At 39.2% G+C, this 62197-nt stretch overlaps 1 protein-coding gene and 1 long non-coding RNA gene across 4 annotated transcripts; one reads left to right on the forward strand and one right to left on the reverse strand.

Moving 5' to 3' along the window:
• Window positions 1–14911: 14911 nt before the first annotated feature.
• TTC8 (tetratricopeptide repeat domain 8) lies at window positions 14912–51139 on the reverse strand. 2 transcript variants are annotated; one of them, XM_026044694.1, is made up of 15 exons: window positions 51026–51139; window positions 42869–42898; window positions 40037–40157; window positions 36525–36588; window positions 36204–36363; window positions 35449–35538; window positions 32541–32585; window positions 26348–26433; window positions 24816–24903; window positions 21944–22054; window positions 20136–20275; window positions 19114–19288; window positions 18222–18344; window positions 17108–17191; window positions 14912–15438 (listed from the first exon to the last, which is right to left on the reverse strand). In XM_026044694.1, exons 1-15 carry the CDS (start codon window positions 51137–51139, stop codon window positions 15322–15324), a joined length of 1548 nt encoding a protein of 515 aa, XP_025900479.1. In that variant the 3' UTR covers window positions 14912–15321. The 2 variants fall into 2 exon arrangements, with proteins under 2 accessions (XP_025900479.1, XP_025900480.1); XM_026044695.1 differs by lacking the exon at window positions 32541–32585.
• Window positions 51140–51366: 227 nt separating this feature from the next.
• Window positions 51367–60680, forward strand: LOC112951921. Of its 2 annotated transcripts, none has more exons than XR_003250297.1 (3): window positions 51367–51676; window positions 53113–53310; window positions 60543–60680. It is a non-coding gene; the product is annotated as an uncharacterized LOC112951921 (long non-coding RNA). The 2 variants fall into 2 exon arrangements; XR_003250296.1 differs by lacking the exon at window positions 60543–60680 and adding an exon at window positions 53602–53877.
• Window positions 60681–62197: the final 1517 nt, after the last annotated feature.

Here is a 62197-nt window from a genome sequence, read left to right on the forward strand (position 1 = left end):
ATATGAAATGTCGTGGTTCCATACCAGACCGAATTTAAGATAATAGTAACAAAAAGTGCAATTCAGAATTAAATTAATAATAAGAAATCAGAATCCTTTACTGAAAAGTGCTGTCTGGTACTATGCTTATACATGTTTTTAAAGGGAAAGAAAATATCTTCATCCTTTTAGCTGTTAAAAACACCACAGAAGTCAAGGGAGGCAAACACCAGCTTTCCTCGGGGAGGAGGATAGCTTTGCAAATGGCCAGGGGCTGCAAAGAAGGGGCTCTTTTAGGAGGAGTCAAGGATCGAATTGGGCAGAGCCAGGTTTTATCCTGTTTTCTTCATGTCCTTGCAGGAGGCTGCTGGGCTTGGTGTTTCTAAAACTTGGTGTTTCTCAAACTGGTGTTTCTGAGACTTGGTGTTTCCGTGTTAATTCCTCCTGCCCGGCTTTGCCCAGGAGCGAGCGCAGAGGCCGCGCTTGGCAGCGCTGAATCCCAGGGATTATTTTGCCTCTCACAGTGTATGTGTGTCAAAGAGCTGCTGTTACACAGGACTCCTGCACCACGGAGCAAGCTTGTTTATGCCGAAGGAAGCCAAAGGAGCGCTTTGGCTGCCCAAAGGACAGGTCAGGTCTGCGCTGCTGGGTGGGAGCCCGAGTCCGTGTTCACCAGAGAGGGCTGAGAGGGGACTGATCAGTGTCTATAAACACCTGGAAGGAGGGAGACAGGAGGATGGGCCGACCTCTTCTCAGTGATGTACAGTGATAGGACTAGAGTTTCCTCAAACTGAAGGAGTTTGGCTACAAACTGAAGCACCAAAAGTTCCACAGGAACTTAAGGAACAATTTCTTGACAGTGAGGGTGTCAGAGCACTGGAACAGGCTGCCAAAAGAGGTGATGAATCTCCTTCTCTGGAGCTAGTCAAGAGGACAGCGCCTGTGTCCAACAGTGCGGGCCCATGACTGCTCCTGGTGCCCAGCGCACCAGGAAGGCCACCAGCCCCGCAGCTTTCCCTGCTGAAGCTCCTGGTATTCTGCTCCTGCCTGTGCTGAAGTGTATTCACTGCAGGGCTGGATGTCCCTGCGCTTGCCCCACACCTCCATTTCGAACTAGAAATCAGATGCTGTTCAGCTTTGTCCTCCATCAATCCCATAACTGTATTCATGCACACCTAGTGCAAATAACTGCGGTCCTGAGCTCAGACTGAATTTAGATGTGATTTCATGGTTTCATTTCAGAGCAATAATCCTCCTGGTCAGGGAGGAGTGAGGGGTGACCAGCCACTTTCTCCTGACACTGCAAGGTGCTCCTGCACCACGGGGTTATCTGCCCAGCCTGCCACAGGGTCTCCTCCTGCTGCAGATAAAAGCCCTCTGCAGCCCAGATTTCATGTGCTGGTGTTGGCAGACGCTGCTTTGACAGCAGAGGCTTCATCCAGCAGCAATATTGCACCCGCCGGAACCTGTGTGGCAGGGAACAAGAGCAGCACAATGAGGCAATTTATCTCCCCACAGATGTTTGTTTTAGAGCAAGTGCATTGGGCTCCATCCATGTTCCCCTGGCAGTAACGAGCAGGGCACACAGTTCACAGAATCACAGAATCACAGAATGGCCAAGGTTGGAAGGGACCTCTAGGAATCATCTAGTCCAACCCCCCTGCTCCAGCAGGGACACCCAGAGCACGGGGCACAGGGTGGCATCCAGGCGGGTTTGGAAGACCTCCAGTTGTGCTCCAACAGTGCTGCAGTGTTTGCAATGCCCTGTGACATCCGCGGATGAATGGTCCCAAAGAGGGGCACAGGATTATGGATTCCGGAGTGGGAACATGAGCTGGCCCACTGGGTAAATTAATAAGTGCATTTTTTGCATTAGACATGCTAAAACGCTTGGTGATGCTTCCTGCTTAAATTTGACATGTTGACAAAAGCAGGCTGAAGATTTGGTTTCATTTTATTTTATTAAAATTTCACACTTGCAAAGCTTCAAAATCTCCAAGCACTTCCAGTTTTAAGACATTAAATCCCCCCAAGAGAGACAAATATTTGGCCACTGTTTCATAGACAGAGAAACCGAGGTGTACAAAATATCACTGATAACTTTAATGTCTTGGGATCTGTGTGGTAAAGGCTGCTTCACTGGTCATTACACACATGTAGGAAGGTTTAATCATGTTATTCATGTGAAAACCTATCTCTCAGTAGGTTTTTCTCCTCTTGGCACCCAGCTGAGTTTGCCTGGAGGCCACTGAGCAGCGTTGCCAGCTGTGTTAGGAGCCCGGCTTGTGCTCCAGCCCCAAGCCCCTGGTCTGGGAAGTGCGGCTGCAGTTGAGCCTAAGAGCCCCCTGTCCTTCTGCTTGCCTTTCAGGCACTCACACCACGGTCCTCGCTGCACTACTGGAGAATATTTTAAACTCAGGTTTGATCTCAAAACTGGAATGGCTAAATAGCACCTAAAAGTGGCATCCACAATATAAACACATGTTGTGGGAGTGGTGTCGGTTTTCACACGCAGACCACATCCATCCTCTGAAGGAAGCCCTCAGGAAGGACCAAGTGTAGGACCCAACCTCAAATGCTTTTGCTTTGTCTTACTTTTCATTTCCTGCTCCACCAGCTTCTCCATGACCAGTTATTCTTCCGGATTCAGAAAAATTGTGTTCAACCCAAAACTTCAGCCTGTTTTGTCAACATGTCTAATTTAAGCAGGAAGCATCACAAGAGTCTAGAAAATCACTTTCTAACTGATTATAGTTCCCGTCAGAGTTGAGGAGATTTTCTTTGTTCACTTTTCCTCCAAATTCAGTGCTTTGCATGTGGAAGTTTTGTACCCTGTGTTCTGTTTCTGGAGGCCCTAGTTTCCAAGGCTACCTTGATATCCAAGCAATGAGGCATAAGGCTTCCTAAAAGGCTGTTCCCGTAATGAGGTTATGAGGTGCCCTGTCTCTCAGATGTTTGATGGGCAGCTTCTGCTAGGAGAACCAAGCAAGCAAACAAGAAAAAAGAAATCAAAGAAATAGTGTGATATTTTCTGCCATCCTGCTTTTTGTTCTGTAATTTGTGACTGTTTTTCTGTGGGAATCAGGCTTGGCATGCCTGTGCTGTCTATCTCTATGTCTCTTTGCATCCCTTCCAATTTCGGTGACATTTGGCAGAGAGGTAATGGTCTGAAAGAGACAATGTTTTGACAAGTTTCATCAAAACAGGTGATTTTGTGGAGGAGGCTGACTCTAAGTGCATTGACAAGAAAGGAGCCTGGGTGGGACTCTCAGACATTATCAGGCAGCTGAGAATTCAAGTGATAGAAAGTCTTTTTTATATATCCCAATTACAGAAAAAAAATCTGGATTTGGTATGCATTACATGAGTTTTCACTTCTCATATAGTGAAAAAATCTTTGGGAAATTAGGTCTGCCTCGCCCTGATGTTCAGGGATCAACCTGTTCCTGCCTTGTTGATGGATTTCCTCTAGTTCGATGAGTCATGGGGACAAGGACTATTTCTTAATGGGCAACTGTACGTAATGAGCACCAGCCTGAGCTGGGCCAAGGGCTCTTCCATGGCGAAGGATACTGCGCTCTGAGGGGGCTCTTTGCTGTGAACAACAGCCAGATCCGTCCAGGAGGGCGGTCCCTTCCCTTAGATAAGGGAGGTTCTCTCTTCTCTTTTCCATTATTCTTTTCCATTATTAATAAAGTGAATTGTTTATTGCCACAGGAAATGTAAACCAAGATGAGAAAGAAACTCTCTGCAGCAGATTGGGGAGTCTGATTCTTCTGCCTTTTGTTGTATTTAGCTGCACGGGGTGAAGTCAGTGTAGTGGGTTGGCAGTTCTGCCTTGCTCATGCTGCACCCTGCGCACTTGGACATACGGGACTATACAGAGCAAGGGTGGAAGAAGATCTGGGTCGGGTGCCTCTTTACAGGAGGGGTAGGTAGCTTCCATCCCACCGTTCCTGTGGCCAGAAGCTTCCCTTGTCACATCTGTATGTGCTGAGAAATGTTTAGCTGTTGCAGTAGCATCCGCAGCCCCTGCAGCAGCAACCTGCAGATCCCCTCGGATCCGCAGCATCCGAGACCGTGGGTCCAGGCCAGAGATGTCATGGGGAGGTAATGTCTGGTTACCCCTTGGTAAGTCCTCTCTACTGTCGGGGTTTCTGAAGGGAAATCCCTGTCGCTGGCAGGTTGCACAGGGCACGTTGCTGTTTTCCTCCGAGTAAATAATGTAACTGACCTTCCAATACACTCCAGTGCTCTAATCCGTGCTTTGCTTCTGCTATTTTCAGCACATCATCCCTCCACTGCAATTGTGCTCTGGAACAATTTATGAATTTCAGAGTCTTGCTTAGAAAACGATTTCAAAATCATTATCCGGTCGCTCACTGTATTTGTGATAAAATAGCATCCTTCACAGACCCTGCACTGTACTGAGCTTTGATTTTCCTTCTCCCCTCCAACTCCCAACAATGTGTTCCACCATTTCTCTCTCCCTGTTATAAGGTTTGTATTATGTAAGCAAGAAGTATTTAAGGTCTGGATGATATGTTGTTAGAAGCATTGCATAAGGTGCAACAGGATCACAGGAGGGTTGGCTGAGAGGTAAGGAGATGTTAGCATTGCTCTTCCGAGGGATATTTGCTAGTGAAGTTGTATTGAGACACTTAACCCAACATGTAATCTGCAAGACTTTTCTGGGGGCATTTGGAAGTTGGGAGTCTCTGAACTTTTCTTCAGGAGGAAAGAGCAGCAGCTTTTGTTTAGTGGTGTCTTTCTCAGACCCTGGCACTGCTTCCCGTCAGCCCCACGGCTTCTGGGCTCTTGTAGCTGCTTGTGGGCAAAAGCCACAGTGAAACATCCCGACTCCTTCACATTGCCCCTTCAGAGACATCCTGAAGAGCCATGTTGCCCCCGTCATGCTTGCAGAAAACACAGAAAGCACTAGAATATCTAAAATAGCATAGATCTAAGAAATAGAGCATTATTTTTACTTTTATACTTACTTTTACTTTTTTTGCTTTCTCACCTGGAAAAATACTTCCCTTCTGCACAGGTCCATGTCATCCGAGGAAACGTTCACTGCCTCTGTGTTCTGAAGCTCAGGTTGATCCTGCAGTCGCTCCAGCTCGCAGCATCCAGCATTCAGCTGAAGTAACTTTCTCTTTAGCTCTGTCCACATGCCAGGCCCTCCACAGAAATTTGTTACACCACAGAATAAATTCATTGCTGAGAGTTATGACTAATTCCATTACAAAGGCTTAATTATTGAATTTAACAGATTATGTTTACAGAGCAGCTATTTGATACTCTTAATGTCACATCCTATTGCATTTAAACTTGACATCCTATTTCTTTAGGAGAGCAGATGCCACAACTGTGATGCCTGAGATGCAGTGTCTCATTATTGTCGAAGGAGTTTGCAGCTTATTGTCTGCTTCCACAAAGGAATTTGCACCGAGCAGGAAAGCACGGTCAGGTTCAGGGACATGATGAGGAACACAGAGCAGTGTTAAATAAGTCATTCCGTGTGCATTATTAGAAATAACAGTCACACTTCCATAACTCTGCACATATAATGAACTCAAAAGTCATTTACAATTAATTTCACAACAACATGTGGGTGAGGTAACTCTACTGCAGTATTTTTATAAGCAAAGAACAGAGATAGCCAGAGGTGCAGGGAGCTGTTGAAAGCAATTTAGGCTCTCCCTGCCTTGAGCAGCAGCACTCAGTTCCAGGGCTCTCCAGCAGATACGGAAGGTTGGCAGGCAGCAATTCTTTCTACATTTTAAGCCCTTGGTGCTGGGACCATCTTTTGATCCCCGGTTTATCTTGAGTCTGGCCCAGAGAGACAAGCCTTGCCCACGGGGGCCAGGCCAATGCCAGTAATTGCACGTGGGGCAGATGCTGCAGCCCTTCATGTGGAAATCTGGAGCGGCCGAGGAGAGGGCTGGCAGCGCAGCACGGGGAGCTCGCGTGTCATTTATCGTGGCTGAGAAACCGCAGTTCTGCACAGGAACAGGCAACGTAAGAAAAATTCCCCTCCTGGGAAGAGGGCCTGGACCAGGGAGGTGGAAGCCCCTGGGAGCTGGCAGGGCAGCCGGGTCAGCGCCGGTGACAATGGCTGCTCAGCCCACGGGAACCACGTTACAATCCCACCCCAAAGGATTCCCTCACATGGAGCATTCCCAGGAAAGCAATGACCTTTACTAGCACGCCGGCAATGGCACTGCACATAACACCTCGGAGTGTTTTGTCAGCGCTTAAGTCAACTGTGCAGCTCAGATTATTTCTGCTTTTGTAAGCTGCGCTGCAGAGACTGCTGCACGAAACAGGATTTGGGAAGTAGCGTGGCGAGACGCATAGGGAAGTAGCTCAGCACGTCAGCCCAGGTGAGCCCGACTTGTCCTCGTTTCCGCTGTGCTGCTCGCTCTGCAGCTGGCAGATGTTTCTTTCTCCATCTCTCATCCTTATTTTATTCCTCCTCACCAGTTCAGACAAATTTCCCCGTATGGGTGATGCTCTGGCTGCGTTCCCTGCCAGGAAGGGGCAATCCTTCAGTGCAACAACGTGGCTCCACGCTTACATTATCATCTTTGTCTGGATGAAGACACACGCCGTGGTGCTGGGGCTGGCACTTGCCATGCACAGAGGAGAGGGTACCAACACCCTCGAGGCAGAAACCTCCTTTTTGGGTTCATCGGCCTGTTTTCCCACCATACAAAGTAGTATTTATTATCTAGTCATGTTTTAAAGATGTTATGAAATTCTGCATTTAAAACACTTCCCCAGAAAGTGGTGGGCTTTCTTCTTGAAGAGGAGGAAGAATCTGTTCCAATTTAAAGCTCCAAAAATAAAGTTCCTGGAATATTACTGTTGCATCCTTCTCATTTTGCCTTTATTTCAGCTGCTTTAGGGGTTCGCTCTGCCTGTGGAAGCTCCTCCAGCATTAGACCTTGCAAGACCTGGAAGGCCCAGGCGCACCAGAGGAAAAGGTGATTCTGTTGTCCAAGGCCCCTACATTCCCTTGGGATCAGCGAGTTTCCTCAGGTGAACTCTGAACAGCGATACCAGGTAACCTGCTATTGATATAATGATAGGTAATTCTATATCCATATAATATGTATCCATATAATGGTAGGAGTGTTGTCAGGGCTCCAGCTGCTGATGGATGAAAGGCCAAACCCATTCCCAGGAGCGGCTGCGAATTCTGCAGCTGTGAGCTTTAGCTGCACTCAGTGTGCGATTGCCTCCCTCAAAACGCCATCCATTTCCACAGGAAATATTTAGCCAGTGCCTGCCCTGCAGCCCTGTGCTGCTCTACGGGAAAAATAAGACATGGAGAACATTGCGACAAGCTTCTCAACCAGTGAAGAGTAGATCCAACCTCAGTGGAGTTTGTGTGTAAAACAGCATGAAGAGAGGAAATCCATGATGAGTAACGGGCTTATGAATCATTTAGCTGACACAAAACTATTCTAAATCTTGACTAAAATCTTGTGTCCATATGAAAATGGCAGTTCCTGAGCAGCAGTCTGCCACTAGGACAATATCTATTTTTCTAATCTTCATTTCTTGTTCTGTAGTAACAATCTTTTTTACTCTTAAGATACGAGGTCAGAAGGTTTTTGAATCTGCCAGTAATTGTTTTGCTGTTATGCATTACACATTTGCAGAGTAAACAATTGACAATATATTAGAAAATCTGTAAAATAGATATGGCCAGAAAAAAATGAGCATTTTTGTGAATCAATCGAATTAATATAATAGCTCAACAATAGACCTAAGTACAGCTTTGAAATATGATTTGTTGTTATCAAGTGAAAATGCCATTAGAATTGGAGAGAAAGTTATTTTCTGGAATAAAGGAAAAGGTTACCTCAACTTTTGTGTAGCTGCGAGATGACATTCAAAAGAGGTACTTTTGTACCCATCAGGGAGCCGTCCTAGGGCATATGCAGATTTGACATTTTCTTCTTTCCCCTCCATTTGTATCTGCAGCCCAGGGTGAGCAGTTTCCTTCTTATTTGCTGCCTTAAATATCTTTGTCTGGGCAGCCGTTGATTCAGACATGGTGAGTAAACAAAACGAGCAGGGCTTCCTGCACGCTTTAAAGGCAAGTTTATTTGCGGAGCCCCAGCTTTCCATTAGAGATGTCTGCATTAGTGGAGCAGAAAAGGAAGAACACACAGAACCAACAGATCAGGCTGTGATGCACTGGCCATGGGGGACTTCTTGCACATGACTGAAAGACGCCCCATGTAGGTGTTTTTTTTTAAGAGTCAAGGTGTTGAAGTCTCAGCAAAAGTGCTGAGCATCCTCAGCACCTACTGTGGGATTTCCCAGGTCCCAGAAGAGTGATAACAGCGCCTGGCAGGAGGGCAAACACAGAAACTGGGGCCCCTCACAAGGAAAACTTCTTTTTAATGATCTCCTCAGGGCTTCCTGTTCCTCTTTCCTTTTTGTCAGCTAAGAAGGATGTGCGGATGTTGGCGAGGAGCAGGGCTGGATGTTTAGGCAGGTTTGGAAGGACACTGGTGTCATTGTCTCAGTGATGCTCTTGGACACACTTCTGGAAGACCAAAGGGCTTCAAACAGCATCACTCGTGTCACGTGGTTCCTTTCTTTGATATTTGAAATGAGAAACTTGCAGGTCATCCCCGGAGATGGCTGCTGGAGCCACGTTCTCCTCTGCCACCCGCTACGCAGCGTTGCCTCCTCTCTGCCTCTCCCGGCGCAGCCTGGCAGCTTGGCCATCACGCTTCCACTTTCCTCCCAGCTGCCCTCCTGGGAACCTGCCTGGCACCGGGACACGGAGGCTACGAGCGGCTCGGCCCCACTCATCCCAGAGAAAGCACCGGAATGGGTCATCTAAACCAAGAGAAGACACCCCACTTATTTATCGTTACAGATTCTTAGGTTGTTCTGTAGGTTAGATCAAGGGGCTAATTCAAAGGAGGATTTCACAGTGATCAAAATGATTCCTATTTTCAGTTTGCTTTAAAGAAAAAACTTATTTCTGCAAGTCTAACTCTTGAAAGGGAAGGCTGCCTGCCAGCCTGCCCCAGCTGCACAGCCAGGCTGCGAATTCTCAGGAAAGGCTGCAGGCAGCTCCCTTTCCAGCAGCACCTGGGCCTCACAGGTGCTGCCAAGGCAGGTAGCAAGCAGCTCCTGAGCTCTGTGGGGCACCAATGTCTTCTCCACAAGTGTCTTTCAAAGGTAAGAAAAATCTTAAAACTACTTCTGGTTCTGTTTCAGTATCAGGTATTTGAATGTTGCCCTGCTATTAGCTTTGAAATTCACATGCTTACAAAGGCAAGAATCACCCTATTCCCAGAAATGTGGCAAAATAATGCCACATTGCACTGTGTTGTGGGAGCCCTGCAGGCCAGCAGGTTTGTTGTCTGCCACAAGCAACGTGAAGAAAATGTGTGTTACGGTGCCTGCTAGAGTGTCTTAAACCTGTGCTAAAGTGGAGCTCCAGAAGGGGCAGGAATGTGATTTCCTGTGTGCACCTCTTAGGGTCCCATGTAACAGGAGTGTTTGTGTTCCCTGGAGAGGCTTGGAGGGACTTCAGTGGGACAGAGCTGTTTGCTTATGTGTGGTTACAAGCATGTGACTATAATAGAGGTTAATTTTGCAAAAATCTGCTATATTGCAGGGTGGAGAGCTCTGGATATCCAGGGTGCTTCCCAGTACAACCCCAAACTGTTATTTCCAATCCTAGTAACAATGTGTAGTTTTACTCTTCTTTGTTCAGGAGACTGGACGCTTGAGTTAAATTTCATTTGTCCAAAAACATAAGGTACTTGCTCATGGTGTGTGTTACTTTATCTAGTGCCCTTGGCTTATGGTAGTGGAGTCCACCACCATGATATGATATGAGGTTACACTTGCTAATGTGGCATCTGTCACTGGGTACTGCAAAAAAGGAACAACTTTCACTTCCCTTCCAAATCAAGGATCTGTCATGACTCAGGATTTGTTTCAAGCTTAAGTTATGGTCTCACAGAAACAATATCAGTTCCGGTGTTCTTATTTTTTTGGTTATTGAGGTATTGGTGCATCTGAAACTCCTGTAGGATTAGAAGCGTTGTCTGAGTTAGGATTGCTGAGTACATCAGAGCTTTGCTTTAGAGGATGATTAAGTTGTACAGTAGATAACATGAGGCTTGTCACGTAACCTCAGTGGTTTGAATGGTTCTGAGCTGTGGTTTGCAGAAACTTAAAAATAAATCCTTTCACTGAGGATATACAGTAGTGTTAATAAGGTTTATCACAGGTGTGGCTGCAAAGTGTAAATGATTTAGGTTCTTTCAATCATGAGGAGTCCCATTACATTTCTGTTAATATATTATTCTATTTATTTCTATTAATTATCCATATTTTGCAAATACCATCCCTGCAAAATAATGTTTTCCACTTCACCCAGCTTTCCCAGCATTCAGTTCCTAGCCTGAGGAAACTCATGAGGAGCTGCAGGCTTCACTGCCAACAGCTGCGATCTGATCTGAAGACCATGCAGGGTTATTGTGGTCGTCTTGGACATCCTGCACACATGCAACAATGACACCCCTAGATTGCATCTATATGACTTGGGCATTCCTTGTGGTCCTCTGCTTGTTCACAGGATTTAGGTTAAACTAAAAACTTGTGTTCATCCAAGTAGCTACCACTTAATAGCATAGTAAATAAATGCTGGGTAAGGAGAGGGCATTGTAAGCCTCTACCCCGAGGTACTGGAGGGCTGCAGGCAGAAGTAAATCCAGCTTTAAAACCTTCTTCTATTGGGTTATCCACTGGAATATCTGTGGAAGAACACATATTAAAGACTAGGATAAACATATAGATCTGTTTTGGTTCTCCTACTGATTTGAAAACAAACAAAAAACAGTGACCATATATTTGGAACATGTTTTTCTCTGAGCCCCATACAGTTGGCTTATGGTAATTCACAAGACTGAAGAGTAGTTGTAGAATATGTTCACAATACAGCCTATTTTTTTCTGTAATATTTTATAAACAAACAGACCAGAATCTCTAAGGGAAAATCCTGTGACCCTTGGTTAGGATGATGTAAATTTGTTGTATATAAGGATTAGTTAATATTTATAAAGATGCTTGACCTTATCATGGGATACAGACTAGGCAAAATATGCAACTGTAGTAGTAAAAAAAATTGTACTTACTACTGAGGCTAACACTTAAAATCTTGGCAATTGCTTTATGGTTATTTAAACTTCATAAGCTAGAAATGAGGAAAAAATGCTGCTGAGGTCTGCTTGCAGGAACCCAGTTTCCTCGCTCTTAATGAGTTTGCCCTTTCCACAGTGCTTAGCAAGTCTGCATCCCGCTGCTTCCCTCTTTTCTTATGGCTTGGAAACCTATCTTTGAAACAATATATTTAGATTCACAGACAGTATCTGTCAAAAACAAACAGAAGATGGAGAAAACCCAAATCTCTGCATGCGTTGATATATTTAAATACAAAATTATACATAATGCTTTAGGTGTCAAAAAGAGAGGTCTTTATATTAACTTAGTGGTTTGAAGTAAGGTCTTCTTGAAGTAAAGTCTTCTCCTCCTTTTTATTTATTTATTGATTGATGTATTCCATACAAATCTCGTATCTACGTAAGGGTGTAGCTGATAAAGACTTTCCATGGCACTTCTGCAAACTTTACAAGAGAAAAGGAAAGGCTGTGCTGTAAGCAACTGGTGTAACTAGCCCCTCAAAAGGAGAAGCTAAATATGCTTCTAAATATTCCACAAAATTCAGTTATCATTGTAATATGTTGGTCTGATAGCCCCTGCTGCCTCTAATGACATGTCTCCCAGCTGTAATTCACTTGGAAAACACTTCTGTGGCCGGATTCCCAAGGCGTGAGCTGCAGAACCTGTGACTAGGAGGAGGAGCAGGGCCCCTCTCCTACCAGTGCAGCAATTTAACTGTATTTGCAGGGTGACTGCAGAGGTGAGTTTGTCTATGCCTCAACTATCAGGGTCTCTTGGCTTTTGCCTCATTTATCTTGTAAAGCACTCAGAGGAATTCAGTTTTTCGTTATTTATAGAGGAAGGGCCATTTTCCATTCTACATCCACCATCTGCTCACTCATTCCTAGTGATAGCTGGGCTACCAGTAAAATGCTCCTTGGTGGCCAGCAGAGCTCTGCGGTGCCACGGGGGTCTCTAGGTTGTGTAGCTCATTCTTCCTTTAACAGAAAACCACCTATTTGGCCAAAAGCCACTGCCACGGTTGCCCTCTCCACCCTCAGCTGCCGCTGCTGACTGTGATGTGGTCGCTACAGAGGAGAGGCAGGGAGGAGATGAGGCCCATCCAACAGGAGGCCACGCAGCTCTGGTGCCCCTTGCTTCCCTGCAGCAGAGCCTGGTGCTCCGAGTGCCGAAGGTGGGCGCTGAGGAGCTGCTCCATGGGCAAAGGAGAGGGACACCAAGGAACCTGAGGTCACCCCTTAGAGAGAAAAACAGCTTGTGGTAGAGAGTGTTACTAAATATAGAGCCTTCCATGGGCAATGCTGCAATGTGTTCCACATCAAAACGCGATGCTGCTCTGGCAGATGAGCAGCAGCCAAGCACAAACGAGCTCATTAGAGGGTAACTGCCTTGCAGGTTCCGGCTAGCGCTGTATGTGAGCTCAGGCTGAAGGGCACAAAATCCCTCCTTCCGGCCTACAAGCAGGAATAGGGAATGGGACCGTTATCCAGAGTCTCCCACTGACTGAACAGGTACCTTGTAGCAAACTTGTCCTCTTCAATAACTGTGAATTCTGACCAGTTTTAGCCACAGTTTTGTGACTGGTGCTGTGACTTAGACTCTTCCCTGCTGTTCTACAGAATAACCCAAATCCAGGCATAATGCTAACAGTTTAATATCAACTTTGGGATGGATTAAGCCATCAGAAAGAAGACAGTAATAAGGTTGACACGGGGATTCACAGCAGCAAACCTTTCCTGCAGGGATGTAGAAACTTTTAAGAGCTTCTGGCCATCTGTTTTTTTTTAAAATGTATTTCCTCATATTTTATCTTTTACTCCCAAAGCAAAAATTACTCCCACTTTTAAGATGTCGGCTCACCACAGCTGGGGGTAGGCTGCTGGTTAGAGGAAAAAATTATTTGTGTGCTATGGAAATGGTGCTGCCGCTGTAAGGTCACAGTGTCCCAAGGAGATCCCGCCGCCTGACGCGGGGCTGAGGGAAGGGGGGCACGAGGCCCCGGGGCTGCCCATTCATCTGGTCGCCGGAGCTCGCGCTGAACTAACAGGAAACAAAATCGAAAGGTTCTTCCACAACAAACAGGCTGCCTGCTCAGCTGCTGTTCCACGGCGCTGCTGCTCTCGCTGCCGCATGGGGCTTCATTTGCATGTGTGCGAGTCATGAAAAAACATTGTAATACCCTTGCTTTGGGGCGTAAAAGGTCAACAAAACAAATGCTCTCAAAATATGCCACAAAAAATAAATCTGGAACGGCTTGCAGATGCTACGTGTTATGGATTGAAATCTTGTTTAGGTCCCCATGCAGAAATCTGTCCTTTATTTTTTCCACCCCCCGAAAACACACAATCTTACCATGTAAGATTGGTCTCTTACACCTCCTCTTCTCCACACATAGTTCAGTATTGAGAGAGCAATCATGTCAGATCTCTGTTCTAAGCAGTATAGTTTGCTAAAAGGCAAAGCTGTTCAGGTCATTTACTTGACAGGTGATCACAACAAGTGGAATCTTAAGAGAAGCTGCTGAGCTGCCACAAAGTGGATTAAAAACGGAAGCTTTCCCATCAGTTTCTAATTCATGTAGAAATAATCATACTTACTAAGCAATTTTAAAATACGTTGAATTAATAATACGACACTCAAACTCTCAACAGTTGTGCACAGCTGCTCACACAAACACGATCATGCTGTTTGAGAGCTTGCTTTGTTTAGCAGCATCAACTGGAAAGATACAACTGCAGTAGATAAAAGGCTGGAACTTCCTTATAAATTCTGCATTTCTAGCAAAAAATTGTGATTTTTAATTAGCTAATGAAGGTTAACAATGACTTTCAGTCTGTGTGACAAAACTGACAATAATTGTGGAAAAAGTAACACTAAAAATGCTCCATCTACTTAATAACATTGTTTCTGCATTTCACAGCATGTTGTGTCATCTATTCACAAAATGTTGCTAACCCCGTCACCTACAAACTGCTTTGTAAGGCAGCCTGTGGATAAACTTCTCTAAGCTTTCCCTTATCTATCTTTACCATCTACAAGCTTCATAGAAAGATAAGGGTGGAGAAGTTATCAGGAGTAAAGAGAAGAGCAAAACATCATAACCATAAGCATGTGTAGCGCTGCTTCCTAAGCCAAGAAAATCCTTTAAGTATCACATGAGCATGAAATGATTTTAAAGGCCCATTTCAGTATGTGCCATTTTAGAATATCTTAACATCCCACATTTCTTAAAGGCCTTTATAAAAGGTCAGGTTGGGAAATCATGCAAATTTCTGCTAGCTTGAACACTGCGAGTCGTGGTCTAGGCAGCCTTGGATGTTTGTTGTTATAAGCAGTGTTGCTGTAGTGACCCTGATGCATGTAGTTATGTAGCCACCAGGCTATGTGGTGGCCCAGGTGACACCCATCAGTGGTTAGCAGTGACCCCAGCAAGCTCCTGAGCAGCCTTCTCTCTCGCTGACATGAGGACTGCACTTTCCTCTCAGGAGGAAAGCTATTACTGTGCTGTTCAGTATCAATTCTGCTGAGCTTTTCACAGTATTTCAGGCTCTTTGACTCTTCAAGGCAATAGGGATGTAAATTTATATAAACAAAGGAGACAAACTATACAAACTGAAATTTATTTCATTCCCCTGGTACAACAAACAACAGATGAACTACCACTTTGCACATGTATTTTACACACATCTTAAGTACTTCAGTAAGAAAACATGGTATCAAAAGCCACGTATGAAGACCACTTACAAAATATTCTTACTCGATGCTGCTTGACAGATTGTCACACAGGAGTAGCTAAATACATTTTTTTCTGCAGAAAAGTCAGAACAAATCCTTTAAGAAGTTCATTAATATAAAATGGAGACTTACTTGCTAACATACCAGGCAACTACTTAAAGCTGTCCCCGTGGCAGTATCTTGCCACTCGTGCCTTCTCTTGTATGTAGTTCCAACACATGTTCTGGCTAGATTTCTAAAACTGATAATGTTTAAAGTTGATAAAAACTAAATAAGAATCTTTAAACTTTCCTGCTACTCACAGGTTTTGCCACAAGCTATAGTTTTAAATGTATTAGACATCAATTCTGCTTTTACATAATAAAGAATATGTCCTCAAAGCATAGCAAAGTGCTCTCTCAACTGTTTGAGGAGCTGCTGTGTATCAACGTGGCCTGGAAACGCTTCCTCTGACTTCTGAGCAGCTGTGTAACTCCTTTGAAGATCTCCAATCTGCAAAAAACAAACTCACTTAATAGAGCCAAGCACTGCAATACTTCTGTCATGTGTTCTTGAACGCAGCATATTCTTGATGTTCACAAATGTTTAAACATATTAGGTCTTGAGACTGAGTAAGTGAGCCTGGTAGAGTACGGAAGATTTTGAACTTAGTATTATTTTTCCCTCCCCCTTTAAGGAAAGGGGACAAACTGGAAGGGGTGGGGAGAAAAATAGAAGTTGGGTTTGAAGGGAAGGCAGTTCATCAAGTCAGTGACTTTTATGTCTCTACTCACGTTTTTGGAAACTATATAATAAGATATATAAAGCTCAGTGCTTGAAGCAAGAAGAATTAAAAAAAAATAAAAAAAGAAAAGATTTTCAACTCCATATGAGTGTTGTCTTATACAGAGACAAGCTAGAACCAGTCACAGAGAGGAGTCTCACAGAGCTGGTGAGCTGTATGCTGCTTTGCTGTTGCTTTCAGAAGCATGCTTCTACGTGGATCTCTATCCCGGGAGACTATTTTATTTTTTCCTAAATAGCAATCATTTTTGAAAGGGGAAAGTGTACATAACAGTGCATCTCAGAATGTGGATCTAGCAAAAAAAGGACCAAAATGTTTGGGAATTCAGCTCCTAGATGGTTAGAGAAAAAGCTACAGAAGAAGAGCTGGGCAAGGGACTACAGAGCTACAGCGCAGCAAGAATTCTCTGCAGGGGCAGAAAATTGGGGCACTGACCAGAGGGCTTAAACCACGGCCTTACACTCATACACCCACTCAATGAGCGAGCTGCAGAAAGCAACACAGCAAGCTGCATCTGTCTGCTCTACAGCATATGCAGTTTCCCTTTCTGTGTGCAAAAACATGTAACATGCCACTTACAGACTAGAATTTGCTCCTTAATCGGCAGGTCTAAAACACCATTAATTCCAAACTACTTTGTGTTTCACAATGGAGAGGATGTGCTTATCAATTAACGGGCTATTCTCTTCCTGACTCATGTGCTTCAGTATCTGCAGGAACTGGGCTGCCCACACAACATATACCCGTAACAAAACATTTAAGGGACTAGCAAAATAATTTCTTTCTGTAAAACTTTAAAAATCAAGTTTCTCCTTATTAATGGGAATAAGAATGTCAGGAACTCTGTTAATTCAGTGTCTGAGGCACTCCTTATGAAGGAAATTATTAAGCACAAAATTCAGAGATCGAAAAGCTGAACATAGTTTTCTTTTCAGAAAACTAAGATCATGGACTGAATAAGTGATATTCTATCATTACGGATAAATCTATCTATGATCCTACTCTGATAAATCTGATATTCTGATAAATATATCTGATACATGTTATGAAAAATTTGATGATTGTAAGGAGGTAGGTGGAATTGTTAATCTTCTGTACAGTTGGAGAAATACTAAAATTCTACTACAGTTATATAAAATGCTAAATATATAGTTATATATAACTATCTAAGTTGGCTTCGCCTGTTCTCAAAACCAAACATTTTAATAACTACTTTCACTCAAAGCTGCTGGGTATTAAAATGAAAATGTAACTTTAATTTTATCTTGAGTTTAGGTGTTCTGTATTACCTATCTGGAATATTTTAAATAATAATAAAACCCAACCATCCCATCAAAGGCTCAACTTTTGGATCACAAGAGCAGGGTAGTGCATTACCTTCTCTGAAAGTGTTGCAAAATTAAAATGTGGCTCGTACATATGAGGTGCTAAAGATGAAGCAGTCTGTAGCAAAGCTCTTGCCTATGAAAAAAGACAAAAAATCAAAAATGTAGTGAAATATGTGAGGGAGGGTGACAAGAGGCTAAGGCATCCTTCTTCATTCCCTAAAGAAATCACACTGGGTTCTGTGTTAGTCTTTAATATAATAAGTCATCTTTAATATAATATGGGTTATATCTTTAGTACATCTAGGTATAATGCAGTTTAATAGGATTGCAATAACTTGGTCACAAGACTCCTGGTCAAGCTACAAGGGCTGTGTTGCAACCATGTATTTCTAAATATGAAACAGTATATTCATTATCAAAAGAGAATTTCAAGTCCTGCTGTATTTGCCCACTGCCTCTGAAAGGATGTGCATTAATGATTCAGAATCAAAAGCATCCCTGAAAAGCTAAACGAGGTGATTTTCACACTTCAAATTTGCAATGAAAGCCTTTATCTTGTTTTCACACTTCCTAGTAGCTTAAAAAATACCGAGATCAAGGTGAAAATATGTAACTACATAAGGAAAAATACATTAAGTATTATGCCTCTTATTTATTCTCCCTGAAAATTTGTTCCTGTGTGCTGGCAGGAACTGGGCTTGAAATTGCCCAGAGTCCTGCTCAGCACCGTGTCTGGTGAGCAGAATTTTCCTTGCTCTCTTTCCTCAGGGCTGAAGTGAAAACTGAAAAACGGGGAGATGTGGACGTGACTAACCTCCCCAATGACCCGGCATTCTGCTTTGCTCAGCCTAATTTGTTCAGACTCCTGGAGAAATGACAGTAAAATCTTTCCCATGAAAAAGAGACAGAAAAAGCGTTTAGGACTGATGTATATTTTTAAACACCATGAAGGTGTTTTGAAGATCTCTTTTGAAGATGTCAAGCTGACAGCTCCACAGCACCAAACAATCCACTCAGCTGGCACCAGGAATCACTCTCTCTTTTGAGTAGCAAGTTAGTAGTATTAAAAACTACTAAAAAGTTTGGGAACATATCAGATCTTTTACAAAATACCTCTGACTATCTGCAAACTATCTGGGAAGGCAGAGATAATTAATACCAACCTGCTCAATGTGGCCTTTTCTCATTTCCAGCACAGCCAAGTTGTTGTAAGCCTCTGCGTGGTCGTTATTGTTAACTAATGTTAGCTGGAAACACTGGTAAGCCAGATTCAGATCTCCTATCCCCTGAAAGTAAGATCATATTTTAATTTGTCAAAAGATTTGAAACAACACATGTCTGTTTTGTTGTTCTGAGTATCTTTTCATCATATGAACTGCCATGGAATACAACTCTCAGTAAAAACATGCTGACTGGAACCATATGTGCTTTCTTCCCAATTCTTCTCATATCTTTCTTATTAACAGAAAAAAATTCTCTCCAGCACAGACATGATCCTAGCGAGATTCACGTCATCTAATTTAACTTCTAGATGACTCAAGTGTCATCTAAAGATTAAGTTACAGGTCACCTTACAAAGCAACAAGAAACACCCTGAGACATGTCCAAAGGGATTCTATCTCACCTCTCTCTATGCAGATTAAAAAGGACCGTATAATTCTAGACTTTAGAGGGTTAAAAATGATGGGACCAAAACTTTCTGTTTTGAGGAACTGAGTGCTGTTTAAAGCTCTCATTTTATGGCTGACTGATACATGAAAAGTGTCAAATGCTGAAAAATATAGGCACATCAGTTCCAACCGCAGTGCTTTGGAAGTGTAAGTTAATATGTTTATCATAGTTTCAATGCAATCCAGATGAAAAGGTGAGTTTCTCACTCACCTAAATTAAAAAATAATCAGCATCTGAATGGAACTCATATTAGGAAGCTATCAAAAACTGTGAATCTACTCTATATCTGTTTATGTCAATGATTACATCCAAGATATTCTTTTTCCAGTTATGTTTTCATTTAGTAAAATCTTTATTCAGAAAAGTTCTAAGTATTTTTCATACCACAGCCACATGTCCCAAGTTGTACCACACATCCGCGGTTTCCTCCTCATTTTCAGCCAAAGAAAGTGCACGTTCAAATGAAGTTATTGTCATATCATATTGCTGGGCATAGAAGCAACAGAGGCCAAGATTGTTAAAAAGCTGGCAGTTGTAAACACCCATCTGCAGGAGTCGTCTATATTAAGAGAAAACATTTGATAAATCCATTTTTAGTTTTAATTGCACATAGTTTTCTAAATTACACACACAGGTTCTATTCTAAATAATATGTTTTCTGTCATAACAGGTATGCCACGAGGCTGAAGGAAAAAATGGGCCGCTTTGTGCAGCGTGACTTATTATGACCTATTTTCAAACCTAAAGCATAAAAGAGCTCACGTACTGCAGAAATCACTTGGAACTGTTTACATTGACTTCAACTGCTCTCAGACTTGGCAGCATGAGTCAGACTCCTTTGCACTCTAACTTCAGATGAAAACAGCATGGTTTAACACTGCCTTTTTATTGCTTTCATAGGGGGAACCCCAGCACACATTTAAGCAGAGGATTCTGTGGTCACATCACTGCACATGACTTCAAATGGAGCATTTCAAAGATTGTTCCTTTTAAAGGGGCTAAATGGAAACTCCATGAGCCTCTCCAATGCAAGTGATGTTGAAAGAAAGGCCCAGTGTTCTCAGACCGCTTTACACTATGAAAGATTTCTTATTTCTTATTTATTAATAATCTGTTACGATAATCTTCTATGCTGATACTTCTGCATACACTTTGCATGCAGTAATCACAAATTTTTAAAAGAGATTTAAGTTATCACTGGTAGAGAAGATGCTAAGTTAGTATGATCATTACATGGTGATATTTCTACAAATGCTTGCTTATCCTTCCATGTTTATCATCTATTAGTCTTATTTTTCTGTAAGTATATTACTCTTATTTTGTTACCTGCATAACAAAACCCAACCCTTTGCATCACCCTTCTATGTGTCCATCTTCTTACACCCCTTCCCTCCAAGTTTAGATACCTATAAAACCGCAGAGCTATCTCAGGCTGGTCTGAATAAAAATGGTTACTGCCAATACAAGCAATGGCTTCCACGTGAGTGTTGTCCTGTTTTAACACATCTTTGTAGTACTCTGCAGCTGAGGAGATATTGTTCATTTCCTACACAATGGAGGGGAAAAAAAGGATTAATTCTCCTTTGCATCACCATTTTTTATTATGAGACTTGTTAAAATGTCAATCTACAGGAGTGCTTGCTCCTGTACAGTGTATCCTCAACAGTACTTAACTACCTGTGGTTAATTATATATGTTGTGCTATTCTCTGATCAATGCAACATCACCAGTTGGCATCTCCACAAGTGACACAAGTCCATGAGAACGTGGTTATTGATCTTTTTTTTTTTTTCAGGACTAGTTATACCTGTCATAACCTGATACCACTGGTACAGTGAATATTGGTCAACTTGGCATGGACAATGGATGTGTGCTACTTTTGGTACAATGTCTCATAATAAATAGTATTGTGCAATTGATTTTTACTTTCAGTGCTTTGTAAATAAATTCATGAAATGCTTTGTCAATAAATGAGAATGCAATTGCATATGAAGTATTACTGAAAACAGGAATAGTGGATTAATTACCAAAAAATACCAAAATTTTTATTTATTAGCATGTGCCAGTTAAGACAACTGTGTTGTATCAGAACACATGCTTGGATGTACGCTAGCTGGAAGACGAGTAAGTCATCTAAGCAAAGCAGAAAAAAAGGTCTTAGGATGACAGATACCTATATTCTACTTGTGAATTCAGGTAACATGAACAGTCCTATACTGCAGTATAAATCTTTGCTAATGAAGTTATAATCCTGCACTTACGTATCGGCACAAAGCTATATCATGTCAAGTATATGCTGTTCCTTAAGAATTACTTACAGGGTTATGGAATGTTTTGCATGGCTCTGCAAAATAATATCCATATTAAAAACTGCTTAACAATTTAGAAAGAAGGGTCTCAAAATTTATGCAGCTATTTTCTTCCTTACTAAAGGACAAAAAGCCTTTAACATGAAAATGGATTCATTCCTATGGGTTAAATGAGAATGATGAGAACAGGCAAGAACACCAAGTATGCATGTAGATAAAGAAAAAAAAATTTCAAACAAAATATTTGTTTTGGAATAGTATCATTTGGTATTTATTGGTAATAAAATTTGGAATATATTAAATAGAAGTCTGCTGCTTTGCTGCTTGATATGAAAATGCATATTTTTTAAAATGCAAAATATATGGCTACCTACCTAAAGCAAAACCATTACTTTAAAACTGGCCATCTTTAAAATAAAATCTACTTCCTAATCTGTGAAACATTCACATTTCAACTGTTCTTGCCGGCTTAAGAAATTAACAGTGACTTACAGGACTAATGAAGACAGCAGCACTAATAAAGAGATCTGAAGAGTATTTGGCTGTTTGACCCTGTCAATAGGTCATCGGTGACTCAAGCAGTTAAAGTCCAATGAAAAGTATATGTAGACATAGCTACACGGGCAGTTTCTGGATCACTTGCCTTAATGTGGGCTCGTTTCTGTGTGTCTGAACAAGGAAAGGCAGGATCTCCCTGGTGTGATTAAGCAGTTGAACAAGTGAGCCTGCAAGGCTTCCCTGACATGACTTTGGTAGCTTCTTTGTGTTATGTTACCTGGTTTGCATTAGTGATACTGGAAATGAGTGTAGCTCTTTTTTCATGACCTTTTGGGTATATTGAATATTTGGCTCTTTCTCAGGCAGCTAACCTTGACCACACTGCACGTTGTATAGTAGGTACCCACCTCATAGATCCTGGCAATCCCACAGAGAAGAGCCACTTCTCCAGGAAATCGGTCTAATCCTTGCTTGAAAAGGTTTAAAGCTGTTACAGGCTGATCCAAACGCAAATACACCTAAGAAAACAGAATGTGTATATTAGGGTCAAATGTGTGACAGGGCCAGGCTGGCATTGCTGCTGGACAAGTGGAAGGAATGAGTCTGCTCAAGGAATGTCTCTGCTCCCTTTATGCTGCAAACTATTAGCAAACATGGTGAACAACACTGGGAAAATAATTGAGTTAATAAAGAATAAATCTCTGTAATGATGATAAAATAAGCCAAGAAAGATAACTATATTTGCCCTCTTATCATCTAGACATTATCAATTTATATGGACATTATTAATAAACCGAAAAGTATCTTGTTACACAGTAACACCAAAATAACATACTTTGACATTGAGGTGAAGGCAGTATTTCTCAGTCATTTTGCTGCTACCTCTTGCATGTCCTGTATTAAGCTAGGGAAGCAAAGGTTTATTCCTAACTCATTCCATCTGTAAATGTCACTGAATCTAAAATAGACTTCAGATCATTTGATATCATATTTCATTTATAAACTGTGCCATAGCTTCTGATGGATTAAATGTCTGCATTAAATTTTAAACTTTAAATGAATATCTCCATTGTGGCTGTCATGCTCCATTCTCCTTTCTTTAATCACCACTTGAAGCTTTATTTTCTCTTAGCAACAGTTTTTTACACCAAAATCATTCCGCAAAGAGTTTCAGTGCAAAGTACACACATGAAAGAGAATATATGATAGCTGGGTATAACTAATTTGTTAATTAGGAAGAGCTTAAGCTGGTGGTTTTATTTGTAAGTATTACAGATGTGAGTGACTTATCTGAGTTTAATTTATCTTAAATAAGTGCAGTAAGCCAGTGCATGCTGCCATACCTTCAAATAATTCAGCTTTTTTAGAAGTAAGAGAATTTTAATTAACTTTTACCTTCTTTTTTAATTTGTTAGAGCTATGAAGCACAGCCGTCTTCATTCCCTTAAAGGAAAAAAGCAAAAAACGGAGGACAGGAAGCACAACTAGAGCTCTTTTTTATTTTTGTTTGTTTGTTTGCCTACTATGTTTTCTCAGCATGATGGCTCAAGTCTGGTCTATGCTTCAGCTGGAGGTTCACTCCGAAGATACACTCATTACAGATCACCCAAGTGAACACGGAGCCAAGGCAACATGGTCACAAACTCTAATACAGGATTAGTCCCATGCCCAGGCACGCCACGTTTCACGCTGCCTGGTATAAAACATGGGCTCCATGTAGCACAGCTGCTCTGGGGAGACCTGCTCTTGCAGAGTACTGCACCTACAATCGCTTCGCTTTAGATGCTACATGGAAAGTGCCTGTATTTTCCCTTTGGAACCTCTCCTATCTCTGGTCCAAACATGCCTCTTCCAGACTGATCTGATGGGTCTTGGAATACTTCATAAAGTCACAGCATTCCTGACTTGTATAAAAAGATCTTTACTTTTTAAGCTTTCTTTCAGTCTTATTTTCCATAAGTTACATTTCAAAAGAGATGTACTAATGAACATAACTAGAAAATTAACTGATGCCATGGTGTCTAGTTCGCTCAGAACTTGACACAATCCTGTTATTTTTCTATGGTTGTTTAACTCTAGCCTTATTGTTGCAGTATGATCAGTCTGAGCAGTAACTCAGTGCCCTATTCTGTTACCTGCCCACTCACAGTCCAACATAAATCATGTTGTGTGATGCCTTATGCTTGAGCTAGCTGGTCTATGCAGTGGGAGGTAGATGTTCGAACGCTCTTTCTACACAGGTTATTAACGATACAGGGGGATGCACAGCTTCTATCACTGTTTTTATAAATCAAATTACTTATTTTATCACCCTGTATAGCTCAAGTGCTTTGCAGAATTACTCCTGCTAGTGACTGAAATCTAAAATTACTTAGCTAAATGGAGTAAACTAGCTCAAAAACACGGTTGCCCCAAGACAAGTCTTCAGATACCAATGGTAACAATTTAAATACCACATGTAAGAACTCAAGAACTACAAAGGTACAGCAAATATGAGAATATGAGCCAGTACCATAAAATAAACATCTGAATTATTTGCTAGTAATGATGACTTGTTTTGGACAGATTTGTGCCAGTGAGCTTGAAGGGAGCTGACAAACAGCAATTGATTTCATCCTCTTCTAGTACTAAAGGAAGAAAAACGCAGTCTTAGTTTTTCACGTGCCATTTCTTCTCGAATGCCTTAGAAAATGTCTAGAATTTGACATGTACCCTCACAAACATGTAACTCCAGCGCTTGGCTGTGCCAGCTGTTCTTCTACAGCTTTTAATGCCTTTATTTTGTCTTTTATTATTGCCTTTTAATGCCTTTGTTTATTTGAGAGCACTCTCTCTTTCAAGGTCTCCGACTGCTTCCTGTAAGCTCCCCTTATTTTGCTTTTGCTGGTGAAACTGGGTTTCTGAGCTTCCCTCATCCCTTGCCGATTTATTGCATTAGTCTCCTAGGCAACCACAGATAGCTATATCGTTTTCCATCCTGAAACTCCAGTGCTTCTTTAGCTGTATATCCCTCACCAGAGTTGAGTGCAAAGAATACAGTCAAGTAGAAGAAAGAATTTTTTGGGGGGGAAAACTGGAAAATACAAAATATATTTTCAAGCTATATACATTAATTCTGTTTCAGCTGTTAACATAAATTGCCTCAAGTCTATGTGGAGGTCACACACTATAAATCTTCACAGAATACTGACCTGGATGCTCAGCTACTCTGGTATGTGGACTTTTCAGGGATAGGTTGGAATTTCACTTCCGTATAGAATAAGCAAATCAGGAACTTACTTTTGCCAAATACAAGATTGTGTCAATCATGTCCTGTTGCTTGAGGGCTGACTTAAATTGTTTTTCAGCTTCTCGATACAATCCTAACCTAAAGAGATAACAGATAAGATGACATACATTTTCTGTGCTTTTTTAAAAATACACCGATTACACTAGAAAGCAGTGCACACTAAGCCAAACAGGAACTAGTCAAAAGAATACTTGCATTTGTGTGCATGTGAACAAAAAAAACTCTTTTATGTATATTTAGGTTACAAAGATAAGCATTGAAAAACAAGAAGAAAGGCAAATCCATGAAATCCTAAGTCACTGCCCTCTGCATTACAATGCAGTCTTCTCTACCAGAGCTTGGACTCCTCACATGGACTCCCTGAAGACTTGTTCTTAGGGGAATGTATGGCACACAAGCCCTGCAGGAGCCTGTTTCATACATAATGTGTATACATACATTTGTTTTGCAATGCTGCATTACTCTAGAATAAACAGCAGTGATCTGTAAGTGTGAAATAAACTACAGAATGTCTCAAAATGGGAGGCTTGTATCAACAACAGCAAAAATGTACATTTTCCACATCCAAATTGCTTTTTCTTTCCCTTAGCCAAAGAGCACATCTACTTGGTGAGCAAAGAAACAGAGTCAGCAGGTAAATAATGTAATTCTGATGCTGGAAGCACATATGCGTGCTTGGAGGCTTTACTCTCTACAGCACTACTCACAAAATCCTCAAATTGATGAATGGCCTCTAAGTTCAAAAAAAAATCAGCCTTATCTCCTAAAGAACATCAAATAAAGGTTAAGGATAATGAAGAATTTCATTAGCTTAGGCATCCAAAATGTTTCTGACCGTGATACAACAAGGAACATGGAATTTTAAAGGGCTAATTGCTTTGCATTACCAGTCTGCTCATCCAAGTACTGCTTCTACAGCTGCGAAGTCTGCAGATGATGCTCGTGTTTCGTAATAACCAGTGCATTCCTTGTGCTTTACGGCTGCTGCCCTCGCTTCAGAGGGTCACAGTTGTGTGTCACTGGTGTCAGGCACTTGGCTCCTGGGTGCCAGCCCTGAGCCTCGCCTCCATCTTCCAAACTGCTCCGTATTTCTTGGGCAATGCATAACTGGCAGAAATTGTCTAATATAAATTATTATTTCACTAAGTTGAAACCTTCACTAACAGATATTTTCTCAAACTAAAATTGTAATTTTTTGGACAGTTCATTCATTTTAATAATAGTTCTTTGCATTTATTTACTGAATTTTCTGCCAGGAATTTTGAAGCACGTCATCTTTGTTAAAAATGTAAATAGTTCAGTTACTTAAAGGTAGTCATTGCTGCTGTCTTTACCTCAAGTAGTGCACCATAATCTCCTCAGTTGTTAAAGCAGATTTAACTATAAGTACAGTACTTGCCAGCTAAATAGAGAGTGGTATTTCTCAATGTCCAATATTACATAACACACACAGCAGTTGTGGTCCAGCACCCACAGCCACTCATCACAAAATAAAAGAAGAAAAGAAAGGAAAAGAGCTTACCTGTAATAGCACTTCCCAATTTGGACCTTCCACCACCAGTCCTTGAACTGTGCATGCTCAGTGGCAAGGGCTGCCAAATCTAGAGCCTTCCAAAACAAAGCCATCATGTTAACATCTATACTTCTGTGGTAAGCAAAGTAAAGGAAAAATTGAAGTAAACAATGGAAAGATTTTTGTAAAAAGATAAATTTGACGAAAGAGCCTTAGTAAATCTAAGCAGAAAGCACTACTTAACATTTAATATTTTGAATAGTTTATGACATAAGAGCTGTAAGGATGATACGTCCCCATAAAAACACGTAATCCTAATAGTTTCTAGTAAGTCAAAGAGCAAATATGAAATTCATTTGATTAGACTGCCAAGTTGCTTCTTCAGAGTATATATAATATTCACATGAGCTATCATTCTGTTCCAGTTTCCCATCCACCTTCACTTTCAGTTTCCTGAAAACAAGTAAATAAATATAGAATGAACAATTCAGTACAGCCAGTCTGAAATACTGCAAGAATTCTCATTATTAGCATGAGGCTGCATCTCATTCTGGGAGCTCTTTACAAAGCCTATGAGGCAAGTAATTTTTCAATGAATTAAAATAGACAAATATTTTAAGAAACAAACAGCTATTGGAGGTGGTTTCTAAAACCTCTTACATCAGAGATAGCTGAAAAGTAGGTATGAAAGTTAGAGATGTCCTGCATTAAAATGCAAATTTCAGCATTTTGGTCTAAAATTGATGCCTGTTCTGTACAGAAACTTATCAAATAAGCAATTGTTAGTGCTTTTTTTTTTGGGGCCTAATTTAATTTATTCTAGAACATACTAAAACCATGCTACATTTAAGAATTCTATTATAGGGATACCATCATAAATAAAAAGCTTTAAAGTGGTATTTTTCACAACGAAATATTTGCTCCTGCATAAACATTTTGCAGACTATAGAAATTAGAAACTAACCTTCTATTAGGAGCGATATAGAAGTATTCTGAGCACTTTATAGCAGAGGAACCAATAACTCCCAGGATAGTGTCATATGAATGCTCAAAATACCCACAACAGCCTAATTTAGTGACATCTAGCAATAGATTCTATTCATTTTTCTCCTGCTATGAAACAGGCTGCATAAACCTGATATTCAGGTATAGATTTGGCATAGTTCAGCAAAGCCCCTGGAGCTAAGACACCTTAGTTAATTTTGGCTGTGTAGAAAAGAATAATTTCCTTCCAGCAGCAATTTAAGCTATGGACTTGCACTTTCTGACTAAATTGGAAAGAGGGGGTTGTCAATCACAGGTTCTCTGATGGAATACAGGATACTGAGGAGCTCGGAATTCACTAGCTCTTCTAGGCATGTGGAACCCTTGAAGTCCTCAGGCTGCTGGATCCCATGGGCCAAAGCTTATTTTACTTGCCTGATGATGTTTTTTAAGGGCTAAATGCACAATACAACCTCTGGACACTACAGCTGCGATGGGAAGATGTCTGTTTCAAAACAGAAATTATCAGTTTCCCTTCTCCACTTCTCCAATTTCATCTGAAGCTATATAAGCAAACTTGTCTCAATACAGTTCACTGGGAAAATTTTAGAAAATACCCTTTCTGTAGCTCGACTTTCAGCTTCCATTGAGGTATCCTAATTATTTTGATAAGCATTTTAGGCAAGGCTAACAATTTTGGCTCCTGTTGGAGAGTGGAAGTAAGAGTACTTCAGGCTCAGCAGATAATAATGTCTTCAGCTCAGCATCTATTCGTGCAGATTCGTGCAGCTTATTACCCAGCATCAAGAAACAAAGTATAACTTCATTATGAAATTAGTTTCTGAAATTAAGTATTTCCTGTTACTACTTTTTCCTATTAAAAACAGTCAACATACCACCTTGTTTTTGATATGCAACTAAAAAATGTTAATCCAGAAATAGTGCTATCAATATGACTTTGTACATATAAATGCCAGCTTTTTACATGCTAGAAGATATGCTTTCAGCTTGCACTACAACAAAATCTTTTGATAATGTGGCCTTTGAAACATTAATAACTTGATTAAAATAAACTTTTAAAACTCAAAGCTTTCCATTTGCCATCTCAATACCAATTGCAAGCACAATTTACTCTCATAGTTTACAACAAAACATTTAATTGCCAACTTAAGGTACAAATCAATGTAGAGTCTGCACAGCACATTAATTTAAAACCAATCCATAATAACAATAATAAGTCTTCTTAGACTCGTGACACTCCTGTGCCTTTCTAAGTATTAGTGTAGTTGTGTTAATAAACAGTAAAGGAAAATACCATGGACTGAGGATTACTCCTTTCACAAAATGGCAGATATTGTTATTTCTTCTTAAGGATTTTCACTTCAAATCTACATCTTAAACACTAATTGTTTCAAAAGTTTTAATAATTTTAGGATAGCATTCATTATCTGGGAATGCCAGTCTGCTGAAACTGTTACTCTATTGCACCCTTTGCATAGTTACTCCTGTGTACAGTAGTCTCTATCAACAAACATATTAGCCCAGAATTAATGGTAGAGATTTATTTTTCTCTCAGTTATTTTATTTGTACAGATAATGAATAAATAAATAAACCCTAATACTTTTTTTCCCCCTCTGGTGAAAAGCAGTTTTTATACAGAATGAATCAGAATAATTTTAAATTAAAAGAAAGTAGATGTCTTAGCTATAGCTATATTTCGCATGATTCTGAGTGTTTTTTTTTTTTTTTTTTTTAACATTGCTCACCTTAGTTAAACTTTAGGATAACTAAGTTTTTCAGATTTTCTACTAGGATTCTACTCAGAATAAAGCAGCTTGTAGCTTTACAAGCCTTTACTATAGCTGTGCAAAAATAAAATAATAAATGTACATTTGTTTGAAACTCACTAATTTCATACATGAGATTGTATGCAACAAGAAAATGTATATTGATATGAACTATAGTGAGTCAATTCTTCTTTCTCATGCTGCTCAATGGTAGTAATTCTAGTCACAAATGTTGATTTCTTTATAATAAATCAGCATATGAGAGTTTAACAGAGTGCTGAGTAAATGACATGAGCAATAGTCATTTTAAAATAATTTCCTTTAGCAAGTGTCTTCAGGATTTTATAGTTTGCAAAACTATTATATAAGTCCATCATAAATAGTTTCCTCTCAGAGAGTATAAACTTCAGACTGTTAGGAAGAACCAAGAAAATAACAGAGGTCTTGACTATTGACCCCCAAGTGTAATGTACATTCATCGTTCTCTCTCAGAACTAAGTGTTTGGCCATCAATATTCGCCTAAGAATAACAGCAGAATCCAGTAACACAGTTTAATGCTGAAATAAATAAGTAAAAGCTGAGCTGTTCTTGGTGAGGCATTTTAAACTGCCTGCTCTCACAGCATTTAGCCCCCAAAATGCCTTTTAAAAGTACTTCAACTAGTGCAGAAAGCCAGTTATTGAACATATATCAGTCCATCAGAAAACAAGCAAGAACACTGATAGCTAAGGTAATATTTTATTTAAATAAATTTATTTCGTTAATTTAAACAAACAAACCCATTTCATTTTTCTTTAGGAAACTGTTTAATTTTTCATCAAGTAAAATGAAAGAGTTTTGAATGCATTTTCAAGTGCTGAAGAAGCAACACGCTTCTCTCCTTTTCCTCCACCCCTCAGTTTCTGGTAATTGATAGCTTATAAATGTATTTACTTTTAATTTGAACTATATTCCTAGCACTGTTTTCCCAGCTGAATGCACATTGATTAAGGCTATTCCTTGAACGAAACTGCACTTTATTCTTTCTCTAGATTGTCTGAATACTAAGCAGAACTGAAATGATAAAACTCCCTTTGATTTTTAAATAACAAAGTTGAAAACAGTAAAGACCATTCTAGACCAACAAAGTGACAAAGGAGCATACGCTCTCTACTACTTCTGTGCTGTGATCATAATCCTGGGCTAAAACTACTATTAATTTGCTGGGAAACTGCTCAAGAAAAGAAATAACCTGCTACTTTGTTTTCCACAATCTTCTTCAGGTGAAGAATTCACATTCCTTTTTTATACAGATCTAAATTTTGAGGCTAGAGTACTTAAAAAAATAAATAAATAAATCCAAGATTTTTCTTAAAGATAGTGATCCTGGGTTCTCATCAAGGACTTTTAAGATATATGCGTTATTATGTAAAAAACATTTTACAGTTTTTTTTTAGAGTATCTAAAATGTTTTCTTCAACCTAGAAAATCTCTATGTCCTTAAAGCGTAGCTCACAGGCACGCGTGACCTCTTATTAAGTGATTCTTTTATTCCTGAGAACTGGGTTCTCAGTAACAAATATCTCTTCATTATTAGTGACACAAAAAGATTCTTCCATAGAGTCAAAGAACGATGCGACCCTGTGCCTGTGCTGTCAGTGTCTCTGCTTGAGCATCTCCAGAGGTTCCTTCCAACCTGAAGCCTTCCATGATTCTTTGTGATTCCTTGATTACCGGAATAGAGCTTCAAGATCATCTAGTCTGACCATAAACCCATCACCACCATGCTTGCTAATCCATGTCCCTAAGTGCCTCATCTACACCTTTTTTGGACATGGCCAAGGATGGTGACTTCATCACTTCCTTGGGCAGCCTGTTCCAATGCTTCAACACTCTTTCTGTGTAGAAATTCTTCCGTATGAAGAACCTGAACCTCCCCTGGCACAACTTGAGGCCTTTTTCTCTTCTCCTTTTTCTTAATGTTTAGTATCAGAACAAGCAAATGTTAATTGCTATTTCTCTCTGACGGCTCTGACACTTGCACTTACTGGTGCAGCCATGTTTTGGGCGATGGTTCATTGCAATCCAATACTCTTAAAAGCACTCTCTGCAATACAGCAAAAGTTTGAAACTGTAACACTTTGTACTAGATTAAAAGCATCCTACTTCAGTGCATTCGGAAATCATTCTGATCTATGTCAATGCCAAGAAAAGTTATTGTTCAACCAGCTGAAAATGACAGGATCAAAAAAGCAAGTTAGGAATTTAACTTCAACTCTCATCACTCTAATCATATGTCAGGATTGCTGCATAAAATTCAGTTTAGTCAGCTTCACACTACTGACATGAGACAATCATTTCATACAAACTTTGAGCAGAAATTTTGATTACAATTCAATTGTAAACATACACCTAACAGAGTAATGAAATAATGAAATGAAATATTTTGACACTTTATTGAGTAATTTACTCCTGGGTAAGCTGCCAAGAAACTCCCACAAATTTGACCCAAGTATTTATGCAAGTTTAAACCATAAGTACCTGAACATGATCTTGCCCATACAGCACAGTAACATAGAAAGAGCAGCTGAATAAAGGTCTTGGATAGTGCAGGAGGAAAAATGTATAATTAGAAAAGCTGTATTAATCCCAGAGCTCAGTACTGTAAATTCCTTAGGCCTTGGGCAAACTGTCAGATTTTTCTAGAGATGTTAAAAATTAATGGCAAAATCTTTAATGAAATAAATGTTATACACAATGGTATGGACAAAATAATGTTTCCACTAGGATCACAATATATCTCACCCTATGGAGTTTCATTGCTAGAGAGATCAAACTCATGTTGATATTTTAATTTACTGCAGTTTCACCAAATACTTCCTACTCCTATTCTTCCTTGACCAAAATGTATTACTGGGAAGACCAATCATCCCAGTAATTTCAAATGTCCAGTGATGTTCAGTTCAATCTATTTTTGTCAGATTTTGACTAATTTTAACAGCATTAGAATATTATTTTTGCTTCTGAAAAAAAGAGAAGAACTGGGATCTTGATATTTGTAAATTAGTACACTTATAGAAAGGATTACGTAATTTTGCAGCACTGGAATTGAGGTAAGCACACCTATATAGCACACAGTCAACACATCATCCACAGAATGTCTGCTGGCAATAGAGAAAAGTCTGGCCAGTCTCCACTGCCTATTTCCTCGATACTATTTTGGGACATGGTTTAGCAGGCATGGTCTTGAAGGGCTTAAGGTCAGACTTGATGATCTTGAAGGTCTTTTCCAACCATAATGATTCTATGATTTTTTAGAAATTTGTTTTAAAGCTTCATTTATGTACTAAGATATGAAATACTAGTTAGATCCTTAATTTAGTAGAATAAAGACAGAAATAACAGAATGAGATGGAATAAAAACAGAAAATGAAAAGTACAGATACTCACATTTTTAATGTCATTTTCATGGTGAAAAATATATTCAAACAACGCCTGTCAAAGTAATATTTAAAACATTGTAAGGTTAGAAGATAAAAAAACAACTAAAGTTATCTTAGAAGAATTCAGGATATTCCTCACTTTGGGCAGACGTTAATTTTTTATGATAACAATCATATCTACAATCACAATTGTTGAAATTCATATTTAGTTATGATTTGAATAGAAACAAAACTATAGATGTTCTACATTGTCATTAAAAGAAATTAATTTCATTAAATTCAGTTTGGGAAAAAAAAAAGTAGCGATAATTTGAAAGAGATGGAAAATTTGAAATCCCAGTAATATTTCTGTGACATCTTAAATGTAAAATCAACCCGTAATCTAACAAATATTTTTTGAAATGTGTATTTAAGTACTTAAAGTAATTCAAAATCTAAGTAATCTAAACCCAGAATTATTAAAAATGTAGCCGAGTAAATTTTTTTTGTCATCCAGGATAAAAAAAAACTTCAAACCCCACAGAACTTTAGAATCTGCAAAAAAGCTTCAACTTCCTTTTTGCTCATAAATGACAAATGCCAGCAACACAATACTGTTAAAAATTGGTGCTCAGACATCATAACATCAAAGCTTAAAGAAGTTATGTGTATTAGCTAGGCTACAATAACTTTTCATAATCATGTTCTTCGCTCACAATAATTCCAAGGCAATATAAATATAAGCTTTCCTAATCAAAAAGCAGTCACATAACCAAGAATTAATGAAAGAATGAACCAGCAATCCTCCAAAGGCTTTCCATGACTCTACTAATTTTCCTTAGGCAAAATTATTAAAAGATTAACATTAAGGAAGTCAGAGAATTGCTGACTAATTGCCTTGTCAGATGAGGTTGATGTCTCAACCTATTTTTCTCCTACTTTTGTTCTGAAAATGATCTGAACAGAAAACCACAAGATAAAGAAAGATTAGCAAAAATACAGTTATGAGGAGATTAGAATAGGCAGAAGATAATTAAAAACAAAAATAATAAGAGAAAATAAATAAGTGGTGAAACCAAGTTCCATAATAAGAAATCATACAATAAAAGCAAGTAAGTCTAAAAGTGATAAGGGGGATGGTTTTCGGATAGCTACCATGAGAAATTTACTGCCACTATCTTCCTGCCCTGACTTTCAAATGTATTTAAATGACTGGACATTCAGCTAGATAAAAATATCTAGATTTATCTGAGTAACTATTAAAATCCACAAGCTGAAAAAGATAAACCTTCCTGTACTACAGCATAAACCAACTGCTAACTGAAATTTAAGACAGACTCTCTCAAGGGACAGATCCTATCTCAGATGTCTACTGCAAGGCTTCCTGCACTAGGCTTGCACCTGGATAGTCAGACATAAGTTACCTGCATACCTACTTTGCCCATGCTTGTATGCTTAAACACACAGGAACACCTACATGTTTAAAAAGACTTACTATATGAACTTAATAGTTGCAGAATTTATCATCCATTGCCTTGCACCTGAGAAAGGTGACAGCTCTACAAATTTAAAAACATTAGTCAATGACACACAAAATGCAGCCTAGCTTCCTTCTTTGGCTTCAGCCTTAGTGCTATTTTGCTCAAAAGAAAAGTCAAAAATTCATGTAGCTCTAACTTTAAAATTAGCTTTTGCATTCTGTGTGAAACATTCATGTCATAACATATTAGCATCATAATACTGACAAGTGCACTTGTATATGGACATTACCAGGAGGATTGTTGCTTCGTATTTTTTGGCTTTAGCATTTTTCTGCATGAAACTGGAGGAGGACAGAGCTATTTTACCTTGGAAGAAAAACCACTAATTAAGAGAAAAATTAAAAATGTGTGTGGCACGCCTAAGAGCTGTCACTGAAAATAAATATTTCATCTGACAGTTGCCCTACATACTTAATAGTGTATATAGTTCTCTAACAATTAAAATCTGGATGTTTATAAACAGATAAACTAATAAAGATTGATTTCTTATGGTTGTCTCTTTTTTTTTAAGCAGCATTAAAAAAGAAAAGAATTTGCTAGTCATTTAAGAAAAACAACTAAAATGACCAGTTTTAGCTTAATAGAGTACACTTTCTCATCTGGACTGCATACACAAAAGTTAGTTCACTTCTAGGTCATGAGCCAAACATTCATGAGAGAAGAGTCTGTCTGATAGTCTTTGGATACCCCCTCTGCAAAGTGAATTCTCGGTCTTAGTGCAACAGTTGCTTTCTGTGAATGAACTACACACACAAAACATGACCCATACAAGTGGACCTACTGGGAGAAGATTCTGCTGAAAGGCCACACAGTGACACAGCATCAGACTTTAGGTCCTCCCCAGTCAAGGCTGAAACCCCAAACTTGAGCAGAAATACTGACAAACCTATTCTGTTGGTAGACAGCCTTAGTTTCAATGACTGTCAATCACAAAATCTATTTTAAAAACAAAAACAAAAAAAAAGTATTTATATACAAAAAGATCACTGACTCTTTCTATAAAATCAAAGGGAAAAATCCAAACCACTTGAGCATTTTTAGGTCAGTATTACCATCTATTCGTATGATAAAATTTTATTTCTGAGTAATGCGGAGTGTTCTGCTGTGTCTCCTTTCTTTTCTTTTTTCTTTTTTTCTTACCTATATGTAATTCTAGATTATTACATTTTCTTCTATCCAAATATTTTTCCCAACTTATGCTTTCAGAATTACCTCTTCAGACATGTTTTCAGTTCCAAGTCTGATAACTACTGCTTATGGACAGAAAGCAAACATGCACTATTTGTCTGAACTTTATATCACTGGTCAGATGCACAATATCACGTACAGTTACACTGAAATGATACCAGAAAGTTAGAAATACATAAAAGAATGTCAACCAAAATAATTACATACCTTTGCCAGTTTGGGTTTATGAGCATATTTTCCTAAATTCAGTCGAGACATGTTTATGAAAGGGCCATCTGGATTTGTCAGCATTGTGGCCTGAAGGGGAGAAAAAAAAATGGTGAGAAAGTCTTTGCATTTTTCACGGAAAAAAATGAAGTATTAGCATAAATATACAGGGAAAAATAAAAATTAAGCATTCTGTAAACCCACTGCTGTACTATGGAAGAGGGATTTATCTTACAGAATTTCTTTTTTTTTTTTTTAAATCATGAATCTAGCCTAATATAACTCTCTACTCACATACTATCTTTAAGAAAGGTAGGATGAATAGCCTTGGGGGGGGGGGGGGTACTTTTTTCCACCCTCTTTCTAATTGTTAGGAAGTGCCTAAACAAGTAGCAATTTTCCTTATCTTCTAAAGTGACAGGTACTGAGACATTAACACTTGCTTTCTAGGAAACTGAAATGGTTGGAAGAGGTTTCCACATACTTGAGGTAAAAACACAATATAGAGTTCTATGGTCTTTAGTGAATAAAAATTGATCTCACAGAACTTGTGTCTGTAGGTGTATTTTATACATAAACAGACTTGCAAATTAATAGGAGGTTACATTTTCAAACAGTGCTTTGAAAACACTTTAAACAAGAAATCAGAAAGGCTCAGCTTGAGTTTAGACACAACTTTAAAGTCAAACACTATGTCTCTGTGTTATATATTATGGCCAACAAAACTATCTCTATAAGAGCAGCCTGAAACTTACCGTTCCTAGCCTGGGGTAGCTCCCAGAAGCGCTAGTAATTGGACGAGCTGTGAGAGCTGTTCGAGGTGTTTTTATAGCCTGTTCCATAGTACTCGGCCGTCCACTTTGTGTGCTGGGTCTTACAAATCCTGTAATAGGTCTTCCTGACTGAGTTACTGGCCTGGAGGTGTTAAACACATTATCCTCGTGTAGTATTTATTGATAGAGAGACTTTAAACAATTACATCTAAAGCATTTCATTTTAGATGTTAAGTTTAGGATTTTCTCATTTATGTAGAACATTCTTCAAGTCTCATTTCCTATAAATAAATAAACACATACCTAACAGCTGGGCTGGGACCTCCACCTTGGCTAGTTCCAGGGACTTTCAAAGATGTTCCTGGTCCTATAAAATAAGAACACTGCTCATTTCACATTAAGGTACAGGGGACTTTAAAAAAATGTGTCTTTTGATAAACTGCAAGATTTTGTTCAAACTGAGGAGAGAGGACGAGAAAAAGAGTGCATAATACTATCTTATTGTGGTAAACTGTTAGGCTACTGTAAGATATCTGTCATAATGAACACGGGAAAAAGTAATTCTCTTGGTAGATAGAAGATGATGTCCTTCTCATTCCTTCCTCTAGAGATATCAAGGATGTTTTGTCCCTTCTTTTCCTCCCCATATATCCTAAAGATTTCAATGACCTCATCACTAGTACCTGCACAACATCCATTTCACTCGAGTTTTGGATACCACTTGACCCCTTCTTTTCAGTGGAGACACACAATGTATGTAGTCTTCACATACAGACTACAACAGATATGGACTATAACCTCAACAGCATCTTAATAGCAACAGATACTATACAAGAAAATAGTTATCTGAACAGCAGGATCAAGCTAATTTGAAATGGAACATTCCCTATCTGGAATTAAAACACTGCCCAAATGTGATTAAGCAGCCAGAAACTTTTTTTTTTTTTTTTTTTGGCTACAGGAAAAATGGAGAATGATATGTCTTTATATCTTTATATATCCCCTACCCCCAACACAGTCTGCTAAAAATTTTCTAGCTTATGAACAGCTTTAAATGTTGTTAAGAATTGAAGTTAAATTGATGGGTAGATAATTTCCTACCTCCTTTTCTTCTAAGATAAGCCCTATATTTGCCCCTCTAAATCAACCTAGATACCTTTTAGCTCCCTTATCTCAGGCTGACATCAAGCACTTTTGTCTCTAAAAGTACAGTAGCTCCCTGACAGTGGCTGTTTTTAGTGATAACAAAAGCCAAAAAAATGTATGATGACCTTTGTAAATGCTAATAAACATGCAAGTGATATTGAAACAAGGACCAGAGCTCAGGATTCTCTCTCTGCTGGATAGCTACCTTTCGGCTCCCTCTTGCTTTAAAGTTATGCAAATTTTGCATTCATTATTGAACAACAGGATAGATAGAAAGTTCACCCAGCCAACTTTGTAACCTGACAGCTACAGCATTCTCCTGAGAAAGAGGGAGAGTCTTTCAACTTTTCAGCCTAGGGGGCAAAGAACTAGTGTTTCACTTTTTAGACTACTTTTTAACTACCAAAATAATATGTAAATTGCAAGTCATTGCAATCCCTCTTTTCAGACATGTGTGTGAACACCAAGGAGGCTCTGTAGCTTTAGCATACTTGGAGAATGCTTTAAGGACAGAGTCCCCTTGGCCTTGCCCCCAGGCAACTCAGCTGTGGGTCCTTACTTTGTGAGTCCCAACTGAACCAGGTATGAACAGACATCAAGAGGAAAGAGCAACACATGCTGCACAATGCATTTGTGAACAGGAATCATCAAAAGTATCTTTCTTTGTAAAGCCTATTTAATTTAGCAATTAATGCAGCAAGCGAAAGTAAAATTATTAGGTAGACAGCTTTGCCTGAAAAAACTGAATAAGGATAGATGCAAAATTGAAGTGGATATGTAACTAAGGCAAAAGACTTTGAACTGTTTTGCAGGCAATGTGCATACAATATCAGTTTTAATACAGTAGGTATTCTACATTTTTTTAGAAATGTCAACTGTCATTAGAATGAGGCAGGATATCTTGGAAGTCTCAGTAAAAGACTCTGAGTCAAGATCAAGTATTGCTAATGCATTCCAACAGGAACAAAAAAAGCCCACAGTCAACAAGCACCCGTTTTTATTAAGTCATGTGTAAAAGTGGAAGTGATAGCTGTGCCTACCTTATTTATCAAAAGTGCAATTTAGATACATAAGCAAAGTAAAATCAAGCTGCAGAAGAAAAAACACATTTTCTAGGTGGCTGTCGTTGTTACTGGACTACTGTCTCGTTTTGAAAACTGAAAAAGAATGTGGATGAATTGGAAAAGATACAGAGGAGCATTTCAAGAGTCCTTCAAAAATTTAAAGATATGATTCAGAATGAGATGATAGTTTAGCTTATCAAGAAGAAGATCAGCAGGTGAAATCATCACAGTCCTTAAGCACTTATTTTGAAAATAAGCTTTTAAAAATAGAGATTTTGTACTGTGCATAATACATACAAGATGAACTACCAGCTGAAGCTGAACTTGATAATTCCTGCTAGCAATACTGTACACACTGATAAAACTATCAAATTTAAATAGCATAATAATTTTCTAAAGACTGCAGAGGATTCTTTCTCTCTGGGAAGTTTTTACAGCTTCTGAAAAACTATACGCTACTTCAAGCACATCCAGTGGATTTAAAACAGGAAGAGCAAAGTCTTATCAGAGCAATTCAGTAGTGTATGTAGGTTGTACTATCACAATGACTTTCTTTGGCTCTGGAATCTGTGACATGCCACCCAGAAAGTCATCTCTTTTGCAGTTTAAATATAGTATGAATGTATTTCTCTAGAATGCCCCATTTCTCAATAATATTAATCAAATCATTTTTCTTGGCAGATGGTCTCTACCACAGCAGCATAAAATCAAATAATAGTGTAAGTAACACAGTTATGTTGTTTTTGAGACAAATACATATAATTAGATTATCATAATGTGCAGTTTGACTTGCTGCACTTGACTGCTTGATTTTTTCTTTATGTGACCAGGCAACTAAAACCAGTGGTTTCTTTTTAAATTAAAAAAGAATATTTGTGAAACAAGCGTTTTGATATTTGTATCACAATACAAATATGTGACTGCTGCCTCCTAACCAGGTGAGAAAAGCTTTTAATTATTCAAAAAACAGACAAAAAAAAATTCATAGTGACTGGACCAGAATAACAGAGAGAAACAGAAATAATGCTAAAAAAAAAGTGGAAGATTACTACTGACAGCTCACTTAGAATTTAACTGAGGAACCTGAAAAGAGCTGTACTCCCGAAGCAATGACAAGGCTGAAGGAATATCCTGGGAAGGAGCTGTGCAGGAGACAGCAAAAGCACTTCAGCAAATATTTCTGGGACGTACATTTTGTGCAAAAGAATGATGTCAGATTTGGGCCACACAGTTGCCTACAGTGTAGATAAAAGGATGGGATTCACAGTACATCAACAGGATATTTTTCTCTAGCTGCCTATAGAGTCCAAAGGGTTAAAAAAATCTACACACTGAAAAGAGCACAGATCAGGGAAAGACCTAAGGAGTACAAAGACGTAAAGGAAAACTGACAAAAATGCTGTTTGTCCAATCTCCTGGCTACCAGTCCAAAGTATTACATGGTATATCTCAATTTTACCATGTAACGTAAAAATAATCTAAAATAAATGTTGCAACCAAAAGGTTGAACAGGTCAGTTCAATACATGCTACTCTATCCTAGATGACAATAATGGCTCAAAGAGCTTCTGCTGCTTCAGTGTGTCTAAGTGAAAGTTGTCCTTACGTGCAACTTGAGCAACAGCATTTTCATCAAGCAGCATCTCCGCGATTCCTTCCTGATCCACTTCGATTTCATCCACATACACCATTTCTGTCAACGCTCGTGTTTTTAGGCTCCAAGCAGCCTGAATAAGGATAAAGCAAAAAAGACAAATACCTTTAAGAGATAAAATTAATAATAACCTAATTAGCATTTTTGTCCTTTTTTAATATTTTTTAATATGCTATTTCTTTCAAAGTTTTAGTAGGTTTGGGTAGGGTACTGATTTAAACAACTGAGTATACAGTTTAGTATACATCTGTTTAGATATACTCTAATGTACAATGTGTACACTCTACTACATTAGTGACCTAAGGTCACTTTTAAAATCAAGAGTTGCCTGACATGTGGGTAACAAGTGCAGCCTGAAGCAGGACCCAATGTGCACATCTGAAAAAGCACACTAGGACACCAGGTACCCAAGAAGCCCCAGTAGATGATTTAGCTTGTCAGCCAAGGCAGTTCCCTGCCTGCCCACCTCAAAGTAGAGGAATGGGGTCGTGCAGCAGATGTCAGGTAGCTCTTTCAAAATGGAACAGATACAGCCATGGAGTTTGGAGGCCAGAACTTCATGCCTCATGAAAAGTTACGACTGATTTAGGTCACAGGCAACTGTTTGAGGTCTTGTGCTTTTGAAGACATCCCCTGCCATGACTGCTGTTAAAGAGGTGACAGATATCTTAGGCAAACTGATGGGGAAGGGAGGTTAAGTAAAACCACTGTAATGCAAAATAATGCCTTTCCCAAGCAGTAGCGAAAGAAAGAAAGAAAATCCAATAGCCAAGAGCTGAAGGCATCATCTACAGCATTATCAAGCAACGGAGAGTCCTTAAGAGAATAATCCAAGACTCCTTATTTCAAAGAATCAGCTGTGTAAATGTACAGATTAGGCATCTCTAACAAACTGCAAGATTACTGAAGTGCTGAAGTTGTTGGTGAACTGAACTGACAAACGGCTAAAGGAAATGTCTTGGAGGATTATGAAAGCAGCGCTGAAAGGCAAACATAATCCTAGCCTATGTGACAAGCTTCTTGTACACTATACAAGCGGCAAAAAATGTAGAGGAAAAAGAAGTAGTCGTACCTCCATACCACAATCTAAGTGCAGATTCAACCACTTTATTGGTAACTCAATAGACCTGCAATGTACTCATAAAGCGGGCATGAGCCACAAAAATCAATCACTGAACTTCTTTCAGACATTGAACAGATCACTGTAATTTTTCCAGACTGAACTCATTACCAAAATAATCAGATTTGTTTCTTTTCTGACATGCGGTAAAGCACTCCAGTGGAAAAGCATGTTTGATATCTACTAAGGAGACATTTCAAATGAGAGACAGAATATGCTACTATTTATGGAAGTTAAGGTCAAACACAGAAATGTTTGCTCATTAAATAAGAAGCACAAGAAGATCTGGACTTCAGACTTCTCAAAACATAAATCATAATTTAAGAGGGGTATTTCTCATTCATTACTTTTTAAACCATATCTTCCACTGCACTTACCTCATACAATATCTCTATACAATTTTATAATTGTTTACCAAAAGTAAGTTTATCTAAAGTTGAGGATAAGACTCAATGCTTTAAAAATTATTTCCAATTAGAAATGTAGGAGGAATTTGCCACTGAGTTCATTTTTAACTAGACACCTTTGTTTCAATAAGAGGAGAAATGAAGAGGGCAAATCATTTGAAAACAGGCCAGACAGACATAATCCAGATCTGCTTTATTATTTTTTAGCTTCTTCTTATGCAGTTAGGTGACAACCTTTAATTAGCTTTGAAATTTTACAGTTAAATGTTCATCATCTTATTTTCATCACGTCAGTTTGTTGAATTTCTTAACACTCCCACACTAAATATATTCCTTTTTTTTTTTTTTAATAGAGATTGAAGGATGTCTGAAGTAAACATACTCATTGTCTATACTGGGAATATGCTGAAATTAGAGATCTCAATAGCCAAATACAGTAACTGCCCATATAACACTGTTTCCTTTACGGAAATTGCAGCTTCTCTATGCTACCTGCTAAAATTTGGGACAGATATAAGCAAATCACTGTGTTTTTTCCCCATAACAAACATCAGAGAACCTGATGTCTCTTTGCCACTTTTGCAAAAGGTTCATTTTGCCACTTTTCCTGTTTTAGGTTTCTAGTTTGTGACTTAACAGACAACAACAATCCTAAATATCTCATGCTATTCCTTCATTAAGTCTCAGTCTGTAGATTAAAAGTACTGTCTGTGGCAATATATTTATAGGTTTTCTGATCAAAACTGCAAGAGAGAGAAAAATGCCAAATGCTATTTAAGCTATAGATAGATGACCTCTACTTGGGAAGACAAACAAACAATTAAAAATTCTTATCTACTAAATACAGGACTCACAAGAAATAAGACTATAATTTTTATGTATTCAATTAAATGAAATATAAAGCAGAGCTCTAAGAGCACCAGGGCTGTTGTATCTGTGAAATATATGTTGCCTTTCTCCTAATCTCATCAGCCGATGAAGGTCATTCAGTTCACGATAGATTCAATTTAGAATTTTGCTTTTAGAAGGCAGTGAGCTACTGCTTAACTGCTGAATAAAACTAAAAGAGATATGTAAGAGAGAAATATACTTTCAGAAAAAGCTGCCAATTTAAAAACAAAGCTGCCAATTTAAATAAAATCTTCTAAAATCAAATTTATGATATTAAGAATTTAAAATATGAAACAGGTATTCAATATATTAGAAACTCTTTCTAATAATTTCATCTAGTATTTGTGTTAATAGAAATGATTTTACCTGAAACACAGAGTATTCAGAATCAGGCTCCTGAAAAGAGAGGAAATATAAATTAAGGAATAGAAATACCAAAAAATAAAAAGGACAAAAAAAAGGAAATATAACTATAAAATTAAATCAAAATACTCCGTGACCTCTTGTACAAGTACTCCCTATGTGACACAAATATCCAAATCTCTATTATTTTATTGCATTATCTCCCTTTTCACATATTATCTCACTTTTCTGAGCTAAGCAATGTTTTGCTGAATAAAAGCATATTTATAACAAGTATTTTTTTCAGGTAGTATTTGCTTTCTTGCTTCTCCTGGATCACACTGGCAAAATCTTATATTAACATGAAAGGATTCTTAAACTGAAGAGTTACCCATTTTAATAATCAAACATGAAACACCTGGAAAATGACAGCATATCTCAAAAGCAACTAGTTTTTTAGGCCATGGGCTTTAGAATTCCTACACAGAAAAATATATCTTGGTGTGTTTTTGTTAGCTGCTGATGATATTTGCATTGACACAAATACAGTACATATTAATAGCTTTAAAAATAAAGATGGGGAAATGGAAAGTAGAGATTTGCTTTAAAATCTTCTAAGGACTTTCAGTCTTCTGTGGAGTCAGACGGTTACTTTTCTGCTCCTAAAGGCAATGGAAAATTCCTTACATACCTGGCCTTGTAGAAAGACACCAAGGTGAAACTGATGTCAGGTCAAATATAGAATCATAGAATAATTCAGGCTGGAAATGTCCTCCCAAAGACTCTAGTCCAATCCTCTGCTCAAAGCAAGGTCAGCTATGTGGTCAGACCAGGTTGCTCGAGGCTTTCTCCAGTTGGATGTGGAAAACCTCTAAGGATGGAGAGATTGCACAGCCTCTCTGGGCAGCCTGTTCCACTGAACTGAAGGTTGCACCTTCATGTCCTCTCTACTATAAGCCAAACAAGCCCATTTCCTTCAGCCTCTCCTTGCTCTCCAGCTATTTTGGTAGCCCTTTGCTCAGTTTTACTCGTTTTTCACAACTTCAAATCATCTTTCTCCTACTTTCTAATACTGGGGGGGCTCGAACTTGGATGCACTCTAGATGCGGCCCAACAACTGCCTAGGAGAGATGGAGAATCACATTTCTCAACCTTGTGGGGGCCATACACGTGTTAGATACTGCCCAGCATGCTGTTATCCTCCTTTGTTGCCAGGACTCACCACTGGGGTATGTTCATAACTCACCAACAGACAGGCATGGGCTGGCTGTTTGCTTTCATGTGGAGCAAGAGTCTATTTCTTTCAGTCAGAGCATTTTTACTCAGCTATTCCCATGCCAGCTGGGACCTGGAACCTGGGTGATGCTCTCCTCTTCCTTCTGTAGCATATTGGAATACCTGTGGCTTTTTGTGGATGGTATTTAGAGTCAGGAGCCTGTTTTATCTATGCTAGAAAGTACAGAATGTAGTTTATAAATTGAATAGTCTATGGAAGCAAACATTAATGGTCTATGGAAGTAAACACTAAAGAAGAGGTTCATTCCAGCTGTCTGTGTGCCAGTGAAGCAGACATCTGTGCTTGACTAAGTCACTGAAACTATCCTTGCACTTTAGATGTCTGATTAAATGAACTCAAGGTTCCTTTAATATGCTGTTTTATTTACAGTATTTAAGTCTTCTAGAAAATAAACCATTCTAGCTTTTTCAGCAATAAAGAAAAGGACATTGAGAGCATTTTATTCACCCCATTGCATCTGAGCTCTACAGCACATATGGTGTATTAGAAAATGGTTTAAGAGCAGTAGGTGATCTTCCATACCATATGTGCTACAGTAACTAATGAGGACAAGGTTAGGAACACTACGTCAACCCTTACTCAAAAATGCCTTCATATTACAGCTGTGTATCTTACTTTGGGCATTGCTCATTAATTAAAAAAATAATTTAAGATCAACTAAATTTTGTCTATGAAAGAACATTCATATTGCTAAAAGAAATTTTGACAAAAATTACTGGGTCAACCATACTTACTAAAATAATTGCTTTGTTATAAGGTTAGGTGTTAATATGTATTGTTCAGACATCCTAATTTACTTCTCTAGACTTTGAAAAGAGGTATCTTAAGATTCTAGATAACCCTCAAGAAAGCAAATGAACCCTCTCATTAAGGACAAGCAAGGAACAATTGAAAGTAACATTAAAATATTGCATGTTTGGAGATAGGTGGATCTAGCATTTGCTATTCATGCAAGTAATCCACTGGAACACGATGCCTCAGTAAAGACTTCTTTGAGAGGATTAACGAATAGTACAGCCCTGTAAGCTTGTCTCTCAAAACAAAAGGTCATATTTATTCTTCATTTACACATTTAAAGCCCCTTTGAAATTAATAAGATTGTAAAAGCAGTAAAGGAAGGATTTAACCCAGATCTCTAAATCCACTGAGGGCATTTTAAAATTAATGTGTAAAGTCAGTCTATTTTAAGACCAAAAATATATATAAAATTAAGTCTTCTGATGTTTACTGCCCAGAATAGGGAATGAAATAAAGAGCAGATTACATATTTTAAATTCTATAAAAGCTTCAATATACAACTAGTTTCAGCCGAGTATGATTTAATACATGCAGAAAATCAAAAACGGCATATTCTGAAAGTAATCTTCAAATGATTAAGAGCAGAAAGAGAGAAAACAATAAGCAAGAACAGTGACATTACTGGATATTAGTAATACTGGATTTAGTAACTACTGTCTTTTCAACCAATAACTCATTTCAGTTGACAAATTTCCACATACATGAAGACATCAGCAATACCTTTATTAGGATATTACAAAAAAACTGTGCAAATAACAATGGCAGCTTAAGGTATAAGCCTGGGAGAAGGACAAGTGAACAAAAGCAAATGCTCATGCTAGATGATTAAACAAGCTAAAGGCAGGACATCCACCGCATGTCTATTAATTATATCAGGCATTATTTTTTAATTGTTAAACCACAGCAGGCCTAGTACATCAGTGCGGGTTTATTGCCCTGAATCTGACATATGGAACACAAAGAAGAGTAATCAGATTAGGTAACTAATCAGGATGATCAGCAGAGACAGCCATGGAGTGCATCTCCTCTAGGTCATGCTATTGCTATAAACACAGAAGACAATGCCTCCTTATTTACGATAAGAAATAACATTGATGCTTTGCACAGTTGTGTTCCCAAATGCTAGACATGGAGAACATGTCGTGTTATCTATGCTGAGACTCTCAGTACAGAAGTAAACTTCATCAGTGAAGTTTACAATCCTATTTCTTAAATGAAGAAATGCACAGGAGGTTTCTATAAACAGGATTTTAGTCTTCTCTAATAGGTAACTCAACAGAAATTGCTATTTTCTTTCAAAGCCTTCATCTAGTTACTTATAAAGAAATTTTTATTAAGCAGAATTGATTTTAAAATGCATTGACTTCACTGATGTATTATTTAAGAATACAGATTTATAGTGGCATGGCATTTGATAGTATCACATAAAAATATTCTAATTTATGCCTAGCTGGCTGAAAAGTCAACACCATACCTCAAAAAAAGCTTTTAGGACTGACCACATCTGGTTACAGAGTTCAAAAAGATTATCAGTAAACCTGTTTTTTAGACCTTCAAATCTTCCTTCTCCTTACTGTGCTTTAAAGAAATGCTTCTTAAACACCATCATATTCCCAACAAAAACATATTCTGAATATTAAGGTATATGTAAAGAGTGTGGCAGACATATAGAAAGTTGCTTAAGAATATTTAATTTTATATTTATAGCCATGACTGACAAGGATGCCCACTAAAACATGGTGCCAGTTGCAAGGGAGCAGGAGTGGAGCCATCGTTTCATTGACCAGTTGACATGAGTGGGAGAAATGAACAGTGTTTCAGACAGGCAAGGTCTTCTGTTTCAGACATGAAGACACCTCCACTGTGCACTATTAGGCTCTTACATTAATTATTATGGTTAAGTCACATCTTATAAAGGGAGATAGGTAACTGCCTGGGCACAAAAACATTCTGTGCTACAAGAATCATAGTTTAGCTCAACCATTCCTGGGCAGTATCTCCTAAACCTTGGCTTTATATCAACTCCTACTATCCCCTCCTCAGGGGAATCCTACTATCCTGCTCGAGGAAGCAAACCCTGAGCAGTGAAGGAGGCTGCTGCTCTTAAAAGGTCCTTCTTGCACTGGCTGCAGAGGTTGGGAGGGATGTTCTTAGTGAAATATGGGGCAGCAGGATGAGAACAGATGGCACTGTGATTACTGCAGTTGAGTATTGCCTTGCGGTGCACAACATCTCACTTAATCCAAACTTTCTGTAAGTGTTGTCATTTGTCTGCGTTTTTCTGTTGCCCAAAATGACCTATCTTGGTTTGCTGAGTGCTCCCATTAAGGGAGACAGGCACTGACCATTAAATGTTTTAGACCTGCTTTTTAAGCACTATGGATCAGATGTTTCAGGTTAGGAAGCAAAACTTAACAATTTTGACTGAGTTATTTCTCCAGATTACACTAAAATATTAGTGACTTGGTAAACATAGATGGAAAATAGCATCATTTTCCTGCTAGGCAGATGAAGACGAGAGAAACATGATTTGCTCAAGCTATTTAGGAACTAACTGCTTTCACTAACAGTCTCCAAGAATTAGCACTCTGTTTGAAAATGGTATTGGATTCCTAAATAAATCAATTAAAAGAGTAATCTTGGGTCACTTTTAAAAATATACTACCATAACTTAAGCTACCATTCAAATAAATACTATCAGCATGATAAACAGTATTAGAATAAAGATGGAGAAATTGTTTACCACTTCAGTTCTAATTGCTTCAATGTTCAACCTCTAAGCTTAGCATCTTAAGTGTTTTATATATATATATTATATATAAATATATAAATATAAATATAAAATATATATAAAAATATATATATATTTATAAGTGTTTTATAAAATAACAGTGTTATTACACACAAAGTAAACTCACAATTTGTGTACAGCAGTACGTGAATATAATTTGCTTTTTCATTCCCTTGCCTTATGTAGACTCAAAATAGCCTTCAAACTTCCAAACTACAAGTAAGGTAGATTCTTGAAGGATATTATTATTCCCTTCTCTCTCTCTGACCAAATCAAGCAGAGTGAATATCTGACATGAAAATATGTTAGAAAGTAAGTAGCTAAGAGCACAACAAGCATAGTAAAATATCGATTTTCTTGGACAGGTAACCAATATTTTGTGTTGATAAAAGGTGTAAAATCTAAACCATGATGAGTGCAGTTGACCAAAAATGAGAAATATCTATGTATTGGTATTTCTGCCATGTATGTTAATAGCTAAGTTTTAGCTATATAATTAGAAAATGTTTTTTCCTTAAGAGATTTTATGTGTAAGATTGTGTAGCATGAGCGGATCAGAGCCTGGTTCAAGCTGCACCACTGAAAATTGCTGCTATTCCGGCTTCTCGAGCTTGCTGTATCACAGCAAAGAGAGGATATAAATAAGGCTGCATTTTCTGTTGGGAGCCGTGTCTTGGTCTGGACTGCCTGATAAGGAATGTTGGAGAAGACAGCTGTATAACTACTGAATTTCAAAAACATAAATACATTGTCAAATATAGTGTATTTCATAATCCTTTTGAAGAAGCACACAGAGCTGCCTCTCAATTTTTTTGAAAGTCCCTAAACTGTTACGTAAAGTATTTAGAGTAAAAACCATTTACTGAGATCTGCACAGTTGCAATATAAAAAAACAGATGTGCTTTACTTCAATGTTATTCTGTGAAATCTCTTTGCAGCGAAAGACTGCAACATTGATCCTCACATTTTCAAGAATTATTTTCTAGGCTAAAGTAGACATATTTTGGAATATTTTTAGAAGTAATTTATTCCTGCTTAAATCGAGCTCTTAATAAGGATCCTTCAAGGAGATTACAGGGGCAAGCGCAAAACTAACCATACTTCAAGCTTGACTCTACAGCAAGTAAAGACATTTCTTTCCCTTCTAATCTTTCAGGTAGATTTGGAAGATGATGCTGATGGTAAGTGTATTTTTAGATAAAATTATGAACAGGAATGTAGTCTTTAAATGGACACACCGAGTTACACAATCCATTTTTTTGCAGGCAGCCATAACCTGGAAGCCTGTAACTAAACAAAACCAACTAAGTAAACAAAAACCCCACCACAACAAAACTCAATCCTAAAGTGAATTTCAGAGACTTTCATAGAGCTCTTCCTCTTTTTAACAGCTTATGACTTGATGTTTATAGACACTATTCCTATTCCTAACCCTCCACTCTCAGCCTAATTACATAAAAATGGAAAAAAAAAAAAAGAGAAAGGTGAGAACATTGAAGATGAAGTGCATTAGTTTATCACTTCATCCTCCAAACAGAGGGCACCAACCTTTTGTCTTACATTTGTAAAATATTTGCAAAAAACTCATATTTGCTGGTACGTAGTATTTGGGTTCTCTAAGTAGAATGTATGATCTTACCTAAGGCAATTATTTAATTTACATACTTATAGGTTTGAAAAATACATAATCATTGTTTGGATGACAGACTTGCAAGGGAAATTTAAAGGACAGAAAGAAAATGGAAAAAAAAAAAAAATCACCCATGAGATCTAAATCTTCTTACTTTGGTTTTCCTGTTTTTCTCCTAAGCATTTTTCTCAGCCCTCCATACCTTATATTCCTTACTCTACTCCTGTCACTTGCTGATCTCTTCAAGTTCACCACTGCTACCAGGACAGTCAATGTTTGGCCAAGATTTGGAGTTGCCAGCCACAGCATATTAATTGCCTACCTGAGGTTCAGCACATGTTAGACATACAGAGTCTTTATGTTTCCGTGTTGAGATCATAGTTTGGAAAACTTCGCACTAAATCTAAAGATCTGTAAATTGGTATTAACAGAATCACTGCAATCTTTACAACTCTTACTTACTGCTTACTTACTTACTGCTATGAAGTGCACTGCAATAGTCCTGAGAGCTCCAGTCATGGACTAGGTGCTCTACAACTATATGAAAAGATTTCATGTATCAGGGCCTAATAATTTGAATACTGTGTTCAAGTACATTTTTGAAGAAACTGCAGAGAACTGACACTGGACCCTATTCAGTTTTTGGGACCGATATTCTTGAAATGCTAAAAACTTTTCTGCTTTCTCACTCATTGGTCCTAGTTAGTGCCTTATAGTATATATCATAAAATATCAAACCTAAACAGTATAAAAATTCACTGTGCTTTACATTTATCATGTGACTATGCAGCATTTCCTCTCTTTTCTTTTTCCTTGAAAATAATTATCTTCAAGTTCCTTAAAAATACATAGCTATAGCATGCTTTGGGAGATGCAGCAATTTCCTTTAAAGTACTTATATCCAAAAAACATCCATTTGTTTACTGTGTTTTCCAAGTCTGGTGCCAAGAGTTCTTATACTCTCAAACAGCATTCCCAAGCTCTTATTTCTTACCAAGAAAAGCAAGCAAATACAAGCGCTAGGTAACACAGGTCCAATATTTCCAGAGCAGGCCAGACAGATCAACTAAAGTTCCCTTTACTCATTACGCTGAAGGAGATTTTTTTTTTTGGGGGGGGGAAACAAAACTACAAATATATATAAAAATATACCTCATTCGTGTAAGTATTTGAGGGCATACCTTCACTAACTGCCAATTTTGACTTTCCCTGAGATTTTAACCCAACTTTGTCTTACACAGAAGAACTCAGAGGGTCACTTCGCACCTCTCCACAAGCAGAGAGCACATGGAGGCAGGGACGGGATCCTGGCAGGAGGAGGGACCGCCTGGACACGGATGCGGCCCCCTCTGAGGAAGGAGTTTAACGGCCCAAGTTCACGGGGCAGTTTCCCTACGACATCCCTACGACATTCCTGACGATAAATAAAGAACTAGAACAACCACGGCGCGGGCAGAGGCGCCTCCGCACGGCCCGGCCAGGGGCGAAGCGGGAGCGGGCGCCACGCTAAGATGGAGCCGCCCGCGCACAGCCGCTTCCCGGCCGCAACAGGCGGCGAGGACCGACACCCGCAGACAGACTGACGGAAAGACAGGCGCACCGACAGGCGCCGGCGCCCGCTCGTGCTCGGGCAGGGCGCCCCGTCTCCCAGCCCGGCCCCGCTACCTGCTCGCCGGGCGCCCGCTCCAGCAGCCGGGAGCAGAGCGCCGAGCACTGCGCGAACTTCCTCCGCCTGAAGTAGCTCCAGGCCTGGAAGAGCGGCTCCATGTCAGGCGCCATGCCGCCGCCCCGCCTCCCGGCGCCCGGGGCGGAGCGGAGCGGAGGAGCCGCCGCCGCCACCGGGGAAACGGCGCGGGCCCGCCTCGGTGCGAGGCGCCCTGCATGCGCGCTAGGCCCAGCCTTGCAGAGCTGGGGCGTCTGCCTGAACGAGGGCTCCGTCCTGGCGCTCTTACTGGGGTAGGAAGTCTCTTGGCGCCATGAAACTCCTGGCTGGGAGAAGCAGGGACTGCTGCGAGCAGCCGTGCTCCCGTCGCCCAGGCTCCATTGGCTCCCCTGTGTTTCTGCAGAGGGAAAACAATCTGAGGTGTTCTACAGAAGTAAAGTACCTGGGAAAATAATCTGAGGTGTTTTAGAGTAGAAAAGAAAGCTGCAGTGTAACTCTTCCCGTATTTGTGTGGTAAGGTGCTGAATGCAGCCATCTGCCCAGGTAAACGCAAGAAAAAATCTCTAAGGAGACCTGGAGAACTAAAGAAATGAGCTTGTGATGTGCAGAGTCTCTGAAGGGTGAACATCATGATAGCAAAAACCATGCTACAGGTAATTTCATAGATTGCCCTTATTTTATTCTTTCTGACTCACCCAAACTATCAGTTTGTCCGAGATTTGGCTAAGCTTTGTGCAGCTCATATCCAGGCTGGCAAAATCATTGTCAGACTAGAAGATGTTAAAATATATATATTATATTTAAAAATAAGAGCTATGGTCCATCCTCAAATGGGAGTAAATGGTTTGAGCTGAAGTAACAGCAAGTAACATCTGGGCTTCATGTCCCATGATGCTGCACAGGGAAAATGAGTGAAGCATTTTCTGGGACCCAAGGGATTCCGAGTTAAGAGGGGTGGAAAGGAAATAGCAGATTCTTCCCATTCTCTGTTTTTGGGTCGTTACGGAAGAGCACGTGCTGCATTGCCATAGAATATGCAGCAAACCTGTGTGGGGAGCCCTGTACCCAGGTGCGTCAGAAGGGTGCACAGTATTTCCCTATGCCTTCTCCGTCCATCTACTGTGATATCGCTGTGTGGTTGTGCTGCTGTGGCTGAGCAACCACCGAGTCCTAAGGCGGTATCTAGTGTTGCTGTAGGTTCTTTTGTTATGAATTCTTGGAGGCTGTGTCCTTCAGGATGTCCTTCAGCAGGTAAGGACATGGCGAGGATTCGAATGATATGCAGGATGTGCTATTCAGAGAGCTTGTGATTGCTAGCCAGAAACTACAGATTTATTAGAAAGCTAAATTGAAGTTTATCCAAGGATTTTTCCTAACTTTTATGAGATGCCTGCTGTTAAATGCTTGCTGTTACCATGTTAGGTAATTCAGTGTGTCTGGGGTGCTAACTTTTTATAGAATGTAATGTGAAGGGCACTTTTTGTTTGAAGGTCAGTACATTAATTCCAATGTTATCAGATTAAAATGTCAAACTGGTGTTAGCTAGTTTACTGGAGACAGATAATAGCAGGGTGTTTTATAGTTGCTGTTGTTAAAAAGCAGTTATCTTTTTCCAAACAATCACCACATCAGTTAAACACCTCATTTATCTGCATAGGAAAACACAGAGGAGATCATTAGCTCCTAAACTTTATTGATTCCCACACTGCCTTCTTAAAAAAAAATTATATTTAAAGCTCTACATATAAATGTCTCCTTGTGAACATGTATTTTAAGCTTCAGGAATGTCTTAACAAGTACTTTCAGACTGCAAAGTAAATGAAATGCTGAAAAAAATGCTTAGGGTATTTCACTCTAACACTTTTAAAATCATTTCCATTTTGAGATAATGAATTAAAAAGAGAATGAATGAAGAAGCCATTGTGGGCAGACTCAACAGATGAAGATTTCCAGGTACTCAGTTAACCTGGGAGCTCTGCATTTAGCTGAGCAAAGTAGCTGGATTAGTTACAGGTGTCATCAGCTACTTCCCAGTAAGGCTCAGGTGAGGATGTTTGGCTTGACAAGAGATCTGTTTTCTGTTCCCCAGGGAAAAGAATAGAGCTTCTAAACAAAGAAAGCAGTGGAAACCAGAAAAAGACATGAAGAAAAACACTCCAAACTGTCTTCCTTTATATGCATGAGAACTCGGAGTTCCCCTGATGAAAGCTGATGACTTTTCAGAAGCAAAGAATGAGATGAGACTGTGTGACTAGAAAGCAAAGGGAACAAATTGTCTGCAAATCATGTAAGCAGTCAGCATTTATTCTCTGGGTTATGCCTCTTGAAGCAAGAAAAAAAAGAATAAAGTATTTCAAGTAGCTTTTTTGGGAGGACAAGTGGTGGAGAAAAATGAGTGCTTTTCATATAACAGGATTGCTTTATCTTAAATCAGTAATATTACTGGACCTCAGCTATTGTTTTTTGGCACCAGGATTATCTCTGTAGCAAAAAAAGCCACCATCTTACAATGTTATGCCGAGCACCACAGGTTTCAAAGCTCTGTTCATTAGCAGCCTTGTTTCTTCTCTTTCCACAGAAAAAATCTTGAACTATAGTTTATGAACTGGAGGTGGATATTATGATTCCAGAAATGTATCTTTCATCAAATCATTTACTTTCATGGCCTACTTCCCCAAATGTAGAGCAGAAATACACTGAGGCTTGTCCTTCTTCTAGGTGGCTTCATTGATTTTACTGAGTGTGTTGAACCCTTCACTGTTAAATGCTAGAGGAGTTTATTGTGTAAGGGTAGTAAAAAGTGCAGATGGACAGAGAAAGGTATGTCCACAGCACCCAGGTCAGTGCTTAGGGTCCCTGTAAAATCCCTGCCCATGTGTTGCCTATCTGCATGCATTACTCAGGGCATACATACGCATCACAGTACTTGTGTTCATCTTCCATTAAATGCTAGAGAACATCAGTAATGCTAAGTATCTTGGAGGTGATGCTATGTGTCTTGGAGGTGGCACTGTTTTATTCTTGAAAGCAAAGGGAGCTATGTTCTGCAGCTGAGGTAGAACTCAGTGGAAGATCTGACCTGAGAAAAAGTATGTCATGATCCTACAGGAACATTGCAAAGAAGATTTAACCAATATCAACAGGTTTCCACATAAGCAGAACACTTTAACACAAAATTACATATAACTGAGCCTGCCTGCCTCTAAAGTAAACTGGTCTCCAGTGTGTCCTCTACTCTCATGGAGGCTAATCCTACAGTTAAACTGTGTATGCTAGATCTAAAAAGAAGTCCATCAGCTGGGCAGCAGTTGAGTGACCCGAGACTCCTCTATGTAGCCAAAATGCACAACTGGCCTATCAATAATACGACTGCCAGGAGATTGAATTCTTCATTAGGCTGACAGCAGCCTGGAGAGTGTGCTTTGCTTCTGAGGACTTTTTTCACACAGGATGCAGTGCATGAAATAACTGTCTCAACCAAAGGGATTGCATTTGTTGTCACTGGAAGTGGACAATGTCAAATTTGTGTTGTATAAGAAGTGCACAGTCACAACTAGGGAGATGGAACGTGCTGAACCTCCTTTACAGGACCTAGGAGATGATATATTTCAGGCTCTGGAATTGGTATCAAGGTAACGAGGAGTATTTTTCAGCTCTGGAGTATTTACTTCATTATCTCATTTATTCAAATATATCCCCAAATCCCATTTCAGAACTGAAGATGTAGCACGCATCTGTGCAGAACATAAGGTAGCTGTTCCTTGGTTTATGGGAGATTAGTATTTGGCATCAGTAAAATTGGTGGTGCCTGTCTCTCCATATTACACTTCAAAAAGGATCGTTGCTGGAGTTCTTGTGTAAGGTCTGTGGAGAAAAAGTAATTTTGAATGTGGATAGAAGCTGATTGCTTTTTTCTCATAGCTCAGGGTTAAGACAGTGTTTGAGTAGCTCTTTAGAGCTATCAGTATCAGCTTCTTTCACATGTCGTCTCCCCAAAATGAAGCAAATTAATCCTGTCTTCTCAGATGAAATAAGTTTTGGAAATTTTATCTCAGATGTACTTGATTTGTGGAAGAAAAAAATTTAAATTTCCTGTGTGATGTTGATAGAAAAAAAACCCTCATAATTTAGTAATGTAGCAACATCCTCAGAAAGATTTTCTATGTACAAGATTCATTTTATTGCTTGAAATGTTGCAAGTGATGCTAGTGTATGATATTCTGAAAGGAAAGGTTATTTGGGTTATTTGGCCTATATGCTTGTCTCATTCTCTGTTGCCAGTTTTTGTGCGGCTGGGTTATTCATTTGAGAATTAGATGTCTCTAGGATGGGGTACAGAAAAAACCCTTACTATAAGTATTGTTAAATGGCTATATCAAGGAGCTTTGCTGAATATCATGAATCTATTATTATTGATCTTTATTAGTAAAACAGGTTTATATAATTGCATCTTGTAAAAATGTCATTTTTGTTGACATACTTGTCTCGCCTGTTGGATTTTAGTTTCCAATAATTGTTTGATTGCTTGTTAAGATTACATTTTGTTTAAAAATGTCTTTGTGCTTCCTACTTTTCATTATAATATAGTTCTTCTTGCTGACAAGGGTGGTTTAAATTGGTACTGAAAACTGACTCTGACAGGGTAGATGTATTTAGTGTTGTTTTCCTTTGCATGCTCTCCTAGAGTAAACACTTCCTCTTCCCAGACATTTTGAAGATGAAGAAAATAATGTGAAATGACTAGAGAGAGCTAATTTTCATGCTGTATTTAAGGGGTCACTCAAAACCCATCATATTAGGAAAGAGAGAAGAATTGAAACATAGTCAGTGGAAAGTTCTGTACTTGATGCAAGATTGGGAGACACTTCTGCCTATAACAAAAGAAGCTGCTGCCGTGTGTGTCTTTTGACATCTAACCTACAAATATGAGATACATTCCCTTGCTCTAGAAGTCTCTCATGAAGTCTTCTGTGCACCATGCAATCTTACTTGTATTTAAATTAGGAATATTCATTTTCAGGCCTCATCTCTCATTGTTAGCTCAGGTCCTTATTATAAAATGAGGACTAGAATCTAACTTTTTGGTTCACAGAATTCTGTTGCGATCTTAAAATTTGTTCTGCAGCTCTGTGGTGAAACACGCTGAGCTCCTCGGAGTAGCTAAGTCATAGGTTACTGTTTCTGTCAGTTACTTGTCTTGTCTCTCTCTCAAAGAAATCAACGCTGATGTTAACAAACATCCACCTGCAGACTGCCCAAGTTAGACATTTCCTGACTTGTCCTTGAACAAGTATTGGCATGATGAAAGGTGATGGGCCAAAGGGGTCGTTCTGGTGATTCAGGCACAGTTGGTATTGGAAGAATTGAGAGCAGCAGAATAAGGAGCAAGTTGTGAACTCGACTGAAACTACAGATCAGGCTGTGCCCAGTGTTGGCTTTTAAGGAAAGAGCCTATTTGTGGCAGAAGAGCACAAAGAGGAAGTTCCCTGATCACATGCTATTTTTTACCTTCCATCTGAACTCCAGTTCCCATAGGTTTTTGTTTTTTTTTTTTCTTTAATGTTAAGACCATGCCTTATTTACTGCATAAAATTAGAAGATGTAGTCCAAATGAGATTGCCTAAAGATCAGAGTTTGGTCTGAGGCTCAGAGCCAACATCAGAGAAAACAAATGCGCTAAGAGGAGCAGATTTCATTGTGTGCCCAGCCAGACAAAAACCTTAATTGCTGTCATGAATAAGAATACTTGTGTGATCGTGCACGGTGTGATAACCATGGTTACTGTGATCTAGCTGAACAAGGACCATCCAGCAAATAATTACTGAACTTCAGTGGCAAAACTGGTCATGTCCTGACCCATTAACTTTCATATGACCTGAAGTCTTCCCTAGTGCATGCATATATAGACTGTACCCGGTCCTTATTATCAGATTCATCCCTTCATTAGTATGCAGGGTAAACAGGATAGTACCCAACTACTTCACATCAAAAACATCCTTTCCTTCTGCCCTGTTTCAAATGATGCACTGTTTCTTTGATGTAGAAGCTTTGTATGCTACGTTGAATATAGATACTGTGCATCACATTAATAGGAATCAATGAGGATATAAAAAAAATTACCCTATCAGAAATGCTGGTATGTCATTTTCATTTAAAGACAGGTTGCAGAGAATTGCAAAGGATCCACTGGTGACTGGGTACTCTGTTTTGTTCTTAGTTTATCCTTTTTAGAAGGAAATCATGGGAAAAAGATCTCTTTTCCTACAGTGAGAAGTAGCTGTTTTTATATAGAGATGTGAAATCATGTCATGTAGCAGTCTCTTGTATATTGTCTTCTCTTTTATATTGTCTTTCACATCTTAAAACAAAGTATTTGCTGCCTTTAAAATAGGCCTACTTAACTCAAAATTTTACTAAAGTGCCATATGATTGTAGGAATTCACCTACAGAACTTAGAATTTCAAGCACAGGGTGGTGTAAGTTGGAAAGGATTGGAGGGTTTTCGACATCGGTCTGCTGCTCAAGACAGGGTTACCTCGGCACTGGATGAAGTTGCCTGGGTCCTTATCTAGTTGAGGTTAGAGAATCTCTGAAAACGGGGGAGGCACAGCCTCTTCCCTATTGTAAGAGCTTTTGCAAATTCAGTACACAGGGCATTATATTTTCAAGAACTTGTTGCCACTACTGTGTAAAGAGATGTAATCTCGAGCATTTTCAATCAAAATTTTCTATTTTCAATCTAGTAATTTGCACCAGCCAGCTTAAATATTAATTCCACCCAAAAAAAATATAGTGTTATGTGCCAGGGATCGTGGTCATTGTACACCATTCTAGTTGTAAAGAAGTACATTGAACAGGGGTAGAAAATTACCCTTGCATGGAAGCAAGGTGTTGGTTCACAATGTTATAGATCCAGTCATAGGACTGAGCCTGAAATGGCTGTCATAAAAGCAGAATTTAAAATAAGTTGCATTCTATAGTTAGTTTAATAGATCGTTTATATCAATTCATTCTGAGTTCAGAATCAGATTTCCATCATAAATCTACTTGTGGAAAATACGGTGAGATTTAATCAGCCTCTCTTTACGTGCTTCATTTAAGGCTATTTGGGTTGTCATATGCAATATGCAGTGGTGGTGTGTGATGCAGGTTCTTCAAATCACCTTGTTGGGTTATTTCAGTGCACACATAATTGTGCCTAAATGTGAGCTGAAAAAAAAGCTACCCAAGGCAGATCCAGAAGTGTGTGTGGTGACTAGAGCCATGTTGTACAAACACAGTGTCACTGGTGGAAAAAAAACTCCAGTGAGTAGCTCTAAGCATAAAATCTGGTATCAGATTGTTGGCTGTCTGAAAAAAAAATGGTAGTTTTTTCATTGTTTAGAGACCAAAGAGATTCTTTTTAATTGAATTTATGCCACGTGGTAACACAGATTTGTAGGTTTTGTAACAGGTGTTTTAAGAAAGAATACAAATGTTTGTCTAACTTTTAATGTTAATATTAAATTACCACTAAATTTAAACAATTTAAACCACTAAATTTAGTGGTTTTACTAAATCAGTTTCAGATCTGGAGCTAAATGTAGAGACTCTTTTTCATTTATTTGGAAGAACATGGATGCTATTACATAAATTCTTAGGCTGGTTGGTGCCATGGAAAACATGGTAGAAACTCTTCTCAACTGATGTAAGAGTTAGGATTTCATCCTTAGATTACAGGGCAGGCCCTGAATAAGGTCTTATTTCTGGCACTAATATCAAGGTTAAGGAAGCCAATAGCCCTGCCCAATATTACTCAGCTTCAGCGGTCATGTTTCCATCTGCAGCTTCAGCTGTTGCTTTTGTATTTGCATCACTTCCTTTTCTAAGGAAATTTATTTCTGCCATAGACTGTTCTGGAAGAAGTTCTTACCATCTAACCTGATGATGGATTATTCTATAATGTTTGTATCATGTCTATCTCTTTATCTGGTTATTAATGATAATAACCTTGGTTGTTGCCTGCGCTGTTCTAAGTATATGTTCATTGTGCTTTCAATAGGATGCCTATTTCTTCTGGTGTTGGGGATGAATATTTACTGAATTAATACAATTCCTGTGATTGCAAAAGTATAATTTATCTTGCAGAGGCAGGACAAAGTAATATCTATAATATATTTAATTCCATACTCACAAAATTGTTGTCTTTTCATTTTAACTATTGTGTCAGGTTTATCAGGTCAATACCAAACAAAAACAAATAGATCTATGGTTATAAGGTTACAGTAAGAGATGGTCTTAAAAGGGGATTTTAAAGAGTACTTGCATTTTTCTCTTCAGAACAAGTCAGCTGCAACTTTCTGGAAGCATCAGAATTTTAGGAGGCATAGTATAATATAGCGGTGATTTAATTTTCTGGTACTGGTTCTGAAAAGATCCCTCTCTGCAGCTACACTCCATTATCTCTCTTCCTATATTTCACAGAACCTTCTGTATTAAGGTGAGATGTGACAAAATCAGAATTCATTTTTCCATGCTGTTTTTTACCCTTAACTGCCTCCTTCACTCCTAGATGATGCAGTAGACCTCCTGATTATTTGTAGGGCTTCCTGCTTCTAATATTTCAAGGTTTATAAAATGTGTTTATAAAGAGACTAGATAGTCTAATAATATACCCCAGATCTTTTGAATTCCTTTTTAATTTGCATCTTAGGTGATTGCTGATATGGTGCAAAACTTCTGGTTAAATTCTGCATTTTCTGGAGGACAGTTAATTAAGATGGTGTCATAAACTTCGCTGTGCTGTCTTATTTCTTGCCTTCGTACTTTTGCCCAGGACTAAATGCAGCTTTGTGACTGTTAGTGTGCGCCTCAGTGCTGCCAGGTATCGATCTCAGGTAGCAGGTAATTCTCTCTACAGCTCTTAGTGCCTTTCTATTTATGTAGATTTATTAGTTTTGCAAAATCTTACTTTCAAATGTTGTGCTACCATAATAGATGGAGATGTTTTTGTCCCCCAGGATGCTGAAGGTAATGTTGTCACTGTTGCTCATCTTCCTTATATTATACAATTACCACTTGAACCAGCCACTCTGTATTACTTAGGACTTAACGGAGAGTAATCCCTCATCTTGTGTGCTCTGGAATTAGCTGTTCCAAGAGCATTTGTTTAAGAAATCACTCCTTTAAGCCTTGTTCCATTTAGCAATACATGAGATACATTGTAAATATATTGACAATGTGTTAGAAAGACTGTATAATTATGCGTTGCAAGATATTAAAATGCCACTTAGGTGATATTAGCTAGAGAAGTGATGTACTTGTGTCACGGTAGAGTAACAAAATGTAATGTGCAGTCGTTTGCCTGGTACCATAGGAAAGATATAAAACCTGTCATTGGGGGCTGAGACAAAACAGCTCAACGCCTTGTTTTGCATGCTGAAAACTCTTACTGAAAGCATGTAAATATATTACTTGCCTAAGAGCTTGTTTTCCTCTGTATTGCTGGGGCTGACACAAGACATTTCCATCTCCCTACAGGAGTGGCCTGGCCGTGCAGAGAAGCACCATGGACAGCGGCAGCCCATGCACCAGTGGGAAGAGTTGGAGAAGGACCTGCCGTGATGAGGGATGCAGAGGAAGAGCGGAGAAGGGCTGCCCAGAGGCCGTGCGTGAGGTGTGAGAGAATACGGCGCCCATGGGGAGGTGTCGCTGGTGCTTCCTGAAGTGAAGAGGGATCCTGGGTGGAGATGGCCAGGCTGGCGCCTACCCAAGGAATTACAGGAGTCAGAGCTGAGTGGGAGCTCCAAACAGGGAGAGGAGGGAGTAGTGAGACTCCACTGCTTCCCACTGCTGGCAAAACCAGACCTTGACTGTGTAATTTCTCTCACATTCCTTATTTGCCATTATTTGTAATGCTTACAAATAATGCCTTATTTGTAGGCATTAATATAATCAAACTATGACCATTAGTTTCCTTTGGGTATTTTCTCTCACGTGTTTTCCTCATCTCTTAGTTTGCTTCAAAAATTTGTAGAGATGGTAGTCAATTTGGGAATAATCAAAAGGCTGTATTGGCCCTGTATGTGACATACGGCTTCTGCCTTTGTCCTCACATTGCATATGTATGGGTTTTCAGAAGGCAGTTCTGGCTTCTTCTGTCCATTATAGATAATATGACCTGAAACTTACAGTTAATAACCCATACGTGCTTACATATTAAAGTTTCCTCCTGTTTCCTGTTTTCACTTTTTAATTTATTAAGTAGCACTGTTTTGGGAATGTGGGGCTGAATTCAGCCAACTCATTTTCACTAAGTAGCCACCTATTGCCTGGCTCTGATTTGTGAGTTATGACTAAGACACAAGAATTGCATCTCATTTCACTGCAGTTAATGTTGCACACCGATCTCGGAGTGGAACAGAATTTCACTTTGGATAAGCCAATAAAAGTATAATTTATATATTCACTGAAAATAGAGAGACCCTAACTATGCATTTTTGTACATTCATGTTTAAATATGCTATGAATGTGCAGCAAGCAGAATATTAATATATTCCCAACTTATAGCACAGAAATATTCCTACTTTTAAATGAGCCTTTCAACCAACATAAGTCAAATATATTTCAACTGTCTATGTCTGCTTATAATTATACCACTTAACATTTAAATGCTGGAAACAAGTTATTTCAGTCACTATACATGCTCAGTACTTTTCAAAACTGCTTTCCCATTGGCTTCAGCGTAGGAAATGAACATTCTTACAGATGTAGTTTCTCTCTTTTTTTTTTTTTTTTTTTTTTTTTGAATTCAGTGTGTTTGTGACTTAATGGACCTGCAGGAAATCATCCCCGAAGTTCGCACTGGTGTGTGTAGCCATCGAGAACGGGCTGAGGGAGCGGAGGAGGCTCCAAGCTGGAGCGCGTTTGCTCTGTGCTCCCCGGGGAGCCCGGGGCGTCCCCGGGGCTGCCTCGCACCCCGTGCCCGGGCGCCTCCGCGGCGGGCAGGCGCTGCCTGCAGCCTGCGCTACACCGCGGGGGAAGCTCATCCTCATCCTCACCCTGCTGCGCGCGGGGGAGCCGGGCACGGGCCGGGGGGCTGAGGGGTTAAGCGGCTGCCGCTGAACACGCCCGCTGCCATTGCCGTGCGGGAGGGAGCTCCGCGCGGCGCCGCCGGTGCGGGGCGCGCTGCGGCA

This window comes from Nothoprocta perdicaria, unplaced genomic scaffold, assembly GCF_003342845.1.
Source record: "Nothoprocta perdicaria isolate Ctin4 unplaced genomic scaffold, notPer1 scaffold_379, whole genome shotgun sequence".
NCBI lineage: Eukaryota > Metazoa > Chordata > Aves > Tinamiformes > Tinamidae > Nothoprocta > Nothoprocta perdicaria.

Coding starts and splice junctions, on each gene's coding strand:
- TTC8 (XM_026044694.1), bottom strand. CDS start 51,139: ATGGCGCCTGACATGGAGCCGCTCTTCCAGGCCTGGAGCTACTTCAGG. Junction 36,589..40,036: donor TGCTGTTGCTCAAGTTGCAC/GTAAGGACAACT, acceptor CTTATTTTATAG/GACCAGGAACATCTTTGAAA. Junction 26,434..32,540: donor ATGAAAATGACATTAAAAAT/GTGAGTATCTGT, acceptor TTGTTTTGGAAG/GCTCTAGATTTGGCAGCCCT.